This window comes from Mustela lutreola, chromosome 1 (genome assembly GCF_030435805.1).
Source record: "Mustela lutreola isolate mMusLut2 chromosome 1, mMusLut2.pri, whole genome shotgun sequence".
In the NCBI taxonomy this organism is placed as follows: Eukaryota; Metazoa; Chordata; class Mammalia; order Carnivora; family Mustelidae; genus Mustela; species Mustela lutreola.
The window spans coordinates 235,366,385-235,427,332 of record NC_081290.1 but is presented as its reverse complement, the minus strand read 5'-3'; the positions used below and the strand labels follow the sequence as shown (position 1 = coordinate 235,427,332).

At 40.1% G+C, this 60,948-nt stretch overlaps 3 protein-coding genes and 1 pseudogene across 3 annotated transcripts; 1 reads left to right on the top strand and 3 right to left on the bottom strand.

Annotated features, from left to right (window-relative positions):
- Nucleotides 1-1,659: 1,659 nt before the first annotated feature.
- LOC131836320 (olfactory receptor 51L1-like) lies at nucleotides 1,660-2,597 on the bottom strand. Its single transcript, XM_059181626.1, is given in 2 exon segments — nucleotides 1,660-2,360; nucleotides 2,363-2,597. Coding segments are annotated over 2 exon segments (936 nt in total).
- Nucleotides 2,598-10,235: 7,638 nt separating this feature from the next.
- LOC131821359 (olfactory receptor 51M1-like) lies at nucleotides 10,236-11,228 on the bottom strand. Its single transcript, XM_059157417.1, has one exon. It carries the CDS (start codon nucleotides 11,226-11,228, stop codon nucleotides 10,236-10,238), a length of 993 nt encoding a protein of 330 aa, XP_059013400.1.
- A 13,950-nt stretch (nucleotides 11,229-25,178) lies between these two features.
- Nucleotides 25,179-45,969, top strand: LOC131836262 (olfactory receptor 51Q1-like; annotated as a pseudogene).
- Nucleotides 45,970-56,488: 10,519 nt separating this feature from the next.
- On the bottom strand, nucleotides 56,489-57,427 carry LOC131821354 (olfactory receptor 51B6). The gene has a single exon (XM_059157405.1). The coding sequence runs from the start codon at nucleotides 57,425-57,427 to the stop codon at nucleotides 56,489-56,491; it is 939 nt and encodes a 312-aa protein (XP_059013388.1).
- Nucleotides 57,428-60,948: the final 3,521 nt, after the last annotated feature.

The window sequence follows — 60,948 nt, the reverse complement described above, 5'->3', positions numbered from 1 at the left end:
CAACTTGGTTAGATTTTTAGTTCTTTTATTTCTCCAGAAAGGGCTTTTATATCTCTCGAGAGGGTTTCTCTAATATCTTCCATGCGTTTTTCGAGCCCGGCTAGAACCTTGAGAATTGTCATTCTGAACTCTAGATCTGACATATTACCAATGTCTGTATTGATTAGGTCCCTAGCCTTCGGTACTGCCTCTTGTTCTTTTTTTGTGTTGAATTTTTCCGTCTTGTCATTTTGTCCAGATAAGAGTATATGTAGGGGCAATTAAAATACTAAAAGGGTGGCAACAACCTCAGGAAAATATGCTTTAACCAAATTAGAAGAGATCCAAAATCGTGAGGGGGGAGAAAGGGGATAAAAAGAGGTTCAAAAAGGAAGAAAGAAAAAACAAAAGAAAAAAGAAAAAAAAAAAGAAAGAATTTTAAAAAAAGAAAACACCTAAGAAAAATATAAAAAAGAAAAAATATATATATTAGATAAACTAGTAAAAAATCGTTAAAATGAAAAAGGTAACAGTTAAAAAAAAATTTTACCCGAAGGCGAGAAAAAAAAACAAAAAATGAAAAAGAAAAAAGTTAAATTAACTGCAAGACTAAAAAAATCACAGGGAAAAAGCCATGAGTTCCGTGCTTGGCTTTCTCCTCCTCTGGAATTCTGCTGCTCTCCTTGGTATTGAAACTGCACTCCTTGGTAGGTGAACTTGGTCTCAGCTGGATTTCTTGTTGATCTTCTGGGGGAGGGGCCTGTTGTAGTGATTCTCAAGTGTCTGCCCCAGGCGGAATTACACCGCCCTTACCCGGGGCCCGGGGTGAGTAATCCGCTCGGGTTTGCTTCAGGAGCTTTTGTTCCCTGAGCGCTTTCTGTAGAGTTCCAGAGGACGGGAATACAAATGGCAGCCTCCTGGTCTCCGGCCTGGAGGAGCCGAGAGCCCAGGGCCGCACTCCTCAGTGCGCCCTCAGAGAACAGCGCCCAGCTACTCCCGTCTGCCTGACCTCTGGCCGCACTCCGAGCTCACGGAGCCTGTGACCGGTTCAAGGTCACCCTGAGCTGTGAGCTTACTGTCAGCTCTGTCTCTGGAGCCACTGGAGCTTACTGTCAGCTCTGAGGCCACGCTGACCCCGTGTGGGCTTTGCCCCGGGTAGCCTCTGGAGCGATGTCCCTCAGCCGAACAGACTTTTAAAAGTCCTGATTTTGTGCGCGGTTGCTCCGCCGCTTGCCGGGAGCCGGCCCCTCCCCCCGGGGTCTATCTTCCCGTCGCTTTCGATTCACTTCTCCGCCCGTCCTACCTTTCAGAAAGTGTTTGTTTATCTGTTTCTGGAATTGCTGTTCTTCTTCTCTTCGATCTGCCGATGGATTTTCAGGTGTTTGCAATCTTTAGATAACCTATCTAGCTGATCTCCGGCTAGCTGAAGTAGTCTCAGCTTGCTACTTCTCCGCCATCTTGACTCCTCCCCCTATAATTATTTTTTAATGTAAGAAAGTAGTGGGTGTATATTTATAAGTATATACATGCATAGTAATGAGCATAGACTTTTTTTGATTTAACAGTAGAGTCTAGTCAAACTAAAGTGGGTAAACAGAACTTGCTCTGTGGTATGAAGGCTTAATAAAGAAGCATTAACTCATTCCTTATTTTGAATCACTATAGTTCATTGCCAGTGTCTCACTGTATCTTCCCCAGTGAAACCATCTTGAGGATGGCCCTGCGGATCTGCTGGGTCTTGATGTTATAGATAATAGGGTTCATCAGGGGCGGGAAGAGCACGGAGATAGTGCCCATGAGGATGTGCACCACGGGCGAAGTGTGGTGCCCAAATCTGTGCACGAAGGACAGGGCTAGCACAGGCACATAGAAGCAGAGCACAGCCAGGATCTGCAAGACACAAGTGTTGAGGGCCTTTAGCCTCTCCTTGGCAGAGGTGATGGCCAGCGCAGTGCGGAGGATGACAGAGTAAGAGATCAGGATGAAAAGGCCATCAGAGCTGATGGCCAGCATGATGATGCACAGCCCATAGAGTTTGTTGAAGCATGTGTCCGAGCAGGCCAGGTGGATCATGTCCTGGTGAAGGCAGTAGGCATGAGAGAGTGCCCCTCGGCGACAGTAGTCAAACTTCAGCAGGTTCAATGAGGGGGCTGCAGTGATGGCGGCACTGTGTATACCCACCACAGTCCTGGCCAGTGCCACACGAGGACTGGTGAGCACAGATGCATAGTGCAGTGGGAACCGGATGGCTACCAGGGGGTCCAGGGCCATAGCAAAGAGTACGGCTGACTCCATGAAGGAGAAGGAGTGAAGGAAGTACTGCTGTAGAACACAGGGCACCAGGCCCACTATCCGGACATCAAACCACAGCAGGCCCAACACATGCACAGGCCCAAGTCTGTCACAGCCAGGATGGCCAGGAAGTAGTACATGGGCTGCTGGAGAGAAGAGTCAGTTTGTACCAGATGCAAGATGCTAGCATTACTGATGAGGGCCATCAAGTGTCCTACAAAAATGGGTAGTGAGATCCAGTGGTGAGCCCATTCCAGGCCTGGGGAGCCTGTCAGCAGATATATAGAGACGCTCACATTGTCATTTGGTGTAGCAGATGTCCTCATTCTCAAGTCTATTCATTCTAGGAAAAGGTGGTAATATATTGAGGGTTACTAGGCCATTAAGCATGAGCACTCCTATCACTGAACACCCAGTCCTCTGGGGGCCGGTTGGGCGTCTCTGCACACTGTAAACTCAGTGACCTCTTGATTAACTACTGCCCACACAAGCAACCTGTCCTTTTCCTGCTTCCCCCCTTCTTTCTCTTATTCCCAACCAAACCTTTACTTACTTCATGATAGTGAACCTCAAAGCGTTTTCTCTACTTTTGTTCTTAACCAGTTGTGAAAGATAGAGCTTGACCTTAACAGAATGCTGTGATTCTCTGGAATTCTGTTACTCCCAAATTGTATGACCCTACCCCTTCACACATTTCCTGTAGAATAAATTCTATCTAATTTGTCTAAGCAAGTCAAGAATGCATGTAGAGAGCTTCTTCATTCAGTCTGTTCTCCACTTTATATCCTTATTGCCATTAGGAGATTCTGCCCACATGTTCCTAGGATCAGGAGAAGAGATATGCTGCTTTTCTCCAAACTCAACCCCTTTAAAGAACCATGACTCACTCTGCAGTATCTCATCCCTCAAACACCTCAGGTCCCTGGAAAGTCACACTAATTCATCCTACACTATCTATATCTTTGGAGCTGCTACCTTTAATTCCTGGAATTTATTTTCTTTTTCTTTCTTCCTTACTTTTTTTCTTCCTTCCTTCCTAACTTCTTTCCTTTCTTTCTTTGTTACTCTTTTTCTAGATTTATTTATTTATTTATTTTAGAGACAAAGTGCATGAGAGGGTGTGCATAGGGGGAGGGGCAGAGGGAGAGAATCTTTTTTTTTTTTTTTAAGATTTTATTTATTTGACAGATGGAGATCAGAGAGGCAGAGAGAGAGAGAGGAGGAAGCAGGCTCCCTCCTGAGCAGAAAGCTCAACACGGGGCTTGATATGAGGACCCAGGACCCTGAGCTGAAGGCAGAGGCTTTAACCCAGGTGCCCCAAAGGGAGAGAATCTTAAGGAGACTTCCTGATGAGTGGGAAGCCCAACGTGGGGCTTAATCTCATGACCCATGAGATCATGACCTGAGCTAAGGCCAAGAGTCAGTTACTTAACTGACTCAGCCACCCAGGCACCCAGGAATTTCATTATTTTCCAAATCAAATTTGAGAATCCACTGACATGTCTGCTACTTTCTTCCTCCCTTTCCTCCCCTCTTTCTTTCTTTCTTTTTTTCCCTCCTTCCCTTCCTTCCTTCCTCTTTCTCTCGTTCATTCTTTCTCTCTCCCTCCCCCTCCCTTTTTCCTTCCTTCTCTCCTTCTTTCCTTTTCTCTCTTTCTCTTTCTTCCTTTCCTTTTCCTTTTTTCCTCCTTCCTTCATCTCCATGTTTTTAAAGGTTATCTCTCCTCCAAAATCAAGCTGGAGAACTGATACAGATTGAATGAATCAGGGCAACTTATTAGAGTAGTATTTCTGAAATAGGTGTTGCAAAAAAAGCAGATCAATAGTGTACCTTGAAACAGAAGGAGTAATGACAAAGCTTGTTCCTTGTTCAAACTAGTTTATTAAAAATTAAAAACCGGGGTACCTGGCGAGACGCTCATAAGAGAAGCCCTTCTATTCTAGATCTTGGTGTCTGATATAATTTTGCTTCTGTATCCTCATCAGTAAAATAAAGAAGTTGAGCCCATCTGGATGGTATATGTGGCTGAACCAAGTTAAGATTCTGGTGGTGGATCCAGATAGTTACTTTTCTTGTGGTGTCCAAGACATGCCTTGTATATAAGTTCCCTCGCTTACCAGACCTGCCATCTACCAATCTGGAGTGAACTGCCTCTTTCTTCAGTCTCTCCCTGCCTGCCATGTACCAGGGCCAGTTTCATATCCTAACCAGGAAGCTGCCATGTTTGCAAATAAACACCCAGGAACAAATTCTGGTCTGTTTCTAATCCAAAAGGTCACAGGGAGATAACATACTGCAGATGGCCATAATGCTGGAAGTTGCCCTATCCCATTACCCTACTTATAGACTTTTTAGATAAGAGGTACCAGAGAGGTCACTGCATTGGCTGCCTCTGCCCATCTGCAACAACTTACTGGTCCTTGTTTTCTGTGGCTTCTTCCCCCAGTCCTGCAGCACTTCTCACTTCCTGCCCCAGCCTCTTCTGACTCAATCAGGATGCCCATCTGCATCTGCTGCAATGGCAGTTATATGGCTCTCTGTCCTCTTCCCTTGGGTCTTAGCCCTCAGAGGAAACTCCTTAGATGGATGTAGATCTGTAAACACCAAAGAGGGATCAGTGTCTTCCCAGAACTTGGTCATTGGGCACTCCATTTATCTTTGATGGAAACTTAGTGACCCTTCAGTACCACCAATAAGTACTTTGTCAATCAGATGAGTCTTCATTCTCTTCTCCCACTAGCTGTTATTGTTGTAAGAAAATTTACTGGTTGACCCTTAGTTTTTTTCTCTGTGATCCTCTTTTCCTCCCTTTGAGACTCTCTTCCCCACCAGGTAGTTACTCATGCTCATTCATTCAGCAAATATCTACAAATTTGGGGACATATACTTAAGTGCAAAGATAAACAAAACAAAACAAAACAAAAACAACAACAAAAACACGATCTCTGCTTTTGAGAAAGTCATTTGTCTTTTGCAGGAGACAAATTTGAAAAATGACTAACTTTTCCTGACAGAGTAAAAAACCAAAAAGATTTACAGGAACTATAAAGATGTTAACAGGTACTCTTTACTAATGACTCTCACACTGGATCCAACATTCCAGATAGTGAGGGAAACAACGAAGTCTCAGAGTTGACACAAAGCAAGACATTATAAAATCACGTGAATTTCAAGTACCTGAAAAACATATTTTAATTACATAAAAATATGTATTTTACAAACACAATGCTAGCTTTGAAGTCTTAGGGAGGCATAAGGATATTAAAAAACATGACAGTTTTGTAAAGAGCTTTGCATGTGGGAGCATAGGAATCAGTACTGGTGAATGGGCCACACAGTTTACACCAAATATTGTCATATGTGTGAACAAATCTAGCTTTTGTGAGTTTTGTTTTGTAGATTTGTTAGTTTTTTTGTTTTGTTTTGTTTTACTGAAGAGGGGGCTTAAGGGGTTAAAAACATAGACACTGCATGAGTAAAGTATTCTATGACCTTAAAACTAAAGGAGTTCACTTCTGTACCAAAGAAGTTAAAGAGAAGCTGTGTGATTGTGTAGTTTTTTCGTTTGTTTCTTTGTTTGTTTGTTTTTACTTGAACTTCTTTCGGCAATGCAGGCCCTTGTCTTGAATAGAGAGGAGGTCCAGCACGAGCACAGGTGCTGAGGTAACTCTGTGACCAAACAGAAAAAGATAAATCCTCATCCTCAGGGAGTGTACATTCTAAAAACTTTATTTTTCCTTTACAGTTATTTCAGTAGGATAGATTTCTAGAAGTCGTGCTTCTGAGACACAGGATCTGAATACATTTAAGTCTTTCAATGCATCTTGCTTTCTATAAAAGAAATCGAATTATGCTCTCACACAAGTATATGGAAATCCCTTTTTCACTTCATGCCTGATTATGAACTTTTAATATTTGTTTATTAACAAGATTAAAATTTTTAATTTGTATTTTAAATTCCAGAAAGGTAGGAGTTTTAAAAATATCATTATCTGTTTGTATTTTCTCATTTTGAAAAGAAATTTAGATGGTAGTGACCTATTTGTTGATAAGTGGTAAAAATGGGACTTAAACTGTAATCTAAATCCACATTCTACATTCTTCTTCCGTATGCCTTCCATTCAGTATGGGAAAACCATTTTGAGACTCACAGCTGCTATTTTGTGGTGTAGCCTGCTATTGGACTTCCGTTAAAGCTCAGAATGGAACCCATGTAAAAGGGGTGCCTGACTTTAGGACTGGAAAGACTCTAGTGCTCCTTAGGGCCTCCTAAGCCTAAACAGCTGGGATTCCAAAGGCCTTCCAAATGCACGCACGTGCACACAGAAGCACGCACACAGGATACCACACAAACATAAGAACATTTATATCCAGTTTTAGAATTTGGTTCCTTTTAAAATTTCACTTTGTACTTTTGTTTGTATTTAAATAGGAGATTATTTTAATTGTAAAATATAGAGAATGATATAATATCCACCTGAGTAAGTGTACATCTCTAGGCTTACCCAGTTTTAACAAATCTTAACATTTTGCTTATTTGCCTCAGATTTTGCCTCTATTTTTTTGATAGAATTAAAACCTTCCATGTAACATGGCTCACTTGATTTATTTCTTTCTTTCCCTAGAGCTTTTTTCAGAGTTTACCAATCTCCACATAGTTTTTAATTTTTCCTGCATATATGTTTGAAAATATGTGTGAATGTGGGTGTATATATGTGTGTATATTTATATTTATGATATGTATTTTTTCCAGTATTCCTAAATTTATTGGTGAAATACATGGCATCTCTTTGTTATTTCTTTTCCAAATTTCTTGTCAAGATGAACGTGTTTTCAGATATTTATTGGCATATTTGTTTTTTGTGTAGGTGCATTGCCTATTCCTATCTTTGCTTAATTTCTTATTGGATTTTCTGTCTTTTAAATTTTTTACTAACTTAAAGAGGTTCTTCACATATTCTGAACATTAAACATCAGTTGTCCATATAGATACATATTGCAGATTTCACCTCTGAGTCTGATTTGTGTTGTCTCTTTGTTTTTGGTGTATTCTGTTTTACTGTATTTCAGTACTGTATTTCCATTCTCTCTTATTTTTTAAAACATTTTCATCATCACTAGCCATCAGGGAGATTCAAATTGAAACCACACTGAGATATCACCTTACACCAGTTAGAATGGCCAAAATTAGCAAGACAGGAAACAACATGCGTTGGAGAGGATGTGGAGAAAGGGGAACTCTCTTACACTGTTGGTGGGAATGCAAGTTGGTGCAGCCACTTTGGAAAACAGTGTGGAGATTCCTCAAGAAATTAAAACTAGAGCTTCCCTATGACCCTGCAATTGCACTACTGCGTATTTACCCCAAAGATGCAGATGTAGTGAAAAGAAGGGCCATCTGTACCCCAATGTTTATAGCAGCAATGGCCACAGTCGCCAAACTATGGAAAGAACCAAGATGCCCTTCAACGGACAAATGGATAAGGAAGATGTGGTCCCTATACACTATGGAGGATTATGCCTCCATCAGAAAGGATGAATACCCAACTTTTGTAGCAACATGGAGTGGACTGGAAGAGACTATGCTGAGTGAAATAAGTCAAGCAGAGAGAGTAAATTATCATATGGTTTCACTTATTTGTGGAGCATAACAAATCACATGGAAGACATGGGGAGTTAGAGAGGAGAGGGGAGTTGGGGGAAATTGGAAGGGGAGGTGAACCATGAGAGACTATGGACTCTGAAAAACAATCTGAGGGTTTTGAAGGGGCAGGGGGTGGGAGTTTGGGGGAACCAGGTGGTGGGTATTAGAGAGGGCACGGATTGCATGGAGCACTGGGTATGGTGCAAAAACAATGAATGTTATGCTGAAAATAAATAAATTAAATAAATAAATAAATTGGGGAGATTAAAAAATTTTTTTTCAAGTTTTCCTCTTAACATTTGTATCTTTAATACATTTTTATGTATACTATAGGTTAAGGATCAAATTTTATCTTCCACAATGGATAAGAAATTTGGCTAGCACTGTGTTTTGAGTAATTCAGTCTTTCCTAGCTGTTTTTAATAATATCTTTCACAAGAACAATTATATCTGAGGATCTTTGTCTGGTCTGCTGCCACCACCATTTCTCTTTCCATTTTGACCAGGCAAACAGAAAATAAATATAAATAAGAAACCAGTTTAGCAGGTATCAACCATCTGTTTCCCATCCAAAGGAATTCTCTCAGACTTCATATAAACTAAAACAAATGAAGAGATGGGGGATGCTAGAATATAAAGCCAGGAGAAGCTGACTTGTGTGGAGGCAAGGATATGGTTATTCTGGCCCGAGAAACTGCTCAACTCCTAAACCCATGGAAAAGAAAGTGACAATTGAGTTTATCAAAGAGACCCAGCAAGGTTTCTATTCAGCCTGGATCAGAGAGGAGGGTTGCTGGACTATATACAAGGTTTCCCATGCCCCAGACCCGTGAAGAGTAACTCTCAGGAAGTGCTTCTGGGTCATAATAATCTGTGGCAGAGGGAGCTGTGGGGCCCAGAGGACTGAATGATGCAGAACTAGGGTAATGGTGAAGAACACTCTTTGAGGGTTGCTATCACAAGGGGGTCTTCTTGAGCTTCCTGAGTGTAAGGAGAAAAAACTCCCCTAGAATAGAAGTCCTCTTTCTTAGCTTTGAATTTCAATTTATGCTTTCATGTATCCAGAAATTAATAGTATGTATTCATTGAGCATCTATTCTCTGCCAGTCATTGTATTTATGGAGATGTACTGGCAAGACATAACAAGGCATAACTCCTCCAAGGGGCTTAATTTAGTAATCCATTCTGGAAGAAAAAAGAAGAGAAAAGAAAAAAAAAAAGGAAAAGGAAAGGAGGAAAGAAAAAGAAAGGAAGGAAGAAGGGAGGGAAAGGAAGGAAGGAAGGAGAAAGTGAAAAAGGAAGCAAAACTGAGACATGAAGCAGTACATTACTATGTGACAGATGTTCAGATGTTACACTGGGAAATGCAGGGTTCTGAGGGAGCAGAGGGAGGGAGCATCTGCTCCAATATTGGAGAGAAATCTCTCAGGGAAATGTCTGTGAGGAAGTGATCCCAATGCTGAGACTCATTTATTCAACAGTATGGGGAATCTTCTCTGCCAGCTTTAGGTCCACAACCTCCGGAGCAATGGATTATAACTTTTAAATATTTGTGATATTTTCCTTCATTGCAACTTGGCCATGTTTCATGTCATTATGCAAGATCTCCCCACTGAGGTGCCTGGGGGAAAACTCTGACTTCTGCTTACTGTCAGAAAGTCCATAGGAAAGGTAAAATCAGAGATGAGATGAGTCAAGTTTGGGGTCAAGGGCTTCCACTAATGAAATAAAGTGGTAGAAGGACCAGAAGGGGCACATCCATAGAACACATGGAGGTGTTCTAACTAAATCAGCTATTAGGGAAGAGTAACAAGTTATTCCAGTGTGACTGAAGAGTGCAAAGGATAGCCAGGATAGAAACTGAAGAGGTTTTGGCTGTGTAGAGAAGAGAGAAGCAGTCCCAAGGAGCCATGGGAGAAGGTACATTTCTTGAAGTGAATTTGTTTCTTCTCTGCCCGGTTTATTTATTTATTTATTTATTTATTTATTTATTTGAATTTACTGTTCTGTTTTTATTTTTGTTCCATTTAGTTTTAGTTTTAATATTTGTACATTGATGATGACCCTCAACAGAGTATTCATCTGGGCAGTTTTTGGTGCTATGAAAAGTGTTAGGTCTCCTACATAGGAGGAGGCATTAAAATTTAAGCAAGGGCATATCAGTATTCTTAACTCATAACTCAGGAAAAGAAACTCATATATATTTTATTTAGGGAAATGGAAAAGAATCTTGGGGAAACACATGGGATTCATAGTAGGTTCTTAATGCTAGTGATCTTTGGCTTGATTAGGGACCTTCTCTTGGGTACCAGGGGTATTTTTAACCCCTGGATCCAGCACTGACCTTCTTAAAACCCAGGAGCTTGCTGATAACATGGCGGATCTCCTTGGTCTTAATACTATATATGATTGGATTTAGCATGGGAGGCACAAAGAGATAGACATTGGCCATAAGAAGGTGGACAGCAAGAGGGGCATGCTTCCCAAAGCGGTGCACCAAAGACAGCCCTACCATGGGCACAAAGAATATCAGCACAGCACAGAGGTGTGAGGTACATGTTTGGAAAGCTCGGAACTGCTCCTCATGGGAGGCCAATTTTGCCACAGTGTGCAGGATGACTCCATAGGACAGTGAGATGAGCACCAGGTCCAGCATCATAGTGAATGCCACTACCGTCAGTCCATACAGGTTGTTGAAGGTGGTATCTGTGCAGGCCAAGTGTATCACTTCCTGATGTAGGCAGAAAGAATGGGAGAGGACTCGAGGCCCACAGTAGGGAAAAGTCTTCAGGAGGACGACAAGAGGAATTAGGGCCACAGGTCCCCGGAATATGACAGCCAGACCTGTCCTTATCACTCGCTGGCTAGTGATAATGACTGAGTACCTAAGGGGGTGACAGATGGCCAAACAGCGGTCAAAGGACATGATGAGGAGCACTGAGGACTCCATGAAGGAAAATGAGTGGATACAGAACATCTGAATTTGGCAAGCTGCAAGGTAGATACCATGAGATTTGAACCAAAAAATTCCCACAGTAGTGGGCAAGGTCGACACTGAGAGTCCCAGGTCAGTGAGGGCCAAAAAAGAGAGTAGATAGTACATGGGTGTATGCAGACGAGGGTTGGTCTTAATAATTATCAAAATGAAACAATTGCCTGAGATGGCCACAAGGTACATAAGGAAAAAGGGGATGAAAATCCAGTGTTCGATGGCTTCCAATCCTGGAAAACCAGTGAGGTAGAACATGGGGCTAACCTGAGTAATATTGGACAAAATCATGAATTGAGGTCTAAGAGGATATTGGGCTGGCATTCCTCAGAGATGGAGCTGAAAATAAATGGATATTTCTAGTTATTAATTTTTCAGTCTTCCTAATAGTCACACCATCATAAGCAGAATCATGATTATCATTATCTTTGGTATCATGTAATTTACTATTATCAATTCTACCACCCTGCTAGTTATTCTAAACTGTATTATAGCACCACATTCACCAGATTTTCTCCAGTATTTCCCCTTTTTTTCTTGAAGATAGAAGCATTTTTTATTTAAATTCAATTAGCAAAAATATAGTACATCATTCATTTTTGATATAATGTTCAATGATTCATCACATCATTGATGTGGGGGCTCATCTCCTCATGTGCCCTCCTTGATGCCCATCACCTGGTTACCCCATCCCCCTGCCCACCTCCCTTTCTGTAGCTATCAGTTTTTTTCCTGTATTTTTGTAATTTCTGTTCCTTCCCAATCTCTATTGCTGGCTTCTATAATTGTTTATCCTTAAACAATTGTTAAGTCATTCCAATTCTGGGCAATTTTTTGGCCAGAATACTTTATTATTTATCTTGGCAATATCATTGTTCTCATGAGTTTATTTACCATCTATACATTGAAAATATCAAATATATAACCCCATATATATTTTTTTAATTATAGGCTCATCTATCTAGCAGTATCCTGAGCATCTGTATCTAGTTGTTTCAAAAGCATGTCGAAAATTCAGTTTAGAATCACTTCCCCCAATAAGGTTTTCATTTATCTTGTTCTCATTAACTCAGTATAGGAAAAGTATCAACTTCAAAATAAGTTGAGGAAAAGATATGTGTTTGAGAGATATTAGTAAATAGCCTGGATAAAATCTAAAATATGAGGGTAGAGGGAAGTTTCTAGTATTAAGTCCTGGGAAAATCTGAAATTTAGAGGTCAAGAAGAAAATTTCCACTAAAATAGCTTGAGGGGGAAAAACTCCCAGTTGAATAGAGAAACAAAACAAAACAAAACAGGAAAGTATGGTTTTGTGTGTCAGTTTCATAAGGGATAAACCAATTATATATAATGCTCCTAAGGAGTCAAGCTACTAAAGGACTGAGAAGTGACCAGAAGATTTAGCAATGAGGAAATCCTAGCTGATGGTGAGATAGTAGTTCAATGGAGTGGTTGGGAATAAAATCTGATTCTACTGTGTTCAGATGTAGGATTCCAAGCAGTTATGAGGCCCATTGGATATTCATAACTTCAGAGTGGATCCAATCAGCACTCTGGTGTGTTTTTAATCACTACACTTATTTGATCAAGGGCAGAAGAGAAGTATGTGGAAAGTGGCATTTACCCCAACTGAAGTTGGGGTAGGCTAGCAGGACTAAAGTTAAGGGCGTATGTGGAGGGGTAATTATGATGATGTACTATGGAAACTCCACTGAGTAAAAAGAAAAGCAAAAGCATGAAGGAGTAAGAGACGGGTAAAAGGGACCAGGGTTCTAGAGTATGGGATGGGCTCAAGTTGCCAATTTATGGTAAAGGACACAATCTCTATCGAGAGGAGGTCAAGGGGCTGAGAGTGCAGCCACTGATTGGATCAAAGGAGGGAATATGGGAACCATAAAAATTTTGTCTGGATCAGTAGTGGAAAGAGCAAAGGGAGTCAATGCTAAAATCTTCAGTGAATAAAATCTGACTGGAAAGGTGGCAGAGAGGCAACAAGGAGGGGGTGGCAGCAGTGATAATGCATGTGGCCATGCACTGGAAAGAATGAGGCAGGAGGTGGTGAAAAGGAAGGAGGTTCAGGAAGACCAGTGCCAGCCCTTCATCATTTTTACAAGACAGTGAAAGAACTATCCCCTTGTACTCTATTTCTTCACCCATAAGTTTAGTACTCAACCAATCACCCAGTGACTTTTTTTTTTAATTTAGCTAAAGCAATGCTCTCTCTCTCTTTTTTTAAAAAGATTTTATTTATTTATTTGACAGACAGAGATCACAAGTAGGCAGAGAGGCAGGCAGAGAGAGGGGGAAGCAGGCTTTCCACGGAGCAGAGAGCCCGATGTGGGGCTCGATCCCAGGACTGTGAGATCATGACCTGAGCTGAACGCGAGGCTTAACCACTGAGCCACCCAGGCGCCCCTCTATTATTATTTTTTTTAAGACTTACATTTATTTATTTGAGAGAAAGGGTGAGGTGGGGAGGGGCAGAAGGAGAGGGAGGGAGAAATTTTAGCAGACTCCTTGCTGAACCCAATGCAGGGCTCAATCTCATGACCCTGAGATCATGGCCTGATCCAAAACCAAGAGTCAGAAGCAGCTACGCCACCCTGGTGCCCCAGCAATGACCTAGAGGTCATTAGTGATCTCTAGGCTTGGAATTCAATGGAGAATGTTAAGTCAACATCCGATCTCCATAACAATGCCTTCCTTTTAAAGTTCTCTCTTGAAATTCTTAATGCAACTATCGGCTGATTCTCTTCTAATTTTTATGACAGCTCTTATTCAGTGCTTCTATCCGTTGCTCAAATATTCATGTGCTCATGTTACCCAGTCTTCTGATGTTGAACACTTTCTTATTCATAACATGATCTATTATTTTACTTGTATACTGACATCCCCTACATATTTACCTCTAGCCCAGACAACTCTGCTATGCATCAGGCCTACTCTTCCACCTTCCTGTTAGTCTCTTCAAATGGATGCCAATTAAACCTAACACATCTAATTCTGAGCCCATCACCGACCCTCTACATATCTGATTTCCCTCCTATTTATACATTTTTGACAGTATCATTTATATATCATTTACCAAACACTTTCTAGTCATCCAAGACAACATATTGGAATGTACACTTTACTTGACCCTTTCCTTCTTCCCAGACCTATTTTGTAACTAAGTTAAGTATTTTTTACCTCCTAAATATCCCTACCATTGGGTGCCTAGGTGGCTCAGTGGGTTAAGCCGCTGCCTTTGGCTCAGGTCATGATCTCGGGGTCCTGGGATTGAGTCCCGCAACAGGTTCTCTGCTCAGCAGAGAGCCTGCTTCCCTCTCTCTCTCTCTGCCTGCCTCTCTGCCTACTTGTGATCTCTGCCTGTCAAATAAATAAATAAATAAAATCTTAAAAAAAAAAATCCCTACTATCTATTGTTTTGTCTCCACCCTTGTACTCACTGTCATAATTCTTAGTTTTTCTACACCTGCTTAACTGACCTTTCTGTCGTTTAACTTACCTGCCCAAACCCCCTCTCCCTGCCTTGATCTATTCCCTGCTGCAGCCCTTGGGGTTGTCCAGAGAATGCTAACTCCCTGAGTCACTGGGCTGTACACAGTCCCTCACTACCCCTTTTCACCAGAATGCAGTTCAGATTTGTGAAGAGCTATGGTGAGAGCTCCAATTTATTGAGCCTATGAATGATTTAGACACTGGGGAAACTTAACATCGAGAATATTTCTCATAACCATGAAGTATTCCATCCCCACTCCACAGAGAGGGAAGCCACAGAAAAGGTAAATAACTTTCCTCAAGCTTCCCAGAGAGCTAATAATGTCGGAGATGGGATCTGAGCCCATGTCTGCCTAATTCCAAGTTTGTGTTCTGAATATTCCCAAATACTCTGTCTGTAGCAAGGCTTTTGTTCTTTCTCAACTTATCTTTTTTCTCCTGCAGTCAACAAATCCTTACAACTCTTTCTACAGTTCCCTATATGTACTTTTCTTTTTTCTATTATTTTTATCACTTTCCTGAAAAAAAAAAATCTTGTTTTCCTGACCAGTGAACTTTGGCTGATCCTTTAAGACAACACAAATATCATTTTCTCTGACAAATCTCTCCTGACTTTCTTGTGTAGAGTTAGGTGTATCTTTCTCAGTGTTCATATAATACCTTTGCTGCAGCACTGTTAAAGTGTAAATCACAAATACATCCTTTATATTATACATATATATATGTATCCTTATTTATATGAACACATAGAATCTATTTATATGTTATATATAAGTATATACAATAACAAATATGTGTAATATAAATAACAAACAGAAGTATATTTACCTTTATATATATTTTATATAATATAATATGTATTCTTCACATATATCTATTCTTTATATAGAAACATACTTACACATAGTTATATACTGATACATATATTTCTCATATACATTATATATGTATATATTATTTATACCTTATATATGTATACATATATTGTTTGTGTGTGTGTATTTATAACTTATGGTTTTGACTCACTTGCTTGTACAGGTAGAGTGGGACTCTCTGAGAAATACGCCTGGAGCCCAGAACAGTGTCTAATATTGGTAGGCACAACCATATGCTTTTGCATGAAAAACTGAATAAGTAAATGAATCAAGTGCTCACCTCTTATGAATTAGTTGTGCCTGGAGTTTAGCATTGAGTCCTGTGTTCACTGACTTCAGACTGAGAAGGACAGGAAGAGTGATCTGGGAGAAGAGAGAAGTCTATTGAGAGACCATGCGGAGCTGTGATTATTTTTCCTGAAAGGAAGTCCTAGGTAGTTTCTGCGGAAATGAGAGAAAATTGTTAGTGTTGGGGAACAACAGGTGTTTCTCCTTAAAAAACAAAACAAAACAAAACAAAACAAAAACCACTCCAAATTCCCACCTCCCTAAAGTGGTCCCCATTCCCATCTTAACCTAAAAAGACCCAGGTCAGACAGCTTACCATACCTCCAACCCCTAGCCCAGCCTACTCAAAAGAACTGGCAGAACAGAAAAAGGAAACAGATAAGCCCCCTTGGTTTCTGTCCCAGCTCCATGCAGCCAGATGGAGAGGCAGCCACTTGTTTCCCCTGAGACCAAGCCCTGCCCTCTTCCAGGGTAAGGAGAAACTGGACCCCCACCTTTGCAGTGGGCCAAATCTTTCCATCTGGGGTGATCACTCAGAGGCCCAAGGTCTCCACCCCCGTCTGGCCTTGGCTTTCAGCCTGCATCCCTTTGCTGGGGAGGAGGAGGTCTGCTTTGTCTTATGTGGAAGGGGTAACATCAGAGCCACCTCCAACCCAAAGCAGAATCATGTCTCTGATAAAGGTTTTGAAGTGACTAAAGTTTTTAAAACTCCAGATGGAAACAAACAAACAAACCAGGAAGTCCATTTGTCAGTACACAGTCATGGCTAATGAAAATATAACTACAGTATTCATGGCAGAGATACAGCAGAACCCTGCAGAGGAAGAGAGATTCTTCACTATGCAATGAGCAAGTTGATCTCTTTACCTCACCCTTGTGTCCTAAATATTTTTGTTTCAATTTAATATCTGCTATTAAAAAATGAATTAGTGGTAGAGGTTACTGTTTCTTATAAGTAGGAAAATATACAGAAGGACTTAGACTTTAGTTTTGAAGATAAACTCATTTTTGAACCAAAGAGCACTTCCACAATGGTCAAACTCCTGTGTAAACATGCCTCTTGTGACCAGGGGAGAAGAAGACTTTGGAAGGGGGGTGGCGTATCCTGGATACCGAGGAAGCCACAGGGCTGTCTGTATTAATAGAAGAGACTGGGGGCAGGATCTTCCCTGCCATGTTCACTGGTCTGGCACACAAAATACACTTAATATCTGGGTTGAAGCAATGAATGGTGCTTGGTTGATAAGAAGATGAGGGAAGGCTGGGTATATCAGATAGCCTATGGAGACCAGAGAGTTTATGGTATCCATGACTTCCAGACATAATCCAAGAAGAGCCTGACCTGGGCATGTCAGCCCTGGTCCAAGGAGCCAGGCAGCTGAATATTACAGATGGTCTCTCTTCTCCTTCAGGGAGAGTAGTCCTTGTTCCTTTTCCTGGCTCTGGTTCTTTGCAAAGACTTTAACAATAAGAGTGTCAGAAGTGAAAAAGCTTCTATGGGATTATGAAGTCCAACACTTCATTTTGCAGTGAAAAACACTAAGTAAGGCTCATTGTAGGGAATATACTTGGCTTAGGTCATTCAAGGATTTAGTGCAGGAGCTGGAATTAGACCTTAGACCAGCTTCTACCAGGGCTACTGCTTTCCTGGACAGTTGTGCACCCCTTTCTCCCTGCATTCTTTCTCTCTTCCCATATGACCTCCTAATCCTCACCCCTGAAACCCTGACACAAGACAGAAATAGAGACTTACCAGCAGCTGCTAATTTTAAAAAGAGTGAAGCTCAGATGATCTGTACTGGAAAAGGAAACAGGTAGGCAGGATGACACCAGGGTCAGTGAGAGGTGTCAGGCTGTGCTACCAGGGAAGGATTTATTCTCCTTTTTCTTCTGTGCATGTGAAGCACCATGGCAGCAGCTGGGAGAAGCTGAGGACAAACAAGGAGTCCCCAGGGCTTGGAACCCTGTAGGCAGGAGTTGTCATTACTCCCCTTCCCTCTGCAGCCCTCTCTCCTTTACCTCAGGCTGAAGATTTTATAGGACTTTATAGGATTTTTAATAGGATTTAATCCAGGCTTCAGCTTCTGACAGATCTCTACTGCAGGAAAAGAAAAGTAGTTTGGCTTCATCCTGTTTTCCTTCTACCTTATTCTGTCCTTTCCTTTGTTCAGTAGGATGGACCCACAATTTGCCAGAGAGGCTGGGTGTGGTATATGAAGATTATGCACATAACTCCCAGATTAGTTTACATTGCTCATCTTCCTAGAAGCACCAGAGCCATGGCCACCCCAACATCCTTCCACTCTTGCACTAATTTTCAGGCTTACATATCTGTTTCCTTGTAAAAGATCATTCATTCACTCTTTGTCTCTGCCAGTCACTGCACGTTTGAGCCTAGAGATCAGCCCAGTGAAAACCTTCCATATATACACCTGTCCCAAATACATTCTCTAGCCAGTTTCTCAAGCTTTTCCAAGGCTCTCCACTCAACCCTGGATGTGTGGGATGCCACTTCAACCAGCCCTAAAATAAGCAGCCCTTCCCCAACATTTACTCTCTTCTTGCCTTACTCCCCCTCCTGGTAGTGAACACCATCATCTTTCAGAAAAATCAATGTGTATTTCTTCCTCAGTCTATGTTACAAAATCTAAATTGATTGATGTGATCAGGTCATATGCACACTTCTCTTTCCTCTGAACACACACACATACACAGACTTAGAGATTGACATGAACAAGATATTATAATAATATAATCATAAGCCGGGGATGGTTGATCAGAATTGTATGAAGCAGAACCCCTGAAATGGGACAAACAGATCCAAAGTGAGGACAGAGGCCCATGGAGTTTATGATATGCCAGTGTGATCAGAACACACCTAAATAGAAGATCTGTTTACCTTAGATCAGGTAAATAACCAATGGTTATGGACAGACTGTAGGCAGGCAGAGTTTGGGTGACAAGACAGGATGCAAAGAACAGGTCATCTTTCAAAATGTAATTGAAAGAGTTGTTGAAAGTTGAAAAAGAGTTCAGGCTCAGGCAACAAAAGGAAAGAGTTGAAAATCCTCACTTAGGTTTGTAGGAGAGGAAATCCTTATTGGAAAAATTTGAGAATATTCTGTCTTTATTGAGAACATAATTTTGGCTGTGTCCTAGAGGGAGTCTGGTTAGGGAACAATGCTGCTGTTCCTACTATCCACAACTATTGCTATTGTTTGGGGGCATCTATCACAAATGAGATGATATAACAATTGTCATATGGGTAATTAAAGAGATGAACATAGTAATTATGTGAGTTTGGGTGGGTAGGAACGAGCCCACCTGGGAGACCCAGGGAAGCCCTCAAATTGATCTAGGAAGATGAAGTTAAGAATTAATCATGAGATGGGGCTTTATAGAAAGGGATTTCCAAGAAGAAGTAGTATAAGGTAGGGCACAGAGGTGAAGATATTTTTCTGAGAACTACAAAATTCTCCAATACACAAATATAAAATTTGAGAGAGATCATACTATGGAATGAGAGAGTAGATATAGGTAGAGATAAGACTCTGAAAGACTATACATATTGATGATTGAGTTTGAGAGGACTAGGAATGACCTTATTATATTTTTAATAAAATATACTATTAGCAAAATGTAGAAAATACTTAAAATCTGTACTGGAAACAGACATTGTTTGGTGAATGAAGGTAGGTGAGATTATTTAACTCAGAGCTTTTCACATGACTAACTAATACTATGTAACAGATAACCTGCCATTTGTCTGGAGATATTTGCAAGGCAAATTTTTGCCTTATATTTTTTACTAGTATCTATTTCTCTGAATTTTACAATAATTTAAGGACTACAGCCCAAGAAATTGCCATTTTAAAAAATACAAAATGTTCTTAGATCTTTTTTCTTTCTTATTTCCCTCAATGATCTTTAAGTTTATTTTATTACATCACAAAATCATCCTTTTTAAATTTTTTTAAAAAATTTTATTTATTTATTTGACAGAGAGAGACACACAGCGAGAGAGGGAGCACAGCAGGGGGAGTTGGAGAGGGAGAAGTGGGCTTCCTGCAGAGCAGGGAGCCTGATGTGAGACTCGATCCCAGGACCCTGGGATCATGACCTGAGCTGAAGGCAGATGCTTAATGACTGAGCCACCCAGGCACCCTTATTTTTATTTTTTTTTTTTTAAGTAAGCTCTACAATCAACGTGGGGCTTGAACTCATGACCCTGAGATCAAGGGTTACAAACTCTGTGGTCTGAGCCAGCTGGACACCCCTAAAGAAATCTATTTGAATGAAGATTGAAATTACATTAAACATTCTCATCCATTTTCATTTGCTATGCATCTATTAAGTGCCTACTCTGAAAAACCCTGAGCAAGGTCTTGCAGATGCACAAAAAGATATGACATAGTGTTGCCTTTATGCATCACATATTTGAAAACAGACTGTTAAACAGAGTTTACCAAATGGTAAGACTAGCCTAAGTTTGGAAGGCTGAATTTTTCTGAAAGTTGTGGCAGATAACAACAAAGGAATACTCCTCGGGCATCTCTGTCCCCTTGGGTAATGATGGTGTAGGGGGCAAAATTTGCCACCCCAAAATGTGTCTTTGGGATATGAATTAATTAGGCTGATTATTTTTAAGAAACAGAAGACTCAGTATGTTTTTCTTTTTGCCTGCCTAAAAGAATTTAGATAGAGCACCTATTCTAGGAAGAGAGCTATTAACAGTAGATAACTACAATATAACATGAACTCAGTGTTATAGACAAGGAGGAAACTAGCAAGGACTGTTTGTTAAAATTCCTCTCTGTGTTCCATTGTTTTCTTAAGGCCTCACAAACATTTGTTGACCAAATATTTACTCTTTTCTGTCTTCTTGCAAATTATATTTCTCTCCTTTAAAGTCCCAGATCCCTACCCACTTCTCCTTAGTTCTCCTTAGCTGTCTGTAGACCTCTTATGCTTATGGAACCCCCATTTCTATGTAATTAAATTTGATTTTCTACTGTCTCGTGATTAATTAATGATTAATCTGTTTCTTGTCAATTTAGTTATTAGACTAGCCTGAAGAATCTTAAAGGGTAGAATAAAATTTTTCACCTCCCCAACAATGAAATCTTGTGACTATAAAGTGAAGTGAATGTAGATAGGTGTTGTTTGGGGAGGTGGTGTATCCAAACGTTGGTGTGAATCATTCATGCCCTAACCTTGAATGTATTAGAATCCATTACTAAAGTATCTAAATGCATTACTAAAAATATTAGTGTAAGAGCGTGCCTATGAAGGAGCAGGAGGCTGGCTGAGGACAAAGCAAAAGCTGGCGGTTATCGGCAACGAGCGCCGCAGAGGTCCAGGTTCGAACCTGCAATAAACGACCCTTGCTGATTGGCTTTGACTCACGTTTCTGGTGGTCTTTTAAGGTGGGGGTAATACTCAATTGGCATTTCACCTATTTATGTATGTGCTAATTATGGCATTTAGTGCATTATTTTCACTAACTTGTGTGTGCATTAACTCTAGTGCATTAATTTCACTACACTTGTGTGTGTATGTGTGTACATATGTGAGAAAGACATAGAGAGACAAAGATATTTTGTCTCTGGTGATGTGTTTGTGTGATAATATGACTGTCTTAGCTCATGCCTTATGCATAAGAACAACTGAGCCTACTCTGTATCAGAGATTGAGAAAACCTGTGGGGAAGACAGGGATATATTGGATTCTAGAATGCTTTTCAAGGTCCCCATATAAGTTATATTCAAGGGAGCTTCGGCCCAGTATCCTTATATAACCAACAGTCAGGCTTACTAGGGTAAGAGATTACTGTAGAACAGTCAGGTCAATATGTGTATTGTGTTTTTTCAATATAATCACAAGGGGGAGCCTTCAACTTGAAAATGGGTTTAAATTCAAACCCTCTTCTATTTCTAGCAGATTAAGGAAGTAGATCTTCCAGCTTCATCTTCCCACATCCTCTATCTCCCACATAGCTCTGAAAGATGCCAACTTGTGCATTCCTCCTCTGAAGATGATCCTCTCTGTTTCATGCATACAGACAGCAGACATATCCACACTCTGTAACCCACATAAAATCCTGAAACTGATGGAGACATGATATTTTTCTCCACTTTCTCATATAGTAAAGATAACGTCATAAGTTGCAGATGTTTCTTTGTGCTTTAGTCCTAGTCATATAGACCAAGGTTTAATTCTCAGTCAGACCAGACACAGAGCTAAAAGAAATTCTTCCTCAGCATTTTCAGTTTCTCTAGACTCAGACTCAATTTGGCCAGTGAGAGAGGTGGGGGAGTGTGGTCTGTGTTGCAGAAAATGGCTGTAGCTTTAAGCAGAATTTGCAGCTCCAAAATATGCCTCTTTGGCATAAGGATGATTTTTAAGGCTAATTATTCTTAAGAAATAGGGAGACTCAGGAGGAGCTCTGAAAACCAACCAAGTAGAGGTTGTCTTTTTGTAAGAGACATTTACATTTGAAAGGAAAAAATCTCCATTTGTAAGGATGTCTCCTTGTGAATACCAGGAAGTGGAGAATAGCTAAATCTCTAGAAACTCATCAATGGAGAAGGAAAATACCTAAACCTATATTATAAACTTACCCTTGATGTCTTTAGCTGGATCTGGGATTTAAAGTGGTGTCTGGTGCCAGTTTGGAGAGTTACTCAGTTTTCCTGAAACCTGCCATATATACAGGCAGTGTACATGTTTTATTATACTTGTTTTTCTCAGATTAATCTGCCTTTTACTATGGGAGGAGGGGGTTGGTCCTGGTCTTGAACTTTTAAGGGTAGAAAGAAACCACTCCCCCCCCCCACCCCAGAAAGCTCAGCACACTTTTTTCTGACCCAAGTTTCTAGTGATCCTGGTGAGCCCAGGCCTTCCTAGATGAATTCCATTTTATGGTATGTGATCAATAGGGATCTTTCAGGCTGGAAAGACCTACATATGTTGGGATTATCAAAGGGATCCTCTAGCTTGGTCTGAGCCATTGAGAAAGTTTCATGTTGGAATATATTTTGTCTACTCCCCTCCTTTCTGGATGCCTGCATCCATGTAAGCATAGAAAGTCTGGAATGTTTCCATAGAGAAAGATTCCACATCTTCCCATGGCAAACCTTTTATCAAGCTCTTCTTTCCTTATATCCTGCCTCTCCCCTGTCATTCTAGAGAGGAAACAATTTTCGTCCTCACAGAAAAATTTAAAAAGTAAACTCCCCTCTGAGTACAGAGCCCTACACTGGATTCCATCTCATGACCTTGAGATCATGACCTGAGCTGAAATCAAGTGGGACATTTAACTGACCAAGCCACTTGGGTTTCCCTGAAAACATTTAAAATACCTTAAGGAGAATAATAAAAACACACATTCGTGTTAAAATATTAGAGGAATGGAAAATATCTGGGGAACTCTTATAAAAATTCCAGTGGGAGATAAGCAAAGTCTTGGGATATAAGCAGAGAGGAGACCAATGAGACACATGTTAAGAGTATGCAATCTAGGTAACCTGAAGACTATCAAGGTATGAGTTAATTCTGACACATCAACACATTGAAACCTATTTTCCCTAACATAGCAGTCTGGAACTATTTTCCCGAGACCAATGGATACCTCTTAAAATTATTTTGTATCTGAGGTCTTGTCAGGTATTTTTCCTAACTCTTGAAACTTCCCAGTCCCTGTACAATAATCTATATTTTAAGCCCAGGTAGAACTATTCCATTCTGAGATATTTTGCTAATTTAGTTTTCCTCATCAGGCTTCTCACCGCATTTCTCTGCATATTATCAGCTGAGCCGTGGTCAAGGAGGTAACATCAGTTTAACAGGATCTCAGAATTTGTGTCAATTTTTTATCTTTTTTTTTAAAGATGTTTTATTTATTTATTTGAGAAAGAAACAGAGAAAGAGAGTGTGCATAAGTCAGGGGCAGAAGCAGGGGGAAAAGAGAGAAGCAGACTCTCAGCTGAAAAGGGAGCCTAATGTGGGGCTTAATCCCAGGACCCTGAGAACATGACCTAAGACAAAGGCAGCTGCTTAACTGACTGAGCTCTCCCGTATGAAATATCCCAAAAAGAAAAGCTCCTATGAGCTCCCCCTCTACTTGCTAGAGGGGATGCTGCCTGAATCGTGAATTATTATTTTCTTTTTCTTTTCTTTTTTTTAAAGAATAGAATTTCTTATAAAACCTTGGTGAGACGCAGGTCCTCTCCTTTCCCTGCAAACAAATATTGAGCATCAGGGCCAGGCCAAAGATAAGCAAGATAGATAACTAAAGAGCAAAATTTAAGGAGATGCCCATTCCCGTTGTACAAAGGCAAGGTTGGCAATTACAGGACCTGAGAGTGGGTGCCCCCCTAAATTTGCCCCATGTTTTCTCTGTTGAGTGCCTGTTATATTTAGGCACTGAGGATATACAATAATTAAGAAATGGTCTTAGGGAGCCACATGCTCCTGGAAGGGACAGATACATCAGTAGTCAATTGGAACAGAATGGTGTAAATGGACACATAGAAATAAGATATTAAATCAGACTTGAGGGCTTACAAGAGACTTCCTAAAGGAATAACTGGATAAATCAATATATGATGAAATAGCACATTCACCAGGGAAAGAAGAGGGGGGTGGGGTATGGTTTTCCAAGCACACAGCTAGCCACTGAACTCTTTTCCAATGATGATGAACTCATCCTTTTGGAAGATGGCATGAAGAAATGGATGCTCATAGGACTTTGAAATTTAGTCACATTACTTAAGTGAATCCCACCCATGTGACAAAAAGCAAGTGATTTAACCTCTTTCAGCTTCACTCTCCCCAGCATGTTAAAAAGAAAACCAGAGGCCAAATTGGCATCACTGAGGTTAAGGCCCTAAGTCAGTAAACTGGTTTTTAATACCTAATCTAATTTCAGTTTCATCCTTCCCCAGAAATGCAGTCTTAACTGGTTAGTCAGTAACTGTCTGATGGGCACCAACAAGTCTATCACTTGGCCCTCTCCATTACGCAAAGGAAGATAAGGTCAGCTGCATGACAAGATCCCCTGTTGTTCCCCCTAAGGGAAAATGACCTGGCTCGGGATGATTCTTTCTTTTCTTTTCCTTACAGCTTTCTTGCCCTACCGTCCTCCCTATAAAAACCTTCCCTTTTGTACACCACCTCCTAGGAGCTCCCCCTCTACTTGCTACTAGAGGGGATGCTGCCTGAATCGTGAATTATTTAATAAAGCCAATTAGATCATCAAATTCACCTAGTTGAAATTTGGTTTTTAGCAAGTAAAATATGTAACATTCAGACAGCTATTTAAATAATAAAATGTAACAAGAAAGTGATAATTTCTGGGGGGAAAAATAGTGGTTATTTGTTTCCTGAAGTAACACAAATTGCTCTACATATACTTTTTTACGGAGCCTGAGAAAGAGTGTAACTCTTTCTGTGCTGCCTCCTTTACAGTACTGTGGAAGCCTAAGGGGTAATTTTCCTTATCTGTGTCCTGCAGGGTTTATGCTAAGTAGTCAGTCAGATGTTTTAGACCTGGAGCCTTTGCCTTTCCAATAGGCAAATGAGGAAGGAGTTGGACTCTCTTCTGGTGACAATGGACCGGGCTATTGCTTTCCTTCTTTGTAAGTACACGTCATCACAGTATTGTCCAATAGACTGTGCACTACTCTTCCTCCTAGTTTTGAAGCTCCGCTTATTGGCTGACTTCAAAGTAACAGTATACTGCTTACTGGGGCCCTGCCTTTTTCCAGGATGTCTGCTGCTCCAGTTTCCTCAGCAGTCCTCTGCCAGCAGGGGCACTTTGACTCTGATCCCAAGGAACTTCATTCACCACTTGGTAACAACCATTGCCACTGACCTGTGGCCCTAGGTACTCACTTTAGGGAATGTTCTGATGTGTTTCAAGAACAATACTATTTGTTAAAGCTATTGAATGAAAGCCTCTTTTTAGCTAAACTAAGGAAGTTCAACAGATCACACCCTCATACCCAGAAACATGCAGGCTTACATAGAGACATTCAGATAAATATCCATTTATCCAACAAATATTTAATAGGGACCTACTATATTCCAGGCACCATATAAAGCTGGAGGATAGAGCAGTGGGGAAATGTTAAGGTATCTACCCTCATGAGCCTCAAAGTCTCCTGAGGCATTTTTGTTACATCAACCCTGTATAGATACATTGAATACAAAGCAAAAGTGGAAACAGGAGAGTGGCCTTCTTAAACCCACTCAGCAGATCAATAGCTCTTATGTGAACTTCCTAGCATTAGCTGGTCAGACCCAGCCTCCTCTGTTTTCTGTTCTGTTCACATCTGTTTGTCTATAATTCCAGCACATAAAGAATATCCTCTCATCCAAAAATCAGACTATAAGCAGGAGTCAGAAGACCGTTCATAACCTATTTATTCTGTGGATACCAAAAGATAGCAGAAAAAGAGATGACACAAGCTAACCTCCAATAGAATCTTGGAATGGTGACCATTTGTTGTTTTAAGTTTTGATGAGCTCTATCTAGTTCCACTCTAGCTTCAAACCAGAAGGGATTTATTTTTAGTGATATCTGAAGAATATTCCTCAGTTCTCTTCTAACTTAGAAGTGTTCTTCCAAAAAATTCAGCTGAAATTTGCCCTTCATTTTCCACTAAGCTAACATTGTCTTTTTCCCAATATATCTCTACTTTGGATATGAAGAGATGAGGAATTTAGATATGCATAAGATTAGGAATTTCAGGAAATATTAGAAAGTCTAAAAAATAAAATGAGAATCCAAATAGAGAAAAATAAATTTAAAAAATCATTAGATGGGATTCAGGGTAAATTGGAGAACATAGAAATAAGAGTAACTGAACTTAAAGATGCATCAACATAATCATCCAAACAGAAGCATTGAATGAAGCACAAAGTTTTTTTAAATAAAAATACCAGACTCCCAGAGTTTCACATGTGCAATTAGTGTTTTAAAAGTGAAGAAGAGAGAAAAAAGAATCAAAAAGTTTTGAGGAACTATTGGCTGAAATTTCTCAGAATTAGAACATAAGGGACACCTGGGTGGCTCAGTGGGTTAAGCCTCTGCTTTCGGTTCAGGTCATGGTCTCAGGGTCCTGGGATCAAGCCCCACATCAGACTCTCTGTTCAGCAGGAACCTGCTTCCCCCTCTGTCTCTGCCTGTCTCTCTGCCTACTTGTGATCTCTCTCTCTTTTCAAATAAATAAATAAAATATTAAAAAAAATTAGAACATAAAAGATACCCATGAATTCAGATGCTCAGCAAATGAATGTTGAGCAAGGTCAGTCAGAGAAAACATGCAACTCAATGAATGTAGAAAAACTAAATGAATATAGAACATAGAAATACAAAAAAATATATAGAATATGGAAAAAATATAGAAAAAAACAATGAATATAGAATATTACATACAAGGAAACAAGGACAAGAATTTTGTCTGAATTTTATTCAGAAACAATGGATGCCAAAGGGAATAAAAAAAGCATGGAACTTCATTTGTGACATGGTAGAAGTAAAACCCATCAATATACAAAAACTAATGTAAAATAAACATTTTTCAGAAAGGGGAACACTCTTAAACTGTTGGTGGGAATGCAAATTGGTATAGCCACTCTGGAAAGCAGTGTGGAGATTCCCCAAAAAATTAAAAATGGAGCTACCTTATGACCCAGTAATTGCACTACTGGGTATTTAGTCAAAGATACAGATGTACTGAAAAGAGGGGCCACATGCACCCCAATGTTCATAACAGCAATGTCCACAATAACCAAACTGTAGAAAGAGCTGAGATGCCCTTCAACAGATGAGGGAATAAAGAAGCTGTGGTCCATACATATAATGGAATATTACTCAGTCATTACAAATGATGAATACCCAACTTTTGCATCTGCTTGGATGGTACTGGAGGAGATTATGCTGAGTGAAATAAGTAAAGCAGAGAAAGTCAATTATCATATGGTTTCACCTATTTGTGGAATGTAAAGACTAGCTTGGAGGACATTAGGAGAAGGAAGGGAAAAATGAAGGGGCTGAAATTGGAGGGGGAGGAGAACCATGAGACACTATGGACTCCAAGAAGCAAACTGAGGGTTTTAGAGGGGTGGGGGTGGGGGATGGGTTAGCCCAGTGATGGGTATTAAAGAGGGCACATATTGCTTGGAACACTGAGTGTTATATGCAAACAATGATTCGTGGAACACTACATCAAAAACTAATGATGTATTATATGGTGACTAACATAACATAATAAAAAAAGTTGAGATTAAGACTTTTATTTCTGTTTTTCTATTAAATTCATTAATATTGAATATTAAAGTGAAAATAATAATAAAATATTGTAGAATTATTATATAAGCAGAAGTAAAATATATCTGAATTGCATTACAAAGAATAGGTTGGGTTATAAGTGAAAGGATAGTATAGTAGACAAAAAAGAAACATACCAACACACTGGGTCAAGACATTTCTTATTTTTTTTAAAAGATTTTATTTATTTATTTGACAGAAAGAGATTACAAGTAGGCAGAGAGGCAGGCAGAGAGAGAGGAAAAAGGCTCCCTGCTGAGCAGAGAGCCCGATGTGGGACTCGATCCCAGGACCCTGAGATCATGACCTGAGCCGAAGGCAGTGGCTTAACCCACTGAACCACCCAGGCGCCCGGGTCAAGACATTTCTGATTCCAAGTTAGATTGACATTTCTGAGTAAACATAATTACTGCCCTATAGTGTCCATCCATGAACACATTTTTGTTTGTTAAAAATTAATATTTTTCCTAAAATAAAAATTATTTTAGGAAATAATGGTAAATTAATCCAGTAACAATAAAAAAAGAATAAGACCTCAGCACCATTCATTTGGAGGTTTGAGGAAGACAATAACAAAATCTTAGCATTTTTTGATAGAATTTCATAGGTTGTTTTACTTTTTTTTTTTTTTTTTTACAGAAATGCAAAAGAACTAATGTAACTAACCACCTTGAAAATAAAGAAGTCTTTTAGAGCTCATATACTATTTAATTTCAAAACTTACTATAAATCTTCAGTAAAAAGATAGTGCTAAATAACCATAATGAGAGACAAACACATCAACTAAAGAGACAAGAGAGTCCAGGAAGAGATTTTCACATAGATAAATTATTGACATCAAAGAAAGTCACCAACTATTTTTGTAAGAAAGAATATCTTTTCAGTAAATAGTGCTGGTACAACTGTGTGTGTGTATATATATATATATATATATATATATATATATAACTACATCTATCTATCTATCTATCTATATAAAATTAACTTTGATCCCATCTTTAGGGTTTAAAATTAATTTAAACACAATTAAGCACAAATTAAGCACAGCAAAGACCTATATATACATAATAAAAATATACCCAAACTGTAAAGCATCTAGAAGAAAACAGAGGAAAAAGTCTTTGTGATCTTTTTTAAGAAAGAAAAGTTAATTGATAAATTCTACTTCATTAAAAGTAACAAAGTCGGGTTTTGAGTCAAGATGGTGGAGAAGTAGCAGGCAGAGACTCCATCAGGTAGCAGGAGATCAGCTGAATAGCTTATCAAACCAGTGCAAACACCTACAAATTTAAAGAAGATTGAAGAGAAGAAGAGCAGCAATTCTAGAAACAGAAAATCGACCATTTTCTGAAAGGTAGGACCATCGGAGAAGTGAATCCAAAGTGATGGGAAGATAGACTGTGGAGGGAGGGGCTGGCTTCCGGCAAGAAGCAGAAAACGAGGCACTAAATAAGGACTTTTAAAAGTCTGATCCACTGAGGAACATCACTCCAGAGGCTAAACTGCAGTGAAGCCCACGTGGGGTCAGAGTGGCCCCAGGTCCCGCAGGGTCATAGAAGGATCTGGGGTGTCTGAGTGTCACAGAGCTCACAGATATTAGAGCGGGGAAGCCAGCTATTAGAGACAGAACCAAGGAGTGAGCTTTCAGCTCCAGGTTACCTTGAACCCGTCACAGCCTGGGTGAGCTTTGAGCGCAGCTGGAGGCCAGGGAGACTGGAGTGGTTGAGCACTTTTCTCTGAGGGCGTACTGAGGAGTGGGGCTCTGAACTCTTGGTTCCTCTGGCTGGAGATTGGGAGGCTGCCATTTTCATTTCCATCCTCTGGAACTCTAAGGAAAGTGTTCAGGGAACAAAAGCTCCTGAAAGTGAACCCGAGTGGATTACTTAGCCTGGCCCCTGGTAAGGGTGGTGCAATTCCACCTAGGGCAAAGATACTTGAGGACCCTCCCCCAGAAGATCAATAAGAAATCCAGCCAAGACCAAGTCCACTTAACAAGGAGAACAGCAGAATTCCAGAGGAGAAAGCAAAGCATGGAACTCATGGATTTCTCCCCATGATTCTTTACTCTTGCAGTTAATTTAATATTTTTTTAAATTTTTTTTTCTTCTGCTAAATTTTTAAAAAACTTTTACCCTTTCTGTTTTTAATGTTTTTAACTAGTTCACCTTTTAATATTTTTCATTAAAAAAAATAATAATCTTCTTTGAACCTTCATTATTATAGTCATATTTTATCCTTCATTGTATCTAACTTTATTTTTTTGTATACACATAGGGTTTTTCCTTCTAAAAAATTTAGGGTACAACTTCTAATAGATCAAAATATACCCTAAATATAGCTCTGGGCTTGTTCTAGTCTCCAGCCCAAGCAAATTCTCTCTACTTTCTTTTTCTTTATTCTTCCAACCGACTTACTGTATCAACTCCTTTTTTAGAAATTAAAAAAAATTTTTTTTCATCTTTATAGGCATATTCCATCCCTTCATTATGTTTACCCTTATATATGTTTTTCATTCTTAAAAATTTGGGGAGGTAGTTTCTTCTAAGAGACCAAAATTAAGTGGGTGGCCCTGTTCTAGTCACCAGTCTAATATATATATATATATATATATATATATATATATATATATATATTTCTTTTTATATTTTTTCTTTATTTGTTTTCTTTTTAAATTTTTTTTTCTGAACTTCTTTTTATCCCCTTTCTCCCCCCCCCCCCCATGATTTGCGGTCTCTTCTGATTTGGTTAAATCACATTTTCCTGGGGTCTTTGCCACGCTTTTAGTATTTTATTTGCACCTTCATATAATCTTATGAGGACAGAATTGCATGGTGGAAAAACTCACTACAGAACAAAACAAAACAAAACAAAAAAACACACAAGAGGCAGTACCGAAGGCTAGGGACCTAATCAATATGAACATTGGTAATATGTCAGATCTAGAGTTCAGAATGATGATTCTCAAGGTTCTAGCCAGACTCGAAAAAGGCATGGATGATATTAGAGAAACCCTCTCTCTGGAGATATAAAAGCCCTTTCTGGAGAAACAAAAGAACTAAAATCTAACCAAGTTGAAACTAAAAAAAGCTATTAATGAGGTGCAATAAAAAATGGAGGCTCTGACTGCTAGGATAAATGAGGCAGAAGAAAGAATTAATGATATAGAAGACCAAATGACAAAGAATATAGAAGCTGAGTAGAAGAGAGACAAACAGCTACTGGACCACGAGGGGAGAATTTGAGAGATAAGTGATACCATAAGATGAAACAGCATTAGAATAATTGGGATTCCAGAAGAAGAAAGAGAGAGGGGAGCAGAGGAATATTGGAGAGAATTATTGGAGAGAATTTCCCTAATATGGCAAAGGGAACAAGCATCAAAATCTAGGAGGTGCAGAGAACCCCCCTCAAAATCAATAAGAATAGGTCCACCCCGTCACCTAATAATGAAATTTACAAGTCTTAGCAACAAAGAGAAATATCTGAAAGCAGCCCAGGACAAGAAGTCTGTAACAAACAGTGGTAAAAATATTAGATTGCAATGGACTTATCCACAGAGACCTGGCAGGCCAGAAAGAACTGGCATGATATATTCAGAGCACTAAATAGAAAAACATGCAGCCAAGAACACTATATCCAGCTAAAATATCATTGAAAATAGAAGGAGAGATAAAAAGCTTCCAGGACAAATGAAAACAGAAAGAATTTCCCAACACAAAACTAGCTCTACAGGAAATATTGAAAGGGGTCCTCTAAGCAAAGAGAGAGCCTAAAAGTAGTAGATCAGAAAGGAACAGAGACAATATACAGTAACAGTCACCTTACAGGCAATACAATGGCACTAAATTCATATGTCTCAATTACCCTGAGTTACCCTGAATGTTAATGGGCTAGATGCCCCAATCAAAAGACCCAGGATATCAGAATGGATAAAATAACAAAACACATCAATATGCTGCCTACAGGAAACTCATTTTAGACCCAAAGACACCTCCAGATTTAACATGAGGGGTGGCAAACAATTGGCCATGTTAATGGACAGCAGAAGCAAGCTGAGGTGGCAATCCTTATATCAGATCAACTAGATTTTAAGCCAAAGACTATAATAAGAGACGAGGAAGGACACTATATCATACTCAAAGTCTCTGTCAAACAAGATCTAACAATTTTAAATATCTATGCCTCTAATGTGAGAGCAGCCAACTATATAAACCAATTAATAACAAAATCAAAGAAACACATGAATAATAATACAATAATAGTAGGGGACGTTAACACTCCCCTCACTAAAATGGACTGATCATCCAAGCAAAAGATCAACAAGGAAATAAAGGCCTTAAATGACACACTGGACCAGATGGACATCACAGATATATTCAGATCATTTCATCCCAAAGCAAGAGAATACATATCCCAAAGCAAGAGAATACACATTCTTCTCTAGTGCACATGGAACATTCTCCAGAATAGATCACATCCTGTGTCATAAATCAGGTCTCAACCATTATCTAAAGATTGGGATCATTCCATGCATATTTTCAGACCAAAATGCTCTGAAGCTAGAACTCAATCAGAAGAGGAAATGTGGAAAGAACCCAAATACATGGAGACTAAACAGCATCCTTCTAAAGAATGAATGGGTCAACCAGGAAATTAAAGAAGAATTGAAAAAATTCATGGAAACAAATGATAATGAAAACACAACAGTTCAAAATCTGTGGGACACAGCAAAGGCAGTTCTGAGAGGAAAATGTATAGTGGTACAAGCCTTTCTCAAGAAACAAGAAAGGTCTCAGCTATACAACCTAACCCTACACCTAAAGGAGCTGGAGAAAGAACAAGAAAGAAAGCCTAAACCCAGCAGGAGAAGAGAAATCATAAAGATCAGAGCAGAAATCAATGAAATAGAAACCAAAAAAAAAAAAAAAAAAAACAATAGAACAAATCAATGAAACTAGGAGCCGGTTCTTTGAAAGAATTAATAAGATTGGGGCACCTGGGTGGCTCAGTGGGTTAAGCCTTTGCCTTCGGTTCAGGTCATGGTCTCATGGTCCTGGGATCAAGCCCCACATTAGGCTCTCAGCTCAGCGGGGAACTGTTTCCACCCCACTCTCTCCTGTCTCTCTGCCTGTTTGTGATCTCTTTCTCTTTCTCTCTCTCTCTGTGTGTCAAATAAAAAAATAAAATCTTAAAAAAAATATAAATAAATAAATAAATAAATAAATAAATAAAAGAATTAATAAGATTGATAAACCCCTGGCCAGACTTATCAAAAAGAAAAGAGAAAGGACCCAAATAAATTAAATCATGAATGAAAGAGGAGAGATCACAACCAACACCAAAAAAATACAAACAATTATATGAACATACTATGAGCAACTCTACGCCAACAAATTTGACAATCTGGAAGAAATGGATGCATTCCTAGAAACATATAAACTACCACAACTGAGTCAGGAAGGAATAGAAAACTTGAACAGACCCATAACCAGTAAGGAGACTGATACAGTCATCAAAAATCTCCAAACAAGCAAAAGTCCAGGGCCGGATGGCTTCCTGGGGGAATTCTACCAATCACTTAAAGAAGAATTAATTCCTATTCTCCTGAAACTGTTCCAAAAAATAGAAATGGAAGGAAAACTTCCAAACTCATTTTATGAAGACAGCATCACCTTGATCCCAAAACCAGACAAGGATCCCATCAAAAAAGAGAATAACAGACCGGTATCCTTGATGAACACAGATGCAAAAATTCTCACCAAAATTCTAGCCAGCAGGATCCAACAGTACATTAAAAGGATTATTCACCATGACCAAGTGGGATTTATTCCAGGGTTGCAAGTTTGGTTCAACATGGGCAAATCAATCTATGTGATACAATACATTAATAAAAGAAAGAACAAGAACCATATGATACTCTCAATAGATTCTGGAAAAGCACTTGACAAAGTACCACATCCCTTCCTGATCAAAACTCTTCAAAGTGTAGGGATAGAGGGCACATACCTCAGTATTATCAAAGCCATCTGTAAAAAACCCACCGCAAATATCATTCTCAATGGAGAAAAACTGAAAGCTCTTCCACTAAGATCAGGAGTATGGCAGGGATGGCCATTATCACCACTGCTATTCAACATAGTACTAGAAGTCCTAGCCTCAGCAATCAGACAGCAAAAAGAAATTAATGGCATCCAAATCAGCAAAGAAGAAGTCATACTATCACTCTTCGCAGATGATATGATACTATATGTGGAAAACCCAAAAGACTCCACTCCAAAACTGCTAGAACTTGTACAAGAATTCAGTAAAGTGTCAGGATATAAAATCAATGCACAGAAATCAGTTGCATTTCTCTACACCAACAACAAGACAGAAGAAAGAGAAATTAAGGAGTCAATCCCATTTACAATTGTACCCCAAACCATAAGATACCTAGGAATAAACCTAACCAAAGAGGCTAAGAATCTATCATCAAAAAACGATAAAATAGGGCGCCTGGGTGGCTCAGTGGGTTAAGCCGCTGCCTTCGGCTCAGGTCATGATCTCAGGGTCCTGGGATCGAGTCCCGCATCGGGCTCTCTGCTCAGCAGGGAGCCTGCTTCCTCCTCTCTCTCTCTCTGCCTGCCTCTCTGCCTACTTGTGATCTCCCTCTGTCAAATAAATAAATAAAATCTTTAAAAAAAAAAAAACGATAAAATACTCATGAAAGAAATTGAGGAAGACACAAATAAATGGAAAAATGTTCCATGCTTCTGGATTGGAAGAACAAATATTGTGAACATGTCTATGCTACCTAAAGCAATATACACATATAATGCAATCCCTATCAGAATCCCACCCATTTTTTTCAAAAAAATGGAACAAATAATGCTAAAATTCATATGGAACCAGAAAAGACCTCCAATAGCCAGAGGAATATTGAAAAAGAAAGCCAAAATTGGTGGCATCACAATTCCAGACTTCAAGCTCTATTACAAAGCTGTCATCATCAAGACAGCATGGTACTGGCACAAAAACAGACACATAGATCAATGGAACAGAATAGAGAGCCCAGAAATAGACCCTCAACTCTATGGTCAATTAATCTTTGACAAAGCAGGAAAGAATGTCCAGTGGAAAAAAGGCAGCCTCTTCAATAAATGGTGTTGGGAAAATTGGACAGACACATGCAGAAAAATGAAATTGGACCATTTCCTTACACCACACATGAAAACAGACTCAAAATGGATGAAGAACCTCAATGTGAGAAAGGAGTCCATCAAAATCCTTGAGGAGTACACAGGCGGCAACCTCTTCAACCTCAGCCGTAGCAACATCTTCCTAGGAACATCGCCAAAGGCAAGGGAAGCAAGGGCAAAAATGAACTATTGGGATTTTATCAAAATCGAAAGATTTGCACAGCAAAGAAAACAGTTAACAAAACCAAAAGACAACTGACAGAATGGGAGAAGATATTTGCAAACGACATATCAGATAAAGGACTGTGTCCAAAATCTATAAACAACTTAGCAAACTCAACACCCAAAGAACAAATAATCCAATCAAGAAATGGGCAGAAGACATGAACAGACATTTCTTCAAAGAAGACATCCAGATGGCCAACAGACACATGAAAAAATGCTCCACATCACTCGGCATCAGGGAAATACAAATCAAAACCACAATGAGATATCACCTCACACCAGTCAGAATGGCTAAAATCAACAAGTCAGGAAACGACAGATGCTGGCGAGGATGCAGAGAAAGGGGAACCCTCCTACACTGTTGGTGGGAATGCAAGGTGGTGCAACCACGCTGGAAAACAGCATGGAGGTTCCTCAAAAAGTTGAAAATAGAGCTAACCTATGACCCAGCAATTGCACTACTGGGTATTTACCCTAAAGATACAAACGTAGTGATTCAAAGGGGCACGTGCACCCAAATGTTTATAGCAGCAATGTCCACAATAGCCAAACTATGGAAAGAACCTAGATGTCCATCAACAGATGAATGGATAAAGAAGAAGTGGTATATATACAGAATGGAATACTAGGCAGCCATCAAAAGAAATGAAATCTTGCCATTTGAGACAATGTGGATGGAATTAGAGCATATCATGCTTAGCAAAATAAGTCAATTAGAGAAAGACAACTATCATATGATTGCCCTGATATGAAGAAGTGGTGATGCAACATGGGGGCTTAAGGGGGTAGGAGAGGAATAAATGAAACAAGATGGGATCAGGAGGGAGACAAACCATAAGTGACTCTTAATCTCACAAAACAAACTGAAGTTTGCTGGAAGGAGGGGTGTTGGGAGAGGGGGGTGGGATTATGGACTTTGGGGAAGGTATGTGCTATGGTGAGTGCTTTGAAGTGTATAATCCTGGTGTTTCACAGATCTGTACCATTGGGGATAAAAATATATTATATGTGTATAAAAAAAAAATGGGTTTTAAGCAATGCCCACAATAACCAAACTATGGAAAGAGCCTAGATGTCTTATCAACAAGAATGGATAAAGAAGATGTGATGTATATATATACATATATATATATATGTATATATATAATGGAATACTATGCAGCCATCAAAAGAAATGAAATCTTGCCATTTGCAACAATGTGGATGGAACTAGAGGGTATTATGTTAATTGAAAAAAGTCAATCAGAGAAAGACAATTATATGATTTCCCTGATATGAGGAATTTGAGAGGCAACATGGGGGACTTGAGGGTATGGAAGGCAAAAACGAAAGAAGATGGGATTGGGAGGGAGATAAATCATAAGATACTCTTAATCTCACAAAACAAACTGAAGGTTACTGGAGAGAGGGGGGTATGGAGAAGGTGGTTGGGTTATGGATATTGAGGAGGGTATGTGATAAGGTGAGTGGTGTGAATTGTGTAAGCCTGACGATCCACAGACCTGTACCCCTGGAGCAAATAATACATTATATGATAAAAAAAAAATAAATTAAAAAAAAAGTAACAAAGTCTGCTCTTCAAAATACTCTGTTAAGGAAAGAAAGCCAATCCGGAGATTGAAAATATATATATATTTACAATATGTACATTTGAAAAACTACTTGTATGCAGAATAAAGAACTCTTACAACTCAATAATCAGAAGGCAATCTAATAAAAGCAGGCAAACTTTTAATCTAAATATTTTCACAGAAGATATGTTAATGGCTAAGAAGCATATGAAAAGTTGATCAAATAATTAGTTTTGAAGGAAATGCAAATTCAGGAGGAGGGTAAAAAAAGTAAAAAATAAAATAAAAAGGAAATGCAAATTTAAATCACCATGAAATGACTTAGAGACTCCAGAATAACTATAGTTAAAACCACAGACATTACCATGTGTTGTTATGGTTGTAAAGTGCTTAGAACGCCCATAAGTAGCTTGTGGAAGAGTAAAATTATCCAACAGTTGTGGGAAATACTTGAGAGTTGTCATATTGAAGCACAGTGTGTTTCACTAAATAGCTTAAGGTTGCAGAGCTGGTAGAGGCATTGTGGAAAATCTGAAGTGACCACGGAAACTCAAGTAGCACATGGGAAATCAGGGAAAACTTAGCTTTATTATTGCAGGCGGTCCCAGCGGGATCACTCCCAAAGTCTGAGCACCTGACAGGGTAGGAGTGAGGTGGTTTTTTGTTGTTGTTGTTGTTTTAAAGATTTTACTTATTTATTTGACAGAGAGAGCGAGAGAGATCACAAGTAGGCAGAGAGACAGGCAGAGAGGTGGAAGCAGGCTCCCTGATGAGCAGAAAGCCAGATGTGGGGCTCAATCCCAGGACCCTGAGATCATGACCTGAGCTGAAGGTAGAGGCTTAACCCACTGAGTCACCCAGGTGCCCCTAGGAGTGAGTTTTTATGGTTACGGGTGATGGGGGATGGTAACGGGACATTTTCGCAGTCTCTCAAGGCCAAATGGTCCTTTCATGTAGAAGTATAATCTATGTGGAGGTGTCTCAGGAGATTGCTAAATCACGTGGGGTGGGGGGACACTTGTTTCTTCTTCTTTTCTTAATCAAACAGGACGGGCATTTGGTCTTATCTTCTGTCCCAGCAGGAGCAATGGGGAGCAGGGGACAGGAAGGGGCTCGGGCCCCAGTGTCTCTATCTGCCTCAGAGGACACAGTCATAATTTGAATTAAGAGGTCTAGAGTCAGAGCTCAATGCTTTACCAAAATGCAAGTCAATGGCATACTAATCAAAGTCTGTATTTTTCAGTCTTTAATATTAGTTGCTGGGAGAGTATATACTTTGAAATAATACTATGGATTTGAAATATTATTAGATCTCCTCCTCCCCTGTTCCCTCTACCTAAATGTAACTGAAAACATTTCCTTTGGGTTCCTCCTTAAGTCTTAGTTATTTGCCTGCTCTTTCTAAGCAAAGATGTATCATTTTTGTTTATGCATTACCAAGATATAACACTGTCCCTGGCATTAAAGGGTTAAGTAATATAGGTTTGCTGAAATTTCTGAGAACAAACATGAGGGTCCTCAAACTATTTTTAAGTGTTAATGAGAACATTCTTAATAATTTAATTTTCTTATCAAAGATTCTGACACAATGCCTACAGATTAGGAAAAAATATTGAAAAATATTGAAAAAATAAATAAAATAACTGCATCTTGGAAAGTTTGGATAATAATGATAATGAAAATAACAATAATAAAAAATTAATAACAATGAGTATCATAACAATATAGTTAGTACAATTAGCATTTAGAGCTAACAATTATTTAGGCTTTGATATGTCTCAGAAAGTGTCTTCAACACTTTCTTTATTTTTTTTTTAAAGATTTTATTTATTTACTTGACAGACAGATCACAAGTAGGTAGAGAGGCAGGCACAGAGAAAGGAGGAAGCAGGATCCCCGCTGAGCAGAGAGCCCAACGCGGGGCTCGATCCCAGGACACTGGGACCATGACCCGAGCGGAAGGCAGAGGCTTTAACCCACTGAGCCACTCAGGTGCCCCTCTTCAACACTTTCCAAATACGATTTTTATCTTTGACATACTGAAAATAAAATTAAAGCAAAGAAGGTTTAATTCAGCAACCCAGAGTCATGCAATTAGTGAGTATTCAAATTAGATTTTGGATCCAAATTAGTTCAATTCACAGTCACTTAAGTTAGGAAAATGCAATATTTGTGCTTCTTTGAAAATAAAAAAATTACTGAACATAATAGGGAAAAGGATATAAAAATTTTGAAGACAATTCTGTTTTATAAATAAAAATACTAATTTTGGGGGCGCCTGGGTGGCTCAGTGGGTTAAGGCCTCTGCCTTCGGCTCAGGTCATGGTCCCGGGATCCTGGGATCGAGCCCCGCATTGGGCTCTCTGCTCAGCAGGGAGCCTGCTTCCCTCTCTCTCTCTCTGCCTGCCTCTCTGCCTACTTGTGATCTCTGTCTGTCAAATGAATAAATAAAATCTTTAAAAAAAATACTAATTTTGTCCTAGTATAGAATGAGCTAAGAGTTACCTCATCCTTAATTCCATCTTCTATCATTATACTTCCCTGACTCTTGTATTAATTTTTACTATTAGTGGTTAAACAAATAGACAAACACAGTGTGTAATAGAGAAGAGTGCTGGAAAGTCCCAGGTCCAGCATATCATATAATGTCTTCATAAAAAGAATTTTCTCTTTGGAAATTGTTCTTCTGTCCAAAAAGTTCCAGAAATTTTCAGACAAAAACATCTCTTGAGAGGTATGCTTGGGTGGCTCAATCAGTTAAGTGTCAGGACTCTTGATCTTGGATCAGGTCATGATCTCAGGGTTGTGAGTTGTGAGCTTTGGGCTCCTTGTTGGGTGTGGAGCCTACTTAAAGTAAAAACAAACAAGCAGGGGGGACAAGATGGCGGGGAAGTAGGAGGAGGCGCCTTTTCAACCTGTACCCCAAAGTGAGCTGATTACCTACCAAAGAACTCTGATCACCCATGAAATCAGCCTGAGATCAGAATTATACACGTCTGGATCTCTACAGGGGCAGAAGACGCCAGTGGGCATATAAAGTGGAGTGGGAACTGCGAACTGACATCGGAAGATAAGCAAAAGGGGGAGGGAGCCACCAGAGGCTACTGGTTGAAAAGTAATACCCCAATACGAACGAGAGTGCCCTGCGTCTGGGGTCCAGCATTGACTTGGAGACTGGTTGAAAGCACTCCAAAAGAGCAAAGAATCGTGGGGGAGAAATTGTGGGAATCGGGGCTGCTAGGGACAGGGGCTTAAGTCCCCGGTCCCAGGACAGACTTCCCTGGCGCTGAGGCAGAGAGATTGCAGCAGAGAAACCAGGTCTTGGTCCCTACGCCGCCAGCGCGCCGGAGAACGCTTGGGGTATGCTTCCTGTGAGGGGATGGGAGCCATGGCAGAACGCATGAGCCCTGCTATAAAGCCTGAGATACTCCACTGAGAGAGGTACAAAGGCCCGGCCGGTGCCCTTTGATACGCGCCCTTGTTTCAGAGCCTAAGACTCCTGGACAAACTCTCCCCCCAGAGAGGTGCGCGAAGGCCCTGCCTGGTACTTTTGGACCTGCGCCCCGTTCTCAGAGCCTGAGACCCGTGCGTGACCCACAGCCTTCCCTGAAATTGGTGCATGCAAGCCGGGTGCTGTTAGACCCAGAAAGACCAGGCACTCCCAGCCTGGGCCAGCGGGAAAATCTCAGTGTGCGATTGCTGCTTGGAACTTCTTCGGCGGTCTGAAGCTGCCCAGACAGCCATCACTGCCTTGGCTTTGGGTACAAGCAAAAGACCCTGCGTCCCCAGGGACCGCGACTTGGAACCTGCTCTGCCAGCGGCCAAGGGGGAACTGATTTAGGCTCTGCAGCCAGACTGAGGTTTCTCTCTGAGAGGGAGGTCAGGGTGCGGTTTGTTTTCCCCTAAAACTACAAAAACCATCAAAAGCGGTCAAAGTGAGAGAAAAAAAAAAAAAAAGTGAACAAACATAAAAACCCGCCAAAGAACAAAATCCTGAAAAAAAACAGTTTCCTCAGAGCTCACCCCCTTGAGGGGGGCGGGAGGACTTAACTCAGGGAACATCATTGACTGAAAACCCACGTGGCAGGCCCCTCCCCCAGAAAACAAACAAAGAAAGAAAAAAAAAAAAAAGGACTACGAGAGAACAACCACTACTTCATAGGAAAACTTCTTTTTTTCACTCTTTCCCACTATTCTGGTTTATTTTTTTTATATAGGTAATTTTTTTAACCTATTTACTATCACAGCGAGCTGTCCAGTACATCAAATTCCATAATAACCTTCTAGCCTGAACTTTTTGATACATACATCTATGTTTTTCTTTTGCATTTCTATTTTTTGAATTCCTTTTTAAAAAAAAAAATAGTTTAGTTTAGTCTAGTTTATTCCTTTTTATTTTTATCTTCTAATATTCATATAGAGTTAAACTTCAAAGTAATCCCCTTTCCCCAATCAATACTACCCCTATAGGTAAACCAATTTTTATTCCCCCTTTATCTTAGGAAAGTTGAGTCCTTTAACAAAGATCTTAAGATACATCCCGGAAGAATCACACACTGAGAATTTATAACCACTCTCCCATCTTTTTCTTCCACCAGTGTTTCTGTGTTTTTGTGTTTGTCCTGATAGTATATAAATCTTACACTTGGGGTTCTTTTTGACGAGGTTCTTCCTTTATTTGCATAAATATATTTTTTTCTCTTGTCATATACTTTTATCAGTCTTTTTGTTTGTCTACTTCATAAATCTTACCTTGGGGCCCATTTGGCCTGAACCTTCTCTTTCATCTTCCCTTTCTTTCCTGTCTCTCTCTCTTTTCTTTTTCTTTTTCGTTTCTTTTGTCTCTCATTTGGGTGGGGAATCCTGATTGCTCAGAATTGTTCCAGGGTGCACCTTGACTGCACCACGGTTGACACATCCAGCTACATCTGTTCAGTCATCTCCCACCAAAATGACTAGGAGGAGGAATGCCCAACAGAAGAAAAATACAGAGGATGGACCTTCTGCAACAGAGCTAATGGCTATCAAATAGACAATATGTCGGAAAGAGAATTCAGGCTAACAATTATCTAGGCAATAGCTAGTTTGGAGAAAGCCATGGATGACCAAACAGAATTGATTAGGGCCAAACTGAAAGCAACGAGAGATGATATTCACAATGGTAGGGCGGACCTTAAAGCTACCAGGGAGGAGGTTCACAATGCTCTCAATGAGTTGCAATCTAATCTAAACTCTCTCAAAGCTAGGGTAACTGAGACAGAAGATAGAATTAGTGATCTGGAAGACAAACAGATAGAGAGAAAGGATCAGGAGGAAGCCTGGAACAAACAGCTTAGAAACCACGAAAACAGAATCAGGGAAATAAATAATGCCATGAAACGTTCCAACGTCAGAATTATTGGAATCCCTGAAGGGGAGGAGAAAGAAAGAAGTCTAGAAGATATAGTGGAACACGTCCTTCATGAAAATTTTCCCAATCTCGCGAATGGAACCAGCGTTCATGTGGGCTGAACAGTCTCCACCCAAGATTATACATTCCAAAAAAACATCACGACACCTGATAGTCCAATTGAGGAATTATAATTGTAGGTATAATCTCTTGAAAGCTGCCAGGGCAAAGAGGCTCCTTACTTACATAAGCCCATAAGAATAACGTCAGACCTGTCCACAGAGACCTGGAAAGCCCGAAAGGGCTGGCAAGACATATTCAGGGCATTAAATGAGAAGAACATGCAGCCAAGAATACTTTATCCAGCAAGAATGATATTCAAAATGTATGGAGAGTAAAGAGTTTCCAAGACCAGCAAGGCTTAAAAGACTATGCAACCACCAAGCCGACACTGCAGGAAATATTAAGGGGCGTTCTATAAAAGAGGAAAAATCCTAAGAATAGCATTGAACAGAAATATAGAGACAATCTACAGAAAGAAAGACTTTAAAGGCAACTCGATGTCATTAAAAACGTATCTATCAATAATCACTCTCAATGTGAATGGCCTAAATGTGCCCATAAAACCGCACAGGGTTGCAGATTGGATAAAACAACAGGACCCATCCATATGTTGTCTACAAGAGACCCATTTTGAACCGAAAGATACTTCACTGAAAGTGAAGGGGAAGCATCTATCATGCCAATGGGTCTCAAAAGAAGGCTGGGGTAGCGATTCTCATATCAGATAAATTAGATTTTATTTTTTTGTCCCCCCCCAGATAAATTAGATTTTAAACTAAATACTGTAGTCAGAGATACAGAAGGACACTACATAATCCTTAAAGAGACTATCCACCAAGATGATCTAAGAATTGTAAATATCTATGCCCCCAATATGGGAGCAGCCAATTACATAAGAAAACTGTTAATCAAGAAAAAGAGTCATATTGATATGAATACACTAATCGTAGGAGATCTTAACATGCCTTTCTCAGAAATAGACAGATCATCAAAGCAGAAAATCAATAAAGAAACAAGAGCATTGAATGACACATTGGACCAGATGGACCTCATAGATATATACAGAACATTCCACCCTAAAACAACAGAATACTCATTCTTCTCAAGTGCACAGGGAACCTTCTCAAGAATAGACCACATACTGGGTTACAAATCAGGACTCAACGGATACCAAAAGACTGAGATTATTCCCTGCATATTCTCAGATCACAATGCTTTGAAACTGGAGCTCAATCACAAGGAAAATTTCAGAAGAAACTCTAACACCTGGAAGCTAAAGGCCACCTTGCTTAAGAATGCTTGGATCAGGGGCACCGGGGTGGCTCAGTGGGTTAAAGCCTCTGCCTTCTTCTCCTGTCATGATCCCAGGGTCCTGGGATCGCCCCCCCCCCCCCCCCCCCCCCCGCATCGGGCTGTCTGCTCAGCAGGGAGCCTGCTTCCTCCTCTCTCTGCCTGCCTCTCAGCCTACTTGTGGTCTCTATCTGTTCTTTAAAAAAAAAAAAAAAAGGTAACATCCCCTCAGCTTTCAGAGATTGTTCTATGTCTGCTGTTTCTTAGAAATAATCAGTTCAGAGATAATCTGTAAACCAAACAGGCGTATTTTGCGGGTGCAGATTCTGCTCCCTTTCACATCTATTAGTATGAATTTAAACAGTTTTACAGAAAACCACTGGCTGATCCAATGGATCCAATTGCTTTATGTGCGAAGAGGATATTTTTCCTTAGTCCAACCCTACGAGACTGTTCCCACAGAGATGCTCCTACCTATTGTTGCGGTCTTTCCAAGAATGTGCTTCCCAGGCTAGTCTTTTATTTATGTTTTTTATTTTATTTTATTTATTTTATTTTATAAAAGATCTACTTATTTATTTTATATGTCAATGGGGAGAGGCAGAAGGAGAGGGGGACGGAGAGAGAATCTGTAGTAGACTCCCAGCTGAGCTCAGACCCCCATGTGGGGGCTTGATCTCAGGACCCTGAGACCATGACCTGAACCAAAATCAAGAGTTGGATGCTTAACCAATGAACCACCCAGGCATCCCCTGGTTAGTCTTTTGATATATGTTCTTTTGACAGATATTGAGCACCGGAGTCTTACCCATTTAGCTCATGTAAAGTCCTTTCCAACAGATTCCCTGCACCCATCTGATTCTAAAAGTTCTTTCTTAGGGCTTCTAGGTGCTGAAGACAGGCATTAGCTTTTCCCAGTGCTTTATCTGAGTTTACTTCTCTATGGTTTGGTTGGCTCAAAACAGTCAATTGGCATATTGGAATTGCTTTGTATATTTACTGGTCTTAACTTTGTCTTTTTCTCCTAACCTTATGGCATCCAAGGATGTCCTACAGTATTTTTTTTTCTCCACAGAGCTTCTTTTCAACAGCTATAAAGTACCCCTACACCCTCCTGCTGCAAAGGTATAACTGCTTCTGCATAGATAAAGAAGTTTTTGGATTAAAATTAAGGAGAACTTCATGCTCTCAACTCACTGGTTGACAAGAGATGATAAGTTAAGAGCTAAAACAAACAAAACTGGTAAGACATTTGTAAACTTATTTCCCAGCTAGCTCCCTTTCCCCAGGTCTCCTTGATAATCTATCAGGTGATTTCAAGTAGTCATAGAACATTTACTTGAATCCTTATGTTGTCCACTTTTCACAGATTTGGCAAAGAACTCTGGTCTTGAGGCTGCCTCTTCTAGTCACGTTTTTGGTTACTAACTCTACTCAAGTCCCCCTCCTCTTCATCTTCATGGGCATCCCTGGCTTTGAGGTTTTCCATACCTGGATTAACATCCCCTTCTGTTGTGTCTACACTCTCTCCATCATGGGCAATATCACCATCCTGGGTGTCATCAGGACAGAGCCCTCTCTACATGAGCCCATGTACTTGTTTCTCTCTATGTTGGCTCTAACAGACCTGGGGCTTACCCTCACTACTTTGTCTACAGTCATGGGGGTCCTCTGGTTTGGTGCCTCAAAGATCAGCTTTGAGGCTTGTTTTGCCCAGTTCTTCTTCCTCCATGGATTCTCCTTTATGGAATCTCCTGTGTTGTTGGCCATGTCTTTTGATCACTATGTGGCTGTCTGCCACCCCCTCCGTTATGTCTCCATCCTCAACAATCAAATAATCAGTAGAATAAGGGTAGCCATCATTTGCCGCTGTGTTCTGGCTGTTCTTCCCCCCATTGTTCCTGCTGAAACAGCTTCCCTTTTGTAGCTCCCACCATCTCTCTCACTCCTGCTGCCTCCATCAAGATATGATATGCCTGGTGTGTGCTGACACTACTGTCAATAGTTGGTATGGATTTGTTCTAGCTCTGGTCATTATTATGTTGGATCCCCTGCTCATTGTGTTCTCCATGCACTCATCCTGAGAAGTGTCTCGAGATTCAGCTCCGAGGTTGAAAGGCTCGGAGCCTTACTGTCTATTCCACATTCTGGTTCTTTTAGTCCTCTATGTGCCCATGGTGGGATTGTCCATGACTCACCGCTTTGCCAACCATGCCCCTCCAATTGTACATGTCATCATGATCAACATCTATATACTAGCACCTCCTGTGATGAACCCCATTATCTACAGAGTTAAAATAAAACAAATCCGTCAAGGCATTCTTCACCTCTTTTGTCATAGACAATTGTAATAGAGTGTGAAGAAGTGGATTGTGGGTACTGTTGGGAAACTTGAAAAGTTATGATTTGGGTGTCTAATCATGTATGAATCACAAAGTAGGAATGAGCTTCAAGTACATTATTGTGCTCCCTGAATTGGTAATTTAAACTAAGCTGAATCATCTACCCATTGTGTATCTGCTCCATTTACATGAGATTTTTGCATACCAAGTTCCTCAAAGCTGTAATTTTTGTCGTGCCAGTGCGACGAATCGACCAGGGTAACTGTGGGGGCTAAGAGAATGATGAAAAAAAGTTAAGAGACAAAGAGATGGGGGCAGGAGGGACACTGAAGAGGATGTCCAACAGTGCCAAATTTACTCCACGTCTTACAAGCATTTATAAGACAAACCACAATAAGAGCAGCATTACATCAGTACCTAGTCAGATGACTGCAAGTTCCTATAGCAAGTTTACATTAACTACAAGCAAACCTCATGAGCCCAGGTAGTTTCAGCTAAAGCCAATCAACCAGGGAGTGGATCATGGAAGGTACAGAACAACAAGGATTAACTAAGAACTCAGAGGACTCTGGCCACATTGTTCCCTACTGCAGGGAGAGGGTGTGGGAAGTCATGTAGGCGAGCACATGACACTTAGCACAGACCCTTTCTCAGTGCACTCAACTTTCCCATCCTTAACCTTGTCAAGGTGTCCAGACTTTGAAGGAGACACAAGTCAGGGCCTGGTTTGGTCCTCGACTCCAGCTGTGCCGTGGCCTCCAACAAATTTTCAACTGTATTGTATGGGTGGAGGTTTCTGTGATTTGTCCTACAAAATAGACCACCTTGACTTGCATGTATGCAGGTAGGCTAAAAATGATTTTTTGTGAAATTCATGCTGCATAAGTGACCTTGGGAGCCTGGTTAGTTGACATCATTCAGCCTTCAGGTCAGAACTGGCCCTTCCAGTCTGAATGCCAAGAGCTGTAAATATTTTTTTTTTTTAATTTTATTTATTAATTTGATGGAGACACAGTGAGAGAGGGAATACAAGCAGGGGGAGTGAGGAGAGGGAGAAACAGGTTTCCTGCTGAGCACGGAGCCCCATGCATGGCTCAATTCCAGGAACCTGGGATCATGACCTGAGCTGAAGACAGATGGTTAACAGCTGAGCCACTCAAGTGCCCCCAAGAGCTGTAAATCTTGCCTTATATCGCCTCAGCTCTAGGCTGGGCTGGCTCCCCAGAATGGAATCTAGGTGGAGAAGCAAGCACATATGGCCCAGTCTCCTTGAACATATAAAGACCTGATAATGTAGGAATGCAGCTCACTCCAAATTACATATAGGCACAATATTTAACTTCAAACCTTGTCATCTGCACTACAACTATGGCCCTCATGGGATGGTCAGTTGGAAGTCTCACCTGAGGGTAGGACCCTTTGCCCAGGCCTCTCAATCAGGACTCTAGCCTGTCTCTCTCCATGAAGCTTCCCCAGCTAATGAGGCTGGATGTTGCAAGTACCCCATCTGATGTAACTCTGTCTTATTCCCCTTTACTGCTTACTGTTGCTTTTATCTCTGTGCAGATTTCCCTTTTCTTCTTTCTGTTTCTATTAGGTTTTTATATCAATAAAGTGCTTTTTTCTCCTTTGAAACCTAGAGTATGGGTGCTATGAATCTTTCATTTAGAACATCAATTTTTTTCTTTTTGCTTACATTTACTCATAATTTTTTATTAACATATAATGTATTATTTGTTTCAGGGATACAGGTCTGTTTTAACTCTTAATTCTATTTAGCCAGTGCTATTTTTATCTACCAGTTAACATGAGTTTATGGCTTCCCTGATTGTAACCATAGGTTCCTCAGTCAGACATATTTTTTCACTGTTTTTGGCTTTATCATTTTCTGCCTTGCTGGTTAAAAAGACTGTTTATAATTAAGTCCCATCTCTCTGGATCACATCATTTGGAAAGTGACAATATAACCAATTCTCCTTCTAGACTTTTGGTGAAGTGGAATGAGTCACTTATAATTTCTTCTGGCCTGATTGTTTGCATAAAAGGATTATATGATTGGTCTTGGTCCCTGATGGAAACAGTATAGCTAAGAACAAATTCTTGTCATTGAATGTGTTAGAAAAGTGAGTGGGATATGACTTGAAAGTCAAGAACTTTCTCAATATCTATAATTGTAATGCTTTGTTCACTATTCTGGACATTCAGATTGCATACAAATACAAATTCCTAACCTCCCTTCCAAGGGCAACAAGAGCTGTAAGTGGGTGGGAACTCCCTGAGGGGCAAAGGACCAAGTGAAGGTTAGGTTACTTGTGAAATATAATTGGAAGAGGGGCCTTGGTGAAGTAAAACGTTAAGGACTCTCTGACATTTTGCTAACTGCTGAGTAAAGACTGGGAAATGCTTGGTCTTTGTCAAGATGGCAGAAGACTTAATAAAAGAAGACATTAAAATGCATATATTGTGCTGTACCAGCACATCAGAAACATTTTTTTCCATTTTATTTTATTTTAAGTGTTCCAAAAGTCATCGTTTATGCACCACACCCAGTGCTCCATGCAATACATGCCCTCCATAATAACCACCACCAGGCTCACCCATCCCCTCACCACCTCCCCTCCAAAACCCTCAGTTTGTTTCTCAAAGTCCACAGTTTTTCATGGTTCATCTCCCCTTCTGATTTCCCCCAACTCACTTCTCCTCTCCATCTCCCCATGTCCTCCATGTTATTCCTTATGCTCCACAAATAAGCAAAACCATATGATAATTGACTGTCTCTGCTTGACTTATTTCACTCAGCATAATCTCTTCCAGTCCTGTTCATGTTAATATAAAAGTTGGGTATTCATCCTTTCTGATGGAGGTGTAATACTCCATTGTATATATGGACCATATCTTCTTTACCCTTTTGTCTGTTGAAGGGCGTCTTGGTTCTTTCCACAGTTTGGCAACTGTGGCCATTGCTGCTATGAACACTGGGGTAGAGATGGCCCTTCTTTTCACTACCCACTTTTCACTTTTCATCTGTATCTTTGTGGTAAATACCCAGTAGTGCAATCGCAGGGTCATAGGGTAGCTCTATTTTTAATTTCTTAAGGAATCTCTACACTGTTTTCCAAAGTGGCTGCACCAACTTGCATTCCCACCAACAGTGTAAGAGGGTTCCCTTTTCATTTTAACTTCCAAACCCTCCTTTGAGAATGGTTTTATTCTGGGTAACAGAGAAATAACAAAAACTCAGGGTTAAGTGATTTCTCAAGGTGTGTATGGTACATCTTCTCTTCCATCTGAACCATATCGAGACTTGAGGGACAGCCCTCTGCCCCATTCCTAGAGGCTTCCTCCTGGTTCATCCACTAAGTGGACAGGTGGTAGTTTTTGCAAAACTGGGAGGAGAATGGTTGGAGAGCAGAAGGCTTATGCCTGTGAGATAAACACTCCAAGAATGGGGAGTGTCTAAGCATTTGGGCCTGTTGCCTCATGGATCAGCTAGTACCCCATCTTAGTTCTCTCAACCCTGCATGCATGGGAACTCCTGCTTGGGTACAGGTAGGGGTTAGTCACTGATGAAGAATGATTTCGCTGACCTTGGGTCCCAGGGGAACACCTGACTTCCTTGCCCTCTTTAAGAACAAACCCACAAAGAGACCTTCCCCCTGGGTTCCCTTTCTGACCCTCACTCCTGTCTCCCTGGCTCTCTCTCCTTTTTCTTCTACCTTTCGTTCACTCATTTTCTTTCCCGTCTATTCCACTGAACTTCTCTTCCACCTGAGACTTATTCTGTTCTCTTTACTTACAGTTTCTCATCTTGCCCACTTGTGCTCACCTCTGAGCTACTCAGTCCTCAGCACAAAGCTGAACAAGCCATGCATGTCCCTCAGGTACCCTTGTATCACAGCTGTTCTGCACATGGAAGCTGACTGCCTGGCTCCTCTGTGGATGCTCAGCTGATGCTAAGTCCTCCTCTAACTGGCACTTGGCAGTGCTTCAATATGTGTGGTTCCCAGTGCTGGTGGTGAAGCTGGGCCCCTTTCTTCTGCATACCTGCCTGGTCTTCTGGCTATAGTCAGACTCTCACATCCCCAGAGAGATAGGCAGAGGTCCTCCAAGTATGGTTAGGGACATGAACTTCATCTTGCCTTCAAGTCAGTAGATATTGAATATCAATGATATTATAGAGAACGTTGATTAAAGTGGAGGGTATGTCTGGACCACAATCTTTGTCCTCAGGGTTTATACCTACAGGTTTTTAAAAACATTACTGCATAATTTAAGTGTATCAGGTTGCATTGAATACAATCCAGTGTATTTTATTGCAGTGTTAAGCCTCACCAGGGCCTTAATGCACCCAGAATGGTGTGAAGCCAGTAGTCAGGCTCACCTAGAGCCCTGTTAGGCCACAAGGTGACATGTATCTCACTAATGTTTTAATGTATGAATACGCTTCATGGAAGGACTTCTTTGAGAGTAGTAAAACCAATCCATGCCTGTGGATAAAGGAGAAGATGGTTGCTGCCTGGCAAGGCAGAATACTGGATTGTAATTCTCTAAATACCTCTCCTGGGGCGCCTAGGTGACTCAGTGGGTTGAGCCTCTGCCTTCGGCTCAGGTTACAATCTCAGGGTCCTGGGATCGAGCCCCACATCAGGCTCTCTTCTCAGCAGGCAGCCTGCTCCCCACCCTTTCTCTGCCTACTTGTGATCTTTCTCTGTTAAATAAATACATAATCTGTAAATGCCTCTCTTCTTGGTATTTTCTAGCATATGCTCGATCATATCCCTCCTCATCCCCTGAGGAGGGAAAAGATAATGTTGGTAACTTATTGCTGGGTTGGAACAAACCTGGCATTGTTTTGTCTTTGGCATCACTTCTGATTCCATGGTTTCCATACTGGGCAGACACCAGTGGTACTCTGGTAACACTGCTTTCAAGGCACAGAACCTGTTGCTCAGTGACCAGACCCCTAGTTACCTAGATAACTCCATGGACTGTTAATATATAATAAAGATGTTATTTTCAGTTCTGGCCCAGTTCCTGCCCTACTGATATAAATGTCTACCAGAACTCCTTACCAGACCCCAAATAAATGTTCTTTGGCAGATGCAATAAGCCACCACTGGGATTCAAGTTTATTACAAATATCATTATTATCACAGTTGATTTTATTGAGGGTCTCTTATCTATTCCACATTGAATGGGCTGCTATGGCAAGGAGGTGAAGAACAAGTTATGGCTTGAGCACTCCCCCTTCTTATAAATGTATCTTCTTCTGTATCTTTTTTTTTTTTTTCTTTCTCTTTCTCTTGTAAACTCCTCATCTGTATCTTTTTTTTCTTTCTCTTCTTTCTTTCCTTGGATATCCTGGAGCTCTTAGGAAAATGTGGAGACTACAATGATTGAAAATTGTTCACTAAAAATGAATATTTCATATAAATGCATTAAAAAGAAAATTCACCAATGGAAACTTTGGGAAGTTGAGAAAGATGTCCTATGAGGTTGGCTCCAGAATATATGCCTAGGAAGGAACAGGCAGGCCCTGAACACAGAAGACTTCTGTTATTTACTTTGGCAGCTGGGTGCTGCCAATGTGTGTGTGTGTCCAGAAGTTGGGGGTTGGAGGAACAGTTAGTTGGTAATTAGGACCCTGTACCTAATGACACAGTTTGGTGCTGTTGAATTAAACTTTCTAGGCCCACGACGGGGCCACTCCTAGAGAGGGTGCCACATCAGCAAACTGAAACTTTGGTGTCCCTGTAAATACCCCACTTGACTAGAAACACAGTATAGCCATCAGCCAGATCCCAAACGCCAAGCCAACTCCGGGCCTTCTCACCAGACACAAGGTAGACTATGTGGCTTCAGACAAGAAGGCATTTTCTGTTTTTCTCTTCCTTGTTCATTGTTCTTTAGTTTTTAATCCTGTAAAAATCCTCTGCCTTATACCCCATATTGCCGTGCTCCAAGCAAAGACTATCCACTTCATGAGGTGTTAAGTAAATTTGTGTTGGGGCACCTGCCACACTCAGTCTGTTAAGCTTCTGACTTCAACTCAGGTCATGATCTCAGTGTCCTGAGATGGATCACTTTCAGGCTCTGTGCTCAGCAGGGAGTCTGTTTATCTCTTTCCCTCTCCCTCTGCACTTCCCCCTGCTCATGACCTCTCTTTCTTTCTCAAATAAATAAAATCTTTAAAACAACTTGTTGGTGTCCCTCAGTTTGGTTCCTGGAGTCCAGAGTCTCTCATGGGTGGGGGATAGGGTAACTGGGTGACTGGTATTAAGGAGGGCATATGGTGTGATGAACACTGGGTGTTATATGCAACTAATGAATGCTGGTTAATTGAACGTAGCAATAAAAAAATAAAAATTGTTGATGTCATCTACATGGTCCTTGTAAATCATTTTTAATACTGCAAAGACTTATAATTCTGTAACTATTGCTTCGTGACCTTGGAAAATATATCCATCAACTCATGGGCATATTCATTCCTGGGGAACCCTTAAGATCTTGTATTGATGAAAAACTATTTTCCAAACTAATCTTTCCATCCTGGAAACATGGAGACTTCAAGAAGATATTCTGAGTCTCTCTTCTCTTATATGTGTTCTCATGGAGGAGCACTACCGGGACATTCCAGTAACAAACTTTACAATTGTCTTTCTTTGGGATCCTTCCCCCTTTTGTTTCCAGCCTTCATTCCCTCCAATACCTGTCTGCCTTGTACACTTTCTTCTTATCTTCTACACTCTTGCCATCATCTGTAGTATCTGACAAGATGATATATACCTAGCAACGCTTTTTCTGATACATGGTATCCTGTACATGTAATTTAATCACCAAATACTCAGCATAAGTCTCAGTACATATATTTATACTTTTCCAAAGCCATGAATTTCTTATTAACCTATACAGGCAATAAATTCCTGACTTTCTTACCAGGAATACTGGCTCTTTCTACCCAAAGCATCCAACTGTTTGGGTGGCATCCCTTGGGTGCCATCCTTGTTAGTGAAAATGGTGACTACTTTCCCTTACCCACAGCAGCCCGACAACAGATCCACTATTACTCCCTGTCTGGGTGGGGTTTGAGATCCTCAAAATCTACAGTACCGATACCTCAGTATAGAAGAGAATAAAGAAAGAAGCTCTGCTCTGCCTTTGGTTAATTTGCACACTTATTTTCTGATAGTAATGGGCTCACTTCTGGGAATACGAAGCCATTTAACGCAGAGTAGTTAATGTCCGATTCCTCAGATTCTGCCACTGCCTTAATCCAAAGCTGGACTATTTGGCAAGTTTTTCTTTCTGTTAGTCTATGCTCTTGGTCATTATAGTGCCTCCCCCCCTCAACCTGATTTAAACTCTGGGGGTGTAAAAACCTGGTGGCACAAACAGGGGTTAAGAGCTGAAGAGCACAGCAAAGGAAACAGATAATTCATCCTAGAGCTCTGAATCATTCTAGAGATACCTGCCTCTATTCCCACGGAGATTCTGGTGTTTTGTTTTTTTTTTTCCCTCCCAGCGTATATCTGTCTAGTAAGGAAGGGGAAGGCAGATTTTGGTTTTTCCCTATTTCAGCGATCTTCAAGAAAAGATCATTTGGAAGCCCAGTTTTTGGGGGAGTCTTATGTCTCATCATCTCTTGACTGACATATTACTGCATTTCTCTGTAAGTTTGTTTAAACCAAGTCTCTACACCCTCCCCTGCTCTGCCATTACCTGTTACATATACTAATATAAGATACACTGGAACTTCTTACTGACCTGCTCATGAGTCTTTTGTTCCCTGGTGCCACAGATATGACCCCGACCCTGGCCAAGGTCTTGGTTCCAACACCACCTTTAGATCATACCCAGAAGCCATGCTTCAGGGAACATTTGTTTCAAAATGTCCTCCCCAAGGCCCATTTCTGCCTCCTCTGTCCTTTATTCTCCCAGCCTTGGGAATTTGGAGCTTTGGAACAGCGATGCCCCAAGGTCTGGAGCTGTTTCCTGGTTTGTGCACCAGGAAAGTGATTAATTTCAAGCATCACATACTGGTAGGAGAGAAAAATTAAGGAGGGTGGAGATTTTGCTCCATGTTTGGTTTGTTTGTTTCTGGAGAACTCCCAAGACTTTGCTTCTGTATTGAAGTATATGTGGATATACGGATCAGAGCAAGGCATTAAATTGCCCACCCTAACTCCCTTGATCCAGATGTTCAGCTGGGTCCATCATGATCCCAGAGCTCTGCTCTCTTTTTCATAGGATTCACCTTCATCTAAGTGAAACTGACTCCTCAGTCCTTTATTTCTTAAGAGCTCTTTCTCTCATCTCTCCATGCAATCTCTGAAAGGTATGGAAGGACAGAAAAAGGAAGAGAGAAACTTCTGGAGGTGTCAATCAGATGTACCCACTTGAAGACTTTCTAAAACACCTTGTTATCCTAACGTGTTTTCTATTAGTCTGCTATGGCAGGTTCCAGGATCACTGGGCCCAGAGATAAAGTCAAGGAGGATTTCCTTTGATGGAGTTTAGACCCCCTTGAATTGATTCTCAAGAGCACAAGGAAAGGATGCATTCTAACATAGTTATGAACTTATATTTTTGAGGGTGTTACATGAAAGTACAACTTAGGATGGCCAAATATTTGAAGGCATTACAGGATATAATAAGACATTCAGAGGACATAGAGATTCAGAAACATAATCAGAAGAACCAATAGACACACAGAGATTGGGTCACTTTAATCTTATTCATTGTGATCAAAAACATATTTTGTACAAGATTTTCCATGCTGTACTTTCTGTAATACAGTAGGTAATAAGACCTATAATATCATTATCCTGCTGGAGCACACTGTCTAGAAACTATGAAAGGAGAAGGACAAATGTCATGCAGACAGATACACAGTTGCATTCAATAAAAATAAATAAATGAAAAAAATAAATAAATGAGTGAATAAACAAACAAAGAAACAGTCCATTAAGCTGATCTGGTAAAGATTATTTATGATCCTGGAAGCTGTTCTAAAGGTCTGGTTCCATGCTTGTTTTTTCCATACTAGTCACTAATCCCAGTAGTTCTGGAAAATTCTCACCTTTCTATGGACAAGATTAGGTGCAAGAGTCAGACACCACTTTGAATGCCAGCATGACAGAGCCCAGAGACAGGCTCCATCTGTATGAAGGGAAGTGACGAGTCACTGGGTGGCCCCTTGTGTAATCCTAGCATTTCATACTTGATCTTCTGTTCATAATAATATCTTTTCTGATTCACTTTGAACCTGTTAGCTGAGGGACACCTGGGTGGTTCATTAGTTAAGCAGCTGCCTTCAGGTCATCTCATGGCCTGCCATCAGCTCAAGTCATGATCCCAGGGTCCTGGGATGGAGCCCCATGTTGAGCTCCCTGCTCGGCAGAGAGCCTGCTTCTTCCTCTCCCTCTACCTGCCACTCAGTCTACTTGTGTTCTCTCTCTATTTCTCTGTCAAAAACAAAACAAAACCAGAAATGCCTATTAGCCGAATCATAAGTACCAATCTTCAGGTGGCCATAGGAAGGTGAACTCTTGCATGTCTAGACTATGTACAAAATTAACTTTGGCAGCTATTTGTAGCCAGAAAAGGTCATTTTTATCTTCTAGCCACCAGCATTGCCTCCCTCCTCTCCCTTTCTCCACACTCACACATAAGATCAACTGTTGGTTGGGGCTGATATTTTTCACAATCCAGGAACCCCCAACTAGTCTTAACTGTGGTGTACTGTCAAGCTGGAGCTTTAATACCACTTTACTATTTGAGAATACAGATCTCTGTTCCCCATACCTAGGACAACTCATCAAGACATTGGTCATCTGGATTAGGTATTATATCTCTGTTGTCATATTTTTTGCATATATTCACATATATATTACTAAAAATAATAATATTTAGCCAGTGTGTTTATCAAACATTTAACTGAATGAATTTAGATACAGTTTCCCTAGGGTTCCCATATTGAGCTGATGATAGGGTCAGTCTCATTGTTTCACTCAGTGCAATTTTCTAGAAATAGCAACTATTTCTATATTAGCAAAAAGATATAGCTGAATGTCTGGGATTAAAAGTATCAGCTAATTATATCAGAGCCAAGACATATAGACTGTACGGAAAATCAATGGGCTTTGACTCAAATAGTAAGAGACCCATACTGTAGATCTAAGAATCATATATCAGGTGCTTAGTGTCATTGAATAGCACGGGTTACCTGAAAAAAGAGTAAATCAGTTGGACACTTGAGAGAAATGATTGGTGCTATATATATATATGTGTATATATATATATACATATATATATATTTATATAGTGTTTTATATAAAACATAATATATACTTACATATATATTGTGCCATGCACAATCCAGCAATAAATGTACCATGTAAGATCATATTCTAAATACCAGAGAGAAGTAGGTTTCCACTGACATGTCTTTTCCTAGTTGATCCTACCAATGAAGCTGTCAGCTTTCTCAAGTTCCCTGAGTTAATCTTTGGAGAGCAGTGTGTCAAAGTTATGCTCTAGAATTAGGCAGAGAGAATAAGCGAATTATGCCACTCTGGATCTGCTTGGTTTTAATGCTATAGATAACAGGGTTCATAAAAGGGGGGAAAAGGAAGTAGACGTAGCTCATTGTGATGTGGACCACACGAGGAGCATGTTTTCCAAATCTGTGAATGAATGTCAGACCAACTACAGTGACATAGAAGACCAGGATGCAGCAGATGTGAGAGACACATGTGTTGAGGGCCTTGGCCCTTTCTTCTCCAGAAGCAATGCCCATGACAGTCTTGAGGATCAAAATGTAGGAGAAAAAGATGGTGATAAAGTCCAACAAGACCATTGCAAATACAACCACAACTGGATAGAGACGATTGAAGGTGATGTCAGTACAGGCTAACTTGATAACATCTTGGTGTAGACAGAAAGCATGAGAAAGTACATGGGATTGACAGTAATTAAACCAGTGAAGGCGAATAATAATTGGCATAATTGATAGACCAGCCCTTATCAATACACCTATCCCAATCTTCATTACCTTGGTGCTGGTAAGGATGGAAGTATATCTCAAGGGGTTGCAAATGGCAACAAAACGGTCATAGGCCATGGCAAGTAAAACACCAGATTCCACGATAGAAAGAGTATGGATAAAGTAGGCCTGAGAGAAACAGGCTTGGTGGCCAATCTCTCTGTGATTCAACCATAGGACACCCAGAACTGTGGGCATCGTGGTCAAAGTCACTCCAAGGTCAGTGGCTGCCAACATAGCTAAGAAATAGTACATGGGCTCATGAAGACTATGATCATCCCTGATAAGAAAGAGAAGGGTGCCATTACCAAGAAGTATGGAGACATAAACCACCAATAATGGGATGGAGATCCAGTGGTGTGCCTTCTCCATGCCTGGGAAGCCAGTAAGGAGAAAAGGGGAGGCCGTAGTGTTGGGCCACATTGCAGGCCTTGCAAAGAGGAAAATACTCCCTTTGGGTAATGCAGTAGAAACTCTAGTTCTGTAGAAGTTGCCCCTGAGTGTGCTACCTGTTCATAAGATGTTTACCAGTCTTGACTTCCAGTGATAGCAGGAATAATAACTTAGTCATTCTTTTGAGATTCCTAGGAAATGGGAGAATAGAATGTATTAAGAACTCTATGTATCATTCAGGGTTATTGGACAACATACTGGTGATAAAGCAATGTAGACCAATGTAGATGGTTGATGTCCTTACAAATTATATAATCCTTACAAATTTGTCCTTATTTGCCCAATATTTGTCCTTACAAATTATATAAACAATAAAATAAAGACAAAATGAAAGAAGATAAGGGTATATTTGAATAGTGCTGTAATAGTGGTGGGACTTACAGCACGTTTTTCATGGTGCTCCTTATTTTGACTTGGGATCTTGTAGGTAGATGGAAATGTTCCCTAGAATCTAAGAAATCTAAAAAATTAGTAGAAAATTAGTACTGTGCAATGCTGGAAAAGCAAGTATGAACATCAGATGGGAAAACAAACACAAAGAAAGAAAAATCAGTCAATTAATCAATAAATAAAATAGACTTAGTTGATTTGAGGGAATGAATAATAATCATTATGCCTGGATGAAAAACTGAACCTCTAAAGACTTTGGAGAAGCTACAAAAACGATATGAGTTAATTATATGTGTTTATCTCTAAAACACATAGACCTCAAAATCTATATGAGCCCCAGAGCCATAATACTTTAGTTATTGGTGTACTGTGTCTCAAAGAATTCAAAATTTCATTATTGATATAAAAAATGAACAATAAAAATGAGATTTTATGATTAGTACTTGAGAGCACTATTTGTTAACTGCACAAATCACCTATTTGGAAATACAAAGAGAGAAATTAGTTATTTTGGCAATTTCAAAGAGGATAATTTTTAAAATCTATGGAGTCTGATGACAAAAGTGAGATAGCTCTCTGACCTTTAAATTTCAGGTATCACCTGGTGTAGGTAGCCAAATTCTGGGAGTAAAGAAAGCATACATTGGTGGCATCATCCAAAGACAACGAGGGCCATCTTCTATTATGGCTGGTATGGACTGAATATCTCACATGCTTTGAAAAGAATACCTTTGTGTGAATTTAATATATGAATCTAAGGACATATTTTGCCCATGAAAAAAAGGTCTGCAAGATTATTGGGCTTTCACCTTCAGAAGAATTTTGTTGTGTTTCCTCTCTGTTGCTTTGTAACAATAATGATATTGGGAAAGTCAATTAATCTTGGGCATTGGTTTTATTATCTTTAAATGATACTAACAATTTCTGTCTTGTTAAGTGATGCTCTTGATAGAGGTTGTAAGAGTGGAATGGGATTGCCAATGAGGGAAGTGCTTTGCAAGGGGTAAATTATTCTTCACTTCCGAAGCTTTGTTAATGAGAAGAACCTCCTTGCTCTCATCTTGCTGAGCTTCCATTATGTGTCAGGACATTAGGACACTACATAGGTCTCATCTTTATTTTTAATTTTTGGTAAAACCTTACAATAGCTTATTTCCCCCTTTCCACAGAGTCATATTGGTTATATGTCCAAGGTGATACATAAAGCAAATGGCAGAAGCCTTTTTAGGCACTATGGATTAAAAGACTACAGAATGGTGAAATCTTTGCAGTATTTTGGAGTACAACCAAGCTTACTGCCTCTCTTTTCTGTTTTCATACTGAAAATATGAACATTTTACTTGATTTACTCAGACCTACTTTTGTTGGACATGAGATTATCTGTAAATTCTTGTGGTTTAAAAATCCTAGACTTTTGCCTTATCCCTGCAGCCACCTGTCATCTCCCAGAGTCTGTTTTAGAGTGGAGTTGGGTTTTCATTAATGAGAAGCTAATTCCCAAAGTCTCAAACCCTGCTGTGTAAACTGTGGGCTCAGAGCAGACAACCCAGAGATCCTGCTCAGACTTTTATCTTTTATTGGTTCCCTCACCTTCCCTTAGATTCTTTTCCTGACACTTCCTCTAACCCACCTCCATTAAAAAAAAAAAAATAAATCTCCTAACCTTTGTCTATTATCCTTCTTTTTTGGATAGTTCAAATTTATAATCCATTCTTCTGTTTGTTCTATTTGAAGGGCTTCCCATGGCTCCATTCTCAATACATAGTTTTTAGGAGAATGCCTTGCACATAATTTGTGTTCTTTTCTAGTTACTGAATGATTGGTTTGACTACACATACAAATTTATTTTCTCACTATCTTACATGCCTGATTTTGAGCAGGTTCTCAAATCATCAAAGCACATAGATTGATTGGTACTAAGTTGCTGACTGATTCTGAATACATAGTTGTATGTCCCCAGCACATAGAAACACCATGAGGGCTGTTATAAGAGATATGGAGAGAAAAACTACTCTATCATCAGTTCAGGGAGTTGAATGCCTATTGCAGTCTGTGTGCTTTTCCAGGTGCTGAAGATACACAGCTATTCAAATAGCTATCCTAATCTAAAAGCATACACATGGGCCACGCTCCATCCAAGATTGATTTTGAGTTGGTCTATTAGTCCTGGATGACAGTGATTATTCTCCAGAAAGTGTTTGAACCTTTGATAATTACAGAGCTACCCCTTCTCAATCTTTTGGGAGAGATTCTATCCTTGTCACTGATCTAGGCTTCTAGAGGAAAAGACCATGCAGGAAATCACAAGGTTAGAATGGAGGTCAGAGAGGCTATAGGTGGAAACATGGAGAGAGCAAGAATTAGAGCTGTGCAATTCATTCCTGAGTCTACACGCATCATCTGGTTTGTTCCCGTAAGTCTTCTTTGCTTCACATGTTCCAGAATCTGTCCTTGGCCTTATTTTATACATCTGAGAAGGTAATCCTTAAAGAAGCCAAGTTTTAGAGATTTTGGAAAGACTTAAAGACCCATGGTGATTCTCCATATCCTTGACAGAGAATGCTATCATGTTCTCCTGCCCAAAATCCAGCTCCCTATTTCCTGCCCTCTCTACCCGGACACCTGCAGTGAGCCATCAGAGAAAAGATTCAGTATTTACCCTCACTGACCTGAATTTTGTTTCTCTTTCATTCTTCATTCCACAGGCATGAATCTGGAGTCCTTAGCTTTATGAAGAACTCCGTTATGATGACATTTTTTTTCATAGTCTGCACAAAATCTTGGTAGGTAAGAACATTTATTTCAGAAATTCATTTCTGCGATCCATTCTGGATTTGGGGCACTCATTGTCTCTTCCTCTCTGTACCCCTCAATCCCTTCATTTGTCCCTCCTTTCATCTTTTTTTTTTTTTAAACTTACTTGAATGCTTGACTTTGGAGATCTGGGACTTTGAACAGCAGTCCCCAAGGTCTCTGTCTCTGTAGGGGGAAAAAAAAAAAGGTTTAAATAAAAGCTCCGTTGTTAGGAGAGTGATTAGTTGTTTATATGTATCAGCATATGGAAGGAAAAGTAGCCTAGCTAGGAATGTGGACTGAAACTG

What these genes read in the sequence shown, in the direction of transcription:
- LOC131821354 (XM_059157405.1), bottom strand. Translation starts at nt 57,427, where the DNA reads ATGTGGCCCAACACTACGGCCTCCCCTTTTCTCCTTACTGGCTTCCCA.
- LOC131821359 (XM_059157417.1), bottom strand. Translation starts at nt 11,228, where the DNA reads ATGCCAGCCCAATATCCTCTTAGACCTCAATTCATGATTTTGTCCAAT.